Here is a 72,089-nt window from a genome sequence, read left to right as displayed (position 1 = left end):
GTTGTGAGATTAGACTGGATGTAATTTTGAAGTTTATGGTTGTCAGATTTGACTGGGTGTGGTATTGAAGTTTGTGGGGTGTGAGATTGGACTGGGTGTGATATTGAAGTTTATGGGGAGAGAGATTAGACTGGGTGTGATACTGAATCTAGTGGGCGTGAGATTAGATTGGGAGTGGATATTGAATTTTTTGGCTGTGAGATTAGACTGGGCGTGATATCGACGTTTATGGTGTGTGAGATTCGACTGGGTGTGAAATTGAATTTTATGGGTGTGAGATTAGATTGTATGCGATATTGAATTTCATGGGTGTGAGATGAGATTGGGTGTGATATTAATGTTTATGGGGTGTGACATTTGACTGGGTGTGAAATTGAATTTTATGGGGTGTGAGGTAAGACTGGGTGTGATATTGAAGTTTGTAGGTTCTGAGATTAGACTGGGTGTGATGTTGACGTTTATGTGGTGTGAGATTAGACTGGGTGTGAATTGACCTTTATGGGGTGTGAGATTAGACTGGTTGCGATATTGACGTTTATGGGTAGTGAGATTAGACTGGGTCTGATGTACAGGTTTAGGGGTGTGATATTGATGTTTATGGGTGTGAGATTCGACTGGGTGTGTTATTGAAGTTTATGGGGCGTGAGATTAGATTGGGAGTGATATTGAAATTTAGGGGTGTGAGACAAGACTGAGTGTGATATTGAAAATTATGGGGTGTGAGATTAGACTGGGTGTGATATTGAAGTTTATTGGGTGTGAGATTATACTTGTTGTGATATTTAAGTTTATGGGGTGTGAGATTAGATAGGGTGTGATATTGAAGTTAATGGGTGTGAAGTTAGACTGGCTGTGATATTGAAGTTTGTGGGCTAAGAGATGAGACTGGGTCGGATATTGAATTTTATGGGGTGTGAGATTAGACTGTGTGTGATACTGAAGTTTAGGAATGTGAGATTAAACTGGGTGTGATATTGAAGTTTATGAGGTGTGAGATTATACTGGGTGTGATAGTGATGTTTATGGGATGAGAGATTAGACTGGGTGTGATAGTGATGTTTATGGGTTGTGAGAGTCGACTGGGTGTGATATTAACGTTTATGGGATGTGAGATTAGACAGGGCGTGATACTGAAGATTATGGTGTCTGAGATTAGGCTGGGTGGGATATTGAAGTTTATGGGCTATGTGATTAGACTGGGTGTGATATTGACTTTTATGGGTGTGAGATTGGACTGGGTGTGTTATTGAAGTTTCGGGCAGTGAGATTAGACTGGATGTGACATTGAGGTTTATGGGGTGTGAGATTAGACTGGGAGTGATATTGAAGTTTTTGGGGTGTGAGGTTAGACTGGGTGCGATATTGACTTTTATGTGTGTGAGTTTAGACTGGGTGCGATATTGATGTTTTGTGGGGTGTGAGATTAGACAGGGTGTGATATTGAAGTTTTTGGGGTGTGAGATTAGACTGGGTGCGATATTGACTTTTATGTGTGTGAGTTTAGACTGGGTGCGATATTGATGTTTTGTGGGGTGTGAGATTAGACTGGGTGTGATATTGAAGTTTATGGGGTGTGAGTTCAGACTGGGTGTGATATTGACGTTTACGGGATGTGAGATTAGACTGGCTGTGATCCTGAAGTTTATGGGGTGTGATATTAGACTGGTTGTGATACTGACGTTAATGGGATGTGAGATTTGATTGGGTGTGATACTGATGTTTATGGGGTGTGAGATTAGACTGGGCGTCATATTGACGTTTACCACGTGTGAGATTAGACTGGGTGTGATGCTGAAGTTCATGGGTGTGAGATTAGACTGGGTGTGATACTGAAGATTTTGGGGAGGGAGGTTAGACTGAGTGTGATACTGAAGTTTATGGGGTGTGTGATTGTGCTGGGTGTGATATTGAAGTTTATGGGTTGTGAGATTAGACTGGGTGTGATCGTGATGTTTATGGGGTGTGAGATTAGACTGGCTGCGATTTTGATGTTTATGGGTTGTGAGAGTAGACTGGGTGTGATATTAACGTTTATGAGGTGTGAGATTAGACAGGGTGTGATACTGAAGTTTATGGTGTCTGAGATTAGGCTTGGTGGGATATTGAAGTTTGTGTGTTGTGAGATTGGACTGTGTGTGATATTGAGGTTTATGGGGAGCGTGATTAGACTGGGTGTGATATTGAATTTTATGAGGTGTGAGATTAGACTGTGTGTGATATTGAGGTTTATGGGGAGCGTGATTAGACTGGGTGTGATATTGAATTTTATGAGGTGTGAGATTAGACTGTGTGTGATATTGAGGTTTATGGGGAGCGTGATTAGACTGGGTGTGATATTGAATTTTATGGGTGTGAGATTAGACTGGGTGTGATATTGAGGTTTATGGGGAGCGTGATTAGACTGGGTGTGATATTGAATTTTATGGGTGTGAGATTAGACTGGGTGCGATATTGAAGTTTATGGGGTGTGAGATTAGACTGGGTGTACTATTGGAGTTTATGGGGTGTGCGATGAGACTGGGTGTGATATTGACATTTATGGGTTGTGAGATTAGACTGGGTGTGATATTGAAGTTTATGGATGTGAGATTAGACAGGGTGTGATGTAGACGTTTATGGGGTGTGAGAATAGACTGGGGGTGATATTTATGTTTGTGGGTTGTGAGATTAGACTGGATGTAATTTTGAAGTTTATGGGTGTCAGATTAGACTGGCTGTGGTATTGAAGTTTGTGGGGTGTTAGATTAGACTGGGTGTGATATTGAAGTTTATGGGGAGAGAGATTAGACTGGGTGTGATATTGAATCTAGTGGGTGTGAGATTAGACTGGGTGTGATATTGAATCTAGTGGGTGTGAGATTAGATTGGGTGTGATATTGAAGTTTATGCAGTGTGAGATTAGATTGGGAGTGATATTGAATTTTTTGGCTGTGAGATTAGATTGGGTGTGATATAGAAGTTTATGGATGTGAGATTAGATTGGGTGTGATATCGAAGTTTATAGGGAGCGAGGTTAGACTGGGTGTGATATTGAATTTTATGGGTGTGAGATTAGACTGGGTGTGATATTGAATTTTATGGGGTTTGAGATTAGACTGGGTGTGATATTGAATTTTATGGGTGTGAGATTAGACTGGGTGTGATATTGAATTTTATGGGGTTTGAGATTAGACTGGGTGTGATATTGAAGTTTATGGGCGTGAGATTAGACTGGGTGTTATATTGACGTTTATGGGGTGTGAGATTGGACAGTGTGTGATATTGAATTTTATGGATGTGAGATTAGACTCGGTGTGATATAGAAGTTTACGGGATGTGAGATTAGATTGGGTGTGATATTGAAGATTATGGGGTGTGAGATTAGACAGGGTGTGATATTGAAGTTTATGGATGTGAGATTAGACAGGGTGTGATGTAGACGTTTATGGGGTGTGAGAATAGACTGGGGGTGATATTTATGTTTGTGGGTTGTGAGATTAGACTGGATGTAATTTTGAAGTTTATGGGGTGTCAGATTTGACTGGGTGTGGTATTGAAGTTTGTGGGGTGTTAGATTAGACTGGGTGTGATATTGAAGTTTATGGGGAGAGAGATTAGACTGGGTGTGATATTGAATCTAGTGGGTGTGAGATTAGATTGGGTGTGATATTGAAGTTTATGCAGTGTGAGATTAGATTGGGAGTGATATTGAATTTTTTGGCTGTGAGATTAGATTGGGTGTTATATAGAAGTTTATAGGGTGTGAGGTTCGACTGTGTGTGATATTGAAGTTTATGGGGTGTGAGATTAGACTGGGTGTAATATTGAAGTTAATGGGGAGTCCGATTGGACTGGTTGTGAAATTGAATTTTATGGGTGTGAGATTAGACTGGGTGTGATATTGAAGATTATGGGGTGTGAGATTAGACAGGGTGTGATATTGAAGTTTATGGATGTGAGATTAGACAGGGTGTGATGTAGACGTTTATGGGGTGTGAGAATAGACTGGGGGTGATATTTATGTTTGTGGGTTGTGAGATTAGACTGGATGTAATTTTGAAGTTTATGGTTGTCAGATTTGACTGGGTGTGGTATTGAAGTTTGTGGGGTGTGAGATTGGACTGGGTGTGATATTGAAGTTTATGGGGAGAGAGATTAGACTGGGTGTGATACTGAATCTAGTGGGCGTGAGATTAGATTGGGAGTGGATATTGAATTTTTTGGCTGTGAGATTAGACTGGGCGTGATATCGACGTTTATGGTGTGTGAGATTCGACTGGGTGTGAAATTGAATTTTATGGGTGTGAGATTAGATTGTATGCGATATTGAATTTCATGGGTGTGAGATGAGATTGGGTGTGATATTAATGTTTATGGGGTGTGACATTTGACTGGGTGTGAAATTGAATTTTATGGGGTGTGAGGTAAGACTGGGTGTGATATTGAAGTTTGTAGGTTCTGAGATTAGACTGGGTGTGATGTTGACGTTTATGTGGTGTGAGATTAGACTGGGTGTGAATTGACCTTTATGGGGTGTGAGATTAGACTGGTTGCGATATTGACGTTTATGGGTAGTGAGATTAGACTGGGTCTGATGTACAGGTTTAGGGGTGTGATATTGATGTTTATGGGTGTGAGATTCGACTGGGTGTGTTATTGAAGTTTATGGGGCGTGAGATTAGATTGGGAGTGATATTGAAATTTAGGGGTGTGAGACAAGACTGAGTGTGATATTGAAAATTATGGGGTGTGAGATTAGACTGGGTGTGATATTGAAGTTTATTGGGTGTGAGATTATACTTGTTGTGATATTTAAGTTTATGGGGTGTGAGATTAGATAGGGTGTGATATTGAAGTTAATGGGTGTGAAGTTAGACTGGCTGTGATATTGAAGTTTGTGGGCTAAGAGATGAGACTGGGTCGGATATTGAATTTTATGGGGTGTGAGATTAGACTGTGTGTGATACTGAAGTTTAGGAATGTGAGATTAAACTGGGTGTGATATTGAAGTTTATGAGGTGTGAGATTATACTGGGTGTGATAGTGATGTTTATGGGATGAGAGATTAGACTGGGTGTGATAGTGATGTTTATGGGTTGTGAGAGTCGACTGGGTGTGATATTAACGTTTATGGGATGTGAGATTAGACAGGGCGTGATACTGAAGATTATGGTGTCTGAGATTAGGCTGGGTGGGATATTGAAGTTTATGGGCTATGTGATTAGACTGGGTGTGATATTGACTTTTATGGGTGTGAGATTGGACTGGGTGTGTTATTGAAGTTTCGGGCAGTGAGATTAGACTGGATGTGACATTGAGGTTTATGGGGTGTGAGATTAGACTGGGAGTGATATTGAAGTTTTTGGGGTGTGAGGTTAGACTGGGTGCGATATTGACTTTTATGTGTGTGAGTTTAGACTGGGTGCGATATTGATGTTTTGTGGGGTGTGAGATTAGACAGGGTGTGATATTGAAGTTTTTGGGGTGTGAGATTAGACTGGGTGCGATATTGACTTTTATGTGTGTGAGTTTAGACTGGGTGCGATATTGATGTTTTGTGGGGTGTGAGATTAGACTGGGTGTGATATTGAAGTTTATGGGGTGTGAGTTCAGACTGGGTGTGATATTGACGTTTACGGGATGTGAGATTAGACTGGCTGTGATCCTGAAGTTTATGGGGTGTGATATTAGACTGGTTGTGATACTGACGTTAATGGGATGTGAGATTTGATTGGGTGTGATACTGATGTTTATGGGGTGTGAGATTAGACTGGGCGTCATATTGACGTTTACCACGTGTGAGATTAGACTGGGTGTGATGCTGAAGTTCATGGGTGTGAGATTAGACTGGGTGTGATACTGAAGATTTTGGGGAGGGAGGTTAGACTGAGTGTGATACTGAAGTTTATGGGGTGTGTGATTGTGCTGGGTGTGATATTGAAGTTTATGGGTTGTGAGATTAGACTGGGTGTGATCGTGATGTTTATGGGGTGTGAGATTAGACTGGCTGCGATTTTGATGTTTATGGGTTGTGAGAGTAGACTGGGTGTGATATTAACGTTTATGAGGTGTGAGATTAGACAGGGTGTGATACTGAAGTTTATGGTGTCTGAGATTAGGCTTGGTGGGATATTGAAGTTTGTGTGTTGTGAGATTGGACTGTGTGTGATATTGAGGTTTATGGGGAGCGTGATTAGACTGGGTGTGATATTGAATTTTATGAGGTGTGAGATTAGACTGTGTGTGATATTGAGGTTTATGGGGAGCGTGATTAGACTGGGTGTGATATTGAATTTTATGAGGTGTGAGATTAGACTGTGTGTGATATTGAGGTTTATGGGGAGCGTGATTAGACTGGGTGTGATATTGAATTTTATGGGTGTGAGATTAGACTGGGTGTGATATTGAGGTTTATGGGGAGCGTGATTAGACTGGGTGTGATATTGAATTTTATGGGTGTGAGATTAGACTGGGTGCGATATTGAAGTTTATGGGGTGTGAGATTAGACTGGGTGTACTATTGGAGTTTATGGGGTGTGCGATGAGACTGGGTGTGATATTGACATTTATGGGTTGTGAGATTAGACTGGGTGTGATATTGAAGTTTATGGGGTGTGAGATTAGACTGGTTGTGATACTGACGTTTATGGGGTGTGAGATTAGACTGGGTGTGATACTGAAGTTAATGTGTGTGAGATTAGGCTGGGTGTGATATTGAAGTTTATGGGGTGTGAGTTTAGACTGGGTTTGATATTGACTTTTATGGGGTGTGAGAGTTAACTGGGTGTGATAACGACGTTTATGGGAATGGTGCATCTGTGATAGAAGCAGACGGTTTGCTTTATAAATAACTTGCTACACTTTCAGTCTGAGTGTCCCCTGACACCATAACAGTACTGCTGGCTCGGCAAGGCACATTCCGTACACAAAGTGATATCTTTGTTTCCTTGTTCTCAACCTCCTGCTTTATTTTTATTTTCCCACATGTTTGTTCTTCATTCTCCTTTCTGAAGTCTCTCGCACCCGGCTGAGTGGTCCATCTCGGGAGGAAAAATGTTTGAAAATTCTGCTCTGGAAGTGGGCTCCAGGAGCTTCCTCTGGGCAGCACTGGGTGTTATTCTCTCTTATCCTCTCAGTTCTGTGTGGGAGTGTAGTTTGATCCCTGGGTTAGGGGGAGTTTAAATCAGCCAGTGTTCCTGCTCCTGATCACTGTTCACTGATTACTGGGTTTGTTTTGGGCCTCCTTATCTCGAGAGACAATGGATACGCGCCTGGAGGTGGTCAGTGGTTTGTGAAGCAGTGCCTGGAGTAGCTATAAAGGCCAATTCTAGAGTGACAGGCTCTTCCACAGCTGCTGCAGAGAAATTTGTTTGTCGGGGCTGTTGCACAGTTGGCTCTCCCCTTGCACCTCTGTCTTTTTTCCTGCCAACTACTAAGTCTCTTCAACTCGCCACATTTTAGTCCTGTCTTTATGGCTGCCCGCCAGCTCTGGCGAACGCTGGCAACTGACTCCCACGACTTGTGATCAATGTCACAGGATTTCATGTTGCGTTTGCAGACGTCTGTATAGCAGAGTCATGGACGGTCAGTGGGTCTGATACCAGTGGCGAGCTCGCTGTACAATGTGTCTTTGGGGATCCTGCCATCTTTCATGCGGCTCACATGGCCAAGCCGTCTCAAGCGCTGCTGACTCAGTAGTGTGTACAAGCTGGGGATGTTGGCCACTTCGAGGACTTCTGTGTTGGAGATACGGTCCTGCCACCTGATGCCAAGTATTCTCCGGAGGCAGCGAAGATGGAATGAATTGAGACGTCGCTCTTGGCTGGCATACATTGTCCAGGCCTCGCTGCCATAGAGCAAGGTACTGAGGACACAGGCCTGGTACACTCGGACTTTTGTGTTCCGTGTCAGTGCACTATTTTCCCACACTCTCTTGGCCAGTCTGGACATAGCAGTGGAAGCCTTACCCATGCACTTGTTGATTTCTGCATCTAGAGAGACAGGTTACTGGTGATAGTTGAGCCTCGGTAGGTGAACTCTTGAACCACTTCCAGAGCGTGGTCGCCAATATTGATGGATGGAGCATTTCTGACGTCCTGCCCCATGATGTTCGTTTTCTTGAGGCTGATGGTTAGGCCAAATTCATTGCAGGCAGCCGCAAACCTGTCGATGAGACTCTGCAGGCACTCTTCAGTGTGAGATGTTAAAGCAGCATCGTCAGCAAAGAGGAGTTCCCTGATGAGGACTTTCCGTACTTTGGACTTCGCTCTTAGACGGGCAAGGTTGAACAACCTGCCCCTGATCTTGTGTGGAGGAAAATTCCTTCTTCAGAGGACTTGAATGCATGTGAAAGCAGCAGGGAGAAGAAAATCCCAAAAAGTGTGGGTGCGAGAACACAGCCCTGTTTCACACCACTCAGGATAGGAAAGGGCTCTGATGAGGAGCCACCATGTTGACTTGTGCCTTTCATATTGTCATGGAATGAGGTGATGATACTTAGTAGCTTTGGTGGGCAGAGAGGTTAAATTAGCCAGGGTTCCTGCTCAAGTCTCTTTCACATGTGATCTCTTACATCATCATGGTAGGAGGTATTTCTACACTTTCTCAACATTACTTTCTCAACAAACCCTTTCAGACGCTTCTACTGCATTGACCAGTGACCCGAATCAGCCAGGAATCCAGCTCCTGATTCCTGCCCCAAGACCCCTGGATTAGAGAGAGGTTAAAATCAGACAGGGTTCCTGCTCCTGATCCCTGTCTAGACAATTCTTTAACTATGGGGCATCACAGCCAATGTGCGCAATATCAGAGCATATATCGTACATGAGGGTCACTGGGCAGTGTAGCATGAGGCCCTGAAAAGGTTAATGCTTGGAAAGTGTAAATAATACCTCCTACCTTGATGATGTAAGAGATCACATGTGCTAAAGACTTGAAGAGAGATGAAGCATGGCTCCCGAGGAGTCACACAGACTGGTGTGTAGCTGTACATAGTTATAATGTAATAAAGGTTAACGTTCTAAGTACTCAAGACTAAGGAATCTCTCTAAGTTAGGCTAGCTAAGCATATTAAGGTGGCAGTGTACCAACCGAACATACAACAGGCAGGACAGGGAGGTGATGCTAAAACGTTCCAAATCATTTGGTTAGATGAGTTCGCTGGATGCAATGGACCATTTGTCTGCATCAACTAATTTGCACTCCCTATCTATTGATCTCAGCTAGGGATCGAGAAGGGAAATTCAGCCAGGATTCTCACGGCAGTACCAGCTAAAACTAACTGCGGATCAGCTATCTGGCACCAAAGTCCAGCAAAGACACACAACTCTCACAGTAACCCTCACACTATCTCTCTCCTGCTCTTGTTTTCTACCCCGACACTCTAATTCCCACTCTCTCTCTCCCACCCACACTCTCTTTCTCTCCCACTCTCCCTTCCATCTGTTACTCTCCCCCACTCTGTCTCTCTCTCTCTCTCTCTCCCACTCTGTGAATCTCCGTCACTCCCCACTCCCTGGGCCAGATTTTCAAAGCCCATTGGGAGCGGAAGTAGATGTGTGCGCAATTTGAAGATCGTGTTCTCAGAAGTTGGATGCTGGTTGGGAGGGAACAACAAGGCTGTACGCCTCCAGTTAACTGCCTGTTGAGCTCATTGTGAAGCTTATTAACAGGCGTTCAGATGCAGTTTGTGATTTTCAAAGGAAGAGCATGGGAAGAACGCCATGTCTGGAACATGGCAGGGTGTAGAGGGCATGAACAATATGGAGGGCCATGAGGGCTATGGGAAGGGCTGATTGACACAATGCAAAGGTCCAAAATAAAGCTCAGCTGCTCCAAGAGTGCCACAGAGTAGCCATTGCTGGAGCTGTAAGACTTGCTTTTCACAGTGGAGGGTGGTAGGAATCTGGAGAGGGATATGATCCCGCTGGCATCACTGGGGCACTGGGATTGGCAGGGGATGGCCTGGTAAACACACAAATTCCAGCGGAGTGAGGTCATATGGGAAGAGGCTACTCTGACATTGGACAGAGCAACCAGGATGAGATTCAGCAGATGCAGCCTCCTGGACAGCAGGAGGCCAGAGGAGCACAGTGGGGGTGGGGGGAGGGGGGAGGGGGGAGGGCTGCAAGGGGAAGAAGGCACTACCCAGGACACTGGGTCCACAGGCTAAGAGTCAGTTTCCTGCAAATGATACATCACCAGTGCTGTTGGAGGCTTATAATCTCAGACATTTGCGCCCTGATCTTTGAGGCCCCATGGCAGTCCCCTACCTGCAGCTGTCAAGGTCACCATTGCCCTGAATTTCTATACAACCGGTTCGTTCCAGGGATTAGCTGAAGACCTGGGTGGAATCTCGCAGTCGGCAGCTCATAACGCCATCAGGCAGCTCATGGATGCCATATTCTGGAAGGCGGGGGACTACATCCACTTTGACACAGATGGGCCTGTGCAGGCACAGGAGGCTTTGGGTTTCTCCTCCATTACTGGATTTTCCTCAGGGTAGGTATCATTGACTGCACCCATGTGGCCATCAAGGCGCCCAGTGACTGGCCAGTGAGATCCATCAACAGGAAAGGCCACCACTCCCTCAAAGTCCAACTTGCAACCACAGCAAGAGCTTCCTCCATGTGTGCACTCACTTTCCTGGCAGCTGCCATAATGCTTCATTCTCTGATAGCCTAGGCTGCCTTGGATCTTCACTCCAACCCTCAAAGTGGGTGGATGGATCGTTGGGCACAAGGGATATCCCTTGAAGAGATGGCTACTCACCCCTCTAAAGGAGCCCTAGACAGAGGCACAGAGGTGATGCAACCAGTGCCATCTTCTCAGCAGGCCAAACATTGAGCAGGCCATCGGATTTCTGAAGATGCGATTCCGGTTCCGGTGACTGGACTAGTCAGGCAGCACCCTCCAATACACTCCTGCAAGGATTTCCGCCATTGTGGTGGTCTGCTGCACTCTCCATAACATGGTCCTCCAGAGAGGTGTGGACCTTGAGGACACTGAGGCCTCGGAAGTAAAGCCTGGCTACCTGACCCGACCCCGACTAGACCCGACTACATATGTCAGCTTCGGGTTGGGTTGGGTCAAAATTCTGAGTCCAGCATTCGGGCTCGGGTCGGCCGAACACTGTTTCCGGGAAGTCACGGGATCTGGCTTATCCATGATTCCCCACAACTCCAGCTGCAGGAAACAGATGAAGAAGATTCATGTCGGGTCGGGCATGAAAAGAAATTAAAGGGTTCGGGCTCGGGTTGGCTGTGGTCAGGTCAGGCCCGGGTCCTGTTTTACTTTTATATCCATGCCAGGCTTTACTTGGAATTCAGCTCGTTGGGGGAGGAGTAGGAGGTGAGAGGGGAGGAGGAAGAGGAGGTGGAGGGAGATGATGCTGAATAGAGAGGTGTCCCTTCTGCATGACAAGGTGGCCTCCTCCTGCCATCCTCCAGGAACAGGACCTCTCTCCTCCACTCACAGTCTCTGTCTCCCTCCCACTCTCTGTCTCCCACCCACATTTTGCCATTTCCGGCAAGTCCTGCTGCCGGGACTGAAAGCAGGAAGCAACCCCACGTTGGTGGGAAGTGGGACCTGGTACGGCATATTGCCGGCGCCGGCCAGTTAACATGCTGCCACTGGGGCTGCTGTTCAATTAGGGATGGCGGTCTGCCCCCCCCCCAGAGCTGCCAGCTCAATCAGAGGGCCAGCAGACTCACTGCTAGTGGTGGCCATTGCTGAGGCTGCAGCTCCAGAGAGAGGGCCCCTCAATGGCAGGGCGCCCTTGAAGAGTGTTCAGGTAGGTTGGCTGAAGCCAGGCCTCTGCGATCGGGAGGGGGGTGAACATGCATTGCCTGTGGGGGGAGCTCCTCTGTGGGTCATGGAGTACCCATTAAGGAGGCCCCCCACCCCACCCCCCAACCCCGCTGCCCTGGAGCCCTCTGGGAGGCTGTCAGGTTTCACTGGGCAATCTCTCCATGCGGTGGCGGTCTGTTTCAACCTGGGCAAAAATGCCCGCCGAGGAGGGAAATGCCTCTTAATTGGCCACCTGGTTGGTGTCCGAGCCAGCAACTTTCCCGCCGCTGGTACTATGCCATGACAGCGAGAAGGGGTCTGCCTCCCCTCCCAACACCTTCCCCTGCCATCCTCCCAGCCAGTACTAATGTCCGGGAAAATTCCCGCCACAGTCTCCCACTCTGTCATTTCCGTGGAATTAGCTTTCCCCTGTTTTATCCTATGCTGTCTTTCTACACTTGTGGTTTATCTTGAAGTAATATTTTGGACTGTCCTTACCTGCACTGGTATAAAGATCCCCTCCCAGCCACATCTTAAGTGAATACTTTTTGGAAATCAGGAGTCAAATTTTACCCTACTTGCCTTTCAAAACTCAGAGACTGTTCCCTAAACACATGCCCAAGACTGTTTAACCATACAGGTGAACCTACTTGGCGAGGAAAACTGCTCATCAGGGAGCTGGTGATGGGCTCTGTCACTTTGTGACAACCTTCACTACAAGGACAGCACTGGCAGTGACAATTAGGGTCTCCGCAGACCTCAGCCTCTTTATCAAGGATCATCAGCAATGTCAGCCTACCTGCATTGATTCATCAACCAGGGTTCTCAGGTCTCATTTCACAGGGAAAATACTTACTTTCATCACTTTACCCCTGGAAAGGCAGCAGTAGATTGAGAGAGGTCTGTGATCATTCCACATTATTGATGGCCATCAATGGGACCCTCTGCTCAATCCTATGATATTAATAAATTATATTAATAAATCCAGTAACACAGGATTTTACAGGCTATTTGATAGACGATGGCTTCCAGATGAAAGAAAGACTTGCATTTATGTAGCACCTTTCATGACCATTGGGCGTCCCAAGTAGCTTTATAACCAATGAAGTAGTTTTTGAAGTGTAGTCACTTTTGTAACATAGGACAAGACATCAGTGTCTTAGACAAAGTTTCACATGAGCCTCCACCCACCCATCTTTAATCATTTCTACTTAATAGTGCACTAACCCAACCAGCACTGGTAACAGCACTTTGATCTATTAATACCTTGGGGAACAAAGACAAGAAAACACTCGACACAACTTTCAAATAAAGTGCAGCCAAACTTTAGGGAGATTTTGTGCTCCCAGTGCACACCAGAAAGGCCGATGAGGATATTGTGCAATCTTCCCAGTAAGATCACAGGTGGACACAATTTCTCAATAGCCAGAGTGCCAAAGTGAAGAATCTCTCCTTGAATTCCCTTGTGATTAGTTTGTGTGTCTCCCAGTGTTTTCCCTTGGTGATACTGGGAGTTTTGCATGCTCTCGCGATGCCAATATCATCACCCTCTATAAAAACAAAGGTGACGGCGGTGACTGCAACAACTACCGTGGAATCTCCCTGCTCAGCATAGTGGGGAAAGTTTTTGCTCGAGTCGCTCTAAACAGGCTCCAGAAGCTGGCCGAGCGCATCTACCCTGAGGCACAGTGTGGCTTTCGTGCAGAGAGATCGACCGTCGACATGCTGTTCTCCCTTCGTCAGATACAGGAGAAATGTCGCGAACAACAGATGCCCCTCTACATTGCTTTCATTGATCTCACCAAAGCCTTTGACCTCGTCAGCAGACGTGGTCTCTTCAGACTACTAGAAAAGATTGGCCGTCCACGTCTCCGCTTTAAAGACGTCTGCAAACGTGACATGAAGTCCTGTGACATTGATCACAAGTCGTGGGAGTCAGTTGCCAGCGTTCGCCAGAGCTGGCGGGCAGGCATAAAGGCGGGGCTAAAGTGTGGCGAGTCGAAGAGACTTAGCAGTTGGCAGGAAAAAAGACAGAGGCGCAAGGGAAGAGCCAACTGTGCAACAGCCCCGACAAACAAATTTTTCTGCAGCACCTGTGGAAGAGCCTGTCACTCTAGAATTGGCCTTTATAGCCACTCCAGGCGCTGCTCCACACACCACTGACCACCTCCAGGCGCTTACCCATTGTCTCTCGAGATAAGGAGACCGAAGAAGAACATTATAACCCTGTACTCCATCTGTTGTAACTGTTATCTTTGGCTCTGCTCTCCCACTGATCTGTGATAGTGTTGCTGAGGAGGCACTCAGCAAAAAGGACATGGTTGAAATAGGTATGACCGTAATTTCTCTCATGGCGAACTCACACCCTTCCACACTTGCCCAGGGGCCAGGGCTGTGTCGGGCCCGGGGCCGGGCAGTGTCGGGGCTGAGGGCCGGGGCTGTGTCTGGCCCGAGGGCTGGGGCTGTGTCTGACCCGAGGGCTGGGGCTGTGTCTGGCCCGGGGCCTGGGTTGTGTTGGGCCCGGGGCCTTGGCTGTGTAGGCCTGGGGGCCGGGGCTGTGTGGGCCCGAGGGCCGGGGCTGTGTCTGGCCCGGGGACATGGGCTGTGTCGGGCCTAGGTGGGAACTGACTTTGGGTGCCCTCCACCTGAGTATGTTGGGCCCGGGGCTGGGGCTGTGACGGGACCAGGGGCCAGGGCTGTGTCGGGCCTAGGTGGGAACTGACTTTGGGTGCCCTCCACCTGAGTAGCGTCCAGTCAGAGGGTGGACGATAAATTTCAGCCCCTAAATCTGCACCATTGTAGTTTTCTAGTAGTGCACAGGAAAAGACACCCAAACGGCACCATTTAATGCCAAACCAGACGCAGGAGAACTGTCTCTGGCACCTGGTCATTGCTCAACAACAGAAGCACTTGGTTAAAGAGAGTCGGGTACAGCGTTTGTTTTCATTGTACATCGAAATGGGCATAGTGTGAGGAATAAGGGAGAGGGCAAATCTGCTGAGGCCCCAGGCGAGGGAAATGGGGTGAGGCCCCAGGCGAGGGGGAATGGGCTGAGGCCCCAGGCAAGGGGGAATGGGCTGAGGCCCCAGGCGAGGGGGAATGGAGTGAGGCCCCAGGAGAGGGGGAATGGGGTGAGGGCCCAGGCGAGGGGGAATGGGCTGAGGCCCCAGGCAAGGGGGAATGGGCTGAGGCCCCAGGTGAGGGGGAATGGAGTGAGGCCCCATGAGAGGGGGAATGAAGGCCCCAGGAGAGGGGGAATGGGGTGAGGCTCTAGGAGAGGGGGAATGGGGTGAGGCCCCAGGCGAGGGGGAATGGGCTGAGGCCCCAGGCTCGGGGGAATGGAGTGAGGCCCCAGGAGAGGGGGAATGGGGTGAGGCCTCAGGAGAGGGGGAATGGGGTGAGGCCCCAGGTGAGGGGGAATGGGCTGAGGCTCCAAGCGAGGGGGAATGGAGTGAGGCCCCAGGCGAGGGAGAATGGAGTGAGGCCCCAGGAGAGGGGGAATGGGGTGAGGCCTCAGGAGAGGGGGAATGGGGTGAGGCCCCAGGTGAGGGGGAATGGGCTGAGGCCCCAAGCGAGGGGGAATGGAGTGAGGCCCCAGGTGAGGGGGAATGGGGTGAGGCTCCAGGAGAGGGGGAATGGGGTGAGGCCCCAGGCGAGGGGGAATGGGCTGAGGCCCCAAGCGAGGGGGAATGGAGTGAGGCCCCAGGAGAGGGGGAATGGGGCGAGGCCTCAGGAGAGGGGGAATGGGGTGAGGCCCCAGGAGAGAGGGAATGGGGTGAGGCCCCAGGCGAGGGAGAATGGGGTGAGGCCCCAGGAGAGAGGGAATGGGGTGAGGCCCCAAGCGAGGGGGAATGGAGTGAGGCCCCAGGAGAGGGGGAATGGGGTGAGGCCTCAGGAGAGGGGGAATGGGGTGAGGCCCCAGGCGAGGGGGAATGGGCTGAGGCCCCAAGCGAGGGGGAATGGAGTGAGGCCCCAGGAGAGGGGGAATGGGGTGAGGCCTCAGGAGAGGGGGAATGGGGTGAGGCCCCAGGAGAGGGAGAATGGGGTGAGGCCCCAGGAGAGAGGGAATGGGGTGAGGCCCCAGGCGAGCAGGTTGGGGTGAGGCCGGAGACGAGTGAGAATGGAGCGAGGCCCCAGGAGAGGGGAGGCAGGTTTTTATACGGCACAGAAACAGGCCATCTAAATCATCAAAATCTATCATTGTAACCCTTTATTCCCTTCTCCCTTATACTCGCTCCTAATTCGTATGTTTGTATATGCTTATCTGCCTTCCCCTTAAATGCATTTATACTACTCAGTTCAATCACTCCCTGTGGTAGTGAGTTCTACATTCTCACCACTCTCTGGGTAAAGAGGTTTCTTCTGCATTCCCTATTGGATTTCTTGGTGACTACCTTATAGTGATGGTTTCTAGCTTTGCTCTTCCCCATAAGAGGAAACATTCTCTCTGTGTCTCCTCTATCAAAACCTTTTACAATTTTCTAACAAGTCACCCCTCAGCCTTCTTTTTTCAAGAGAAAAGAGACCAAGCCCTATTCATCCTTTCCTGATAGGTATAACTTCACATTCCTGGTATCATCCTCGTAAATCTGTTTTGCACTGCCTCTAGTGGGGGAGAAGCTCACTGATGTGAGGTCGATATCTGAAACACTGCAGAACAAAGCCAGCAGCAGCAAATGAGAGTGAAGAAGCTAAAAGATATGACAGGAATTAACACCTGAGAGGTTTTGTTCTCAGCACCAAGACAATATGCTGAGGCGGGCTTGCTGCTTTTCTCACCTCGAACACAAATGTTCTATTTAAGTGGTGCCACTGCTGCAAATCGTGCAGAGCATCTGAAACAGGATGGGTGGACCCAGAGTTGCTTTCAGATAAACTCTAGTTTCACAAGCTGACAGTTCAAACAGATACAAGGTCAATACTCAACCAACCTCCTGTTACTTTGGTGACCTGACATTACTCATGAAGTTGTTTTTGATATTGGAATAATACACCCACAAATCCAACCTCCTCTGCTATCTCACCAAACACATTCACACCAACAGTCGCAAAGTCTGAGTCTGCCCTGAGCTCGTGTTTCAGATGAGACACCAGTTCAAACACAACAGTCAATGTCCCACAGGATTGGGAGCAAGATTTCTAAGAGGGGACGCGTGCAAGCTGGGCAGCGGCAGACCAACTGACTAACTGGCCAATCACCAGGAGCAAACCAAAGGGCTGAATGGGTGAGAACATTCAGGACAGCTCACCTCTGCTGCAGTCAGACTTTCCTCACATCTCTCCTTTCTCCTCTAAAAAATGTTTGAAGAGGAATATCTGAGAATTTTCAAAGCCCTGAATTTCAACTGTGGGAATCAACGATGTGGTTGCCAAAAACAAAAGCTTAATATTCAGAAGATGGAAGCAACGACCCATCTCTCTGCAATCTACTGCTAGGATCCACACTCGGAAGTAACCCCCATAAAACATTGGTCATTTCCCAGGATTGAAGTAAATGCATTCAGTGGTGAATCAGGGACTGGGCAGATGCTGGTTATACTAGTTTACTGTGCACTTAAATGTTGCAATGAATCTTGTGAATATTTTGTGAGGAAGTACATTAGGGTAGCTTAAAAAAAACGCCAGCTCCTGTACTGTGCAAAACGGGCAATGATCCAGCAATGGGCACCTGGCCCTTTGGAACCAGTGATGTGGATCCAGCAAGTGCAGAGTTTGTTTATGGAGAGTTTGGTGCAGATTTTAGATTAAGAAAGTTTGGTGCAGAGTTTAGATTAAGAAAGTTTGGTGCAAAGTTTAGATTAAGAAAGTTTGGTGCAGAGTTTAGATTAAGAAAGTTTGGTGCAGAGTTTAGATTAAGAAAGTTTGGTGCAGAGTTTTGTTTAGGGCTTGGTCCAGTTTCTCTGTCAGCATAAATCTTTGGATCCCTGGATCACTAACTCACTGACTGACACAAGCTGCTCTCGGTCTCTCTCCATGTGACTACGTTTCCGTTGCATCTTCCGGAGCTGTGACTTTAAGGACAGATGGGTTTAGTTGCGATGTTGCAGCCGAGCCCGGATAGCGCTGCGGCTCCGGGTCCCGGTGACTGAGCCGTGGATCAGAGGACACCCACAGCCGCTGCTCCAGCCCGGAACACCAGACATGCCCGCACACTGTGAGGTCGGTAAGTGTCAGCTTTCCTGGCTGTAGCGGGACGCCACTGGGTTTCGGTAATGCTTGTAGGGATATTATTGCAGGGATCCGTGTATGTACCTTAAAGGGACAGTACAATCCTGCTAGTACCTTAAAGGGACTGCACAATTTCTGTTGGTACCTTAAAGGGACAGCACAACCTCTGCTCGTACCTTAAAGGGACTGCACAATCGCTGTTGGTACCTTAAAGGGACAGCACAACTCCTGCCAGTAAGTTAAAGGGATAGCACAACTCCTGCTAGTACCTTAAAGGGACAGCATAGCCCCGCGACTAACTCGAAGGGACAGCATGATCCATCATGCGTTTTAAATTGACATCAGGATCTCTGTATACACCTTAAAATTACTGTGTGACCTGTGCATGCCCCTTAAAATGATAATGGGATTTACATTTTTATTGTCGCTTTCACAATGTCAGGAAATCCCAGAGTGCTTCATAGCCAATGAATTGCTGTTGAAGTCCCTGAACATAGTGTTGCCTCCCAAATCCTTTCCCATGTTTCCCGAACTCTACGTTTTAATCCCTCCAATCAGGTTTACGCCCTGTCACAGAACTGAAACAGCTCTTAACAAAGTGCACTTTCCTGGTTCCACTCTTATCAATCTAATTGTAGCCAGAGAATCATTTGCAATGGCTTCTCTTCCTACTCCCACACTGTTACTTCTGGTGTTCCCCAAGGATCTATACTTACCCCCTTCCTATTTCTCATCTACATACTGCCCCTCGGCGACATCATCCAAAAGCACAGCAGAAGTTTTCTGTGCACACTGACGCGCTCAGCTCTGCCTCACCACCACTTCTCGCAACTTCTCCACTGTTGCTAAATTATCAGACTGCTTATCCGACATCCACTACTGGATGAGCAGAAATTTTTTCCAACTAAACATTAGGAAGACTGAAACCATTGTTTTCAGTCCCTGCTCCCAACCACTTTTCCTAGCTACCAACTCCATCCCTCTCCCTGGCAACAGTCTGAGATTAAGCCAGTCTGCTTGCAACCTTGGTGTCACATTTGACCCTGAGGTGAGCTTCCAACCTCATATTTGTGCCATCACTAAGACCGCCGTAACATTGTCCAACTCCGCCGCTGTCTCATCAGCTGCTGAAACCCTCATCCAAGGCTTTGTTAGCTCTATACTTGACAATTCCAATACATTCCTGGTCTGCCTCCCATATTCTACTCTCTGTAAACCTGAACTCTGATCCCCATGGTTTAACTCATACCAAGTTCCATTCACCTATCACCTCTGTGCTTGCTGACCTACATTGGCTCCCAGTCAAGCAATATCTTGATTTAAAAATTATCGTCCTTGTTTTCAGATGCCTCTTTTAGAGGCCTCGCACCCTCCCTATCTTTGTAATCTCCTCCAGACCTACAACCCTCTGAGATATTTGCTTTCCTCTAACTCGGGCCTCTTGAGCATTCCCGATTTTAATTGCTCCTCCATTGGTGGCTGCACCTTCAGTTGCCAAGGCCCCAAGCTCTGCAATTCTCTCCCTACACCTCTCCATCTCTCTACCTCACTTTCCTTTGTTAAGACACTCCTTAAAACCTATCTCTTTGATCAATCTTTTGGTCATCTGACCTAATATCTCCTTTTGTGTCTCAGGGTTATATTTTGTTTTATAATGTTCCTGTGAAGCACCTTGGGATAAATATAAGTTGTTGTTGAAGTAACTATTGTTCTGCAGGCAAATGGCTGATTAGTGCACAGCAGGATCCCACAAACAGCTGTGAGATAAGTGATTGGTTAATTAGTTTTTGGTGACATTAGATGTTGGCCAGGAAACGAGATGAACACTCCTGCCTTTCTTTGAAAACTACCCTGGGATCTTCCATGTCAACTTGGGTCCCTGGTTAATGTCCCATCCAAAAGATGGCACTGCAGCACTCCCCAAGTATGACACTGAAGGGCCACCTTAGATTATGACCTTGTCCTGGAGTGAGGTTTGATCCAACATCCTCTGATTTGGGTATGAGTGCTACCAACAGAGGCAAGCTGAAGGTCAAATGGTGCAGGGCAGTTGCCTCCTCAAGCAGGCGCCCCAATGAGCTGAATGACCCACCTCTGCAAAGAGTGTTAATTGTTCTATCAGATGGGATTGGACCTTTTGCCCAGTGTGTGGCATTGAGCAATGTGTTCAAGGATGAGGGAGATGCACACTGCTAGATTATGCAATGCATTTGAAAGACAGGAAAGGGAGAAATAGACTGCATGATCCTTTGGGATGGAAGTCTGATGGATTGAGACCAGAGACCGCGAGAAAACTTGTGAACAAGACGCTCCAATGTAGAAAGCTGCCAGAGTTTAAATTTTGTATATAGGATATCGGGATCTGACAATAACCATTCCTCCCCACTCGGATCCCAAGACCAAACAAGTCAGTCCACAGTGTAGCAACAAGACCCAGGCCTGCAACTGTTCTTTGCCTGATTTTAACTCCTGACCTTAAATGCATTGTTATGGGGTATTAATGTGTGGAGTCAGGGTGGGGCAGGGTGCCTGCAGGGGGCAAATCAGGTGGTCAGTTATCCTGGACCTCACACGCTCATCTCCCAGTGACTGGATGTATCACAACACCGACAGAGGCCGAGGTGCGCTGAGCAGTCCGATCTCTCAGAGAAGGTCCTTTTCTTGGCACTCTTTCTGGTGACATACATTCCCTATCCTGATGACGATTGAATTAAATACTCCCAAGTGATGCTCACATTACAAAACCTCAGTGTGATTGCTGTGGAATTGCACCCTATACTGGTCTCCCTCTGGTACGTTGATATTGATGTCATGATGACACACTCTTTGTGATGTGGTTGTTGTGGTACTCTAAATGTAATGGTGTGGTAAAGCTCTTCGTAACTTTGGAGCACTGATGCCCTTCAGTTCATATCTTAACAAGCAGTCAGTGATTTTGATGTAATGGTATTCTCGGTGATATTGGTGTAAAGGTCTAAGGGTGATATTGTCAGTAACACAGTCGCAGGTACTGTAGCACTTCCTCAGTACTGCCCCTCCCACAGTGCAGTACACCCTCAGTACTGCCATCTGACAGTGCAGCATTCCCTCAGTACTGCCCCTCCCACAGTGCAGTACACCCTCAGTACTGCCATCTGACAGTGCAGCGCTCCCTCAATACTGTCCCTCTGACAGTGCAGCGCTCCCTCAGTACTGACCCTCTGACAGTGCAGCGCTCCCTCAGTACTGTCCCTCTGACAGTGCAGCGCTCCCTCAGTACTGTCCCTCTGACAGTGCAGCGCTCCCTCAGTACTGTCCCTCTGACAGTGCAGCGCTCCCTCAGTACTGACTCTCTGACAGTGCAGCATTCCCTCAGTACGGCCCCTCTGACAGTGCAGCGCTCCCTCAGTACTGTCCCTCTGACAGTGCAGCGCTCCCTCAGTACTGACCCTCTGACAGTGCAGCGCTCCCTCAGTACTGACCCTCTGACAGGGCAGTGATCCCTCAGTACTGTCCCTCTGAAAGTGCACCACTCCCTCAGTACTGCCGCTCCAACACTGCAGCGCATCCTCAGTACTACCCCTCGGACAGTGCAGTGCTCCCTCAGTACTGACTCTCTGACAGTGCAGTGATCCCTCAGTACTGACTCTCTGACAGTGCAGTGATCCCTCAGTACTGACTCTTAGACAGTGCAGTGATCCCTCAGTACTGACCCTCTGACAGTGCAGTGATCCCTCAGTACTGACCCTCTGACAGTGCAGTGATCCCTCAGTACTGACCCTCTGACAGTGCAGTGATCCCTCAGTACTGACCCACTGACAGTGCAGTGATCCCTCAGTACTGACCCTCTGACAGTGCAGTGATCCCTCAGTACTGACCCTCTGACAGTGCAGTGATCCCTCAGTACTGACCCTCTGACAGTGCAGTGATCCTTCAGTACTGACCCTCCGACAGTGCAGTGATCCCTCAGTACTGACCCTCCGACAGTGCAGTGATCCCTCAGTACTGACCCTCCGCCAGTGCAGTGATCCCTCAGTACTGACCCTCTGACAGTGCAGCGATCCCTCAGTACTGACTATCTGACAGTGCAGCACTCCCTCAGTGCTGTCCCTCACATCAGTTGGGTTTGATTAGAGCAGAAGCTTGCTTGGCAGTGAGTTTTGTGATGGATTGTGTTCTAACCTCTTCTCTCTTTGTAGGTATAACTGTGAGAATGGAGCTCACAGTCCTGTCCATTTCCCTCATTCTCAGGGCACTGGTGATGCTTGATAGAGGAAGCAATGTTGAAGCCTCTTTGGTGAGATCTCTGGGGAGCTGCAGAATGGTAAGTTCTGAGGACTCAGTGGAACAGTAAGTTCCTGTTGTGGCACACCATTTCAGTTCTTTGGTACTGAGGTTTCAGCTTTGATATCTGAGGCCCGAATTTAACTTTACCTCACCCTTGCATGATGCGGGTGCTACCAGGTCGAGGGCCAAATTTACATCCAGGGTATAACTTGGAAATCTGACCTGAATGCTCCCTGTTCTTAAAGTGTGTGTTAGGTGAAAATTGGGGCTTCAGTTTCTGCTGAGTGAGTTGGGGGTATACAACGGACTTCTGCCAGGGCCCAGGGCCTGAGAGGAAAAAATGTGTGTGTGAGAGTTTCATTTGAGAACATGAATGAGCCAGCTTGTAATGCCATCCAGAGTTGAATAGCTAGTCACCATACATATCTATATCATTACAGCAGTGACTAAGTGTCCAACATTGCAACAATGACTATGCTTCAAGAGGATTTCACTGGCTGTAAAGCACTGTGAAATGTCCAGAGGCAGTGAAAGGCGCTATATAATTGCAAGACCTTTTCTTATATTAATAAACCATATCCTTCAGCACCTTCAGAAATGGCAGCAAAGAAATGTTACACTTTGCAGGGATGAGTACCTGGGAGGACTAACTCTCTCCAACCAGTTCAAACAAGAGAAGTTGACTACCACCATTTTGGGGGAGGAACAATCGGAATGAGCACCTCACTGTAGAGTTGGCTAAATGTTAAAACTATATATAAATATGTGTGTGAAAAAACCCAGTAAGAATGCAATGGACCTTTACCCAGAGAGGTGTGTTTGGAACCTGCCAGCTTCAGGGCTGGAGATGTTACATGCTCGCCATGCAGTATGCTGTTCTTGCCTTTTGATCATCTGCTCTTGCTCTTGACGACTGCTGCACTAAAACCCACAGAACATCCTGTTTTGACACACCCAACCTCCCTGCGGTTTTCATAAAAAAAAAGTTGTACTACAGATCCAGTGCTGTGAACATTCAAGTGAAGCAGCGGTCATTGTTGGAGTGTATAGCTCTCACTTGTAGGGGTGGCCTCTCCTCATTGTTTGGTCCTTGCGTATGTTTCAAAATAATCATTATGCAGCTTTAAACTGTGGCACTACTGAAAGCAATTAACATCAAGTCGAGCTTTTTGAGGGGCTAGTTATTTATTAACAGTAGTAATTTTACTGGGGTTCAGCTTTGCAAACCATCCCAATGAGTGAGCCCATTCCTCCTGTGTCCCAGAGTGTGCCTTTACTAGCCCAATATCTGGGTCAATGCAGCAGGTGCAGGATTGGACAGAGAGTTCTCATCACTATACTCCTCAGGATTGATTCCACCTCCCTGGATTGATTCCATGTCCTAGGAATGTTTCTACTTCCACAGATTGATTCCGTGTCCTACAATAAATGGTAGGATACTTAGAAGTTGAGAGGAATGGAGGGACCTTGGCGTGTATGTCCACAGATCCCTGAAGATTGCAGAATGGGTGGATGAGGTGGTTAGGAAGGCATTCAGGATACTTTCCTCTCTTAGCATGGAGGTTATGCTAGAACTGTTTAAAACTCCAGTTAGGCTGCGGCTGGAGTTCTGCGTACAGTTCTGGTCACCACATTACTAGAAGGATGTGATTGCATTATAGAGGGTAGAGAGGAGATTTACGAGAAGGCTGCCAGGAATGGAGAGTTTTAACTACAAGGAAAGATTGGATAGACCGGGGTGTTTTCTTTGGAACAGAGCAGGCTGAGGGGAGATTTAATTGAGGTGTATAAAATTGAGGCGCCTAGATAGAATGTATAGAAAGTGTATAGAATTTCCATTAGTAGAGAGGACAATAACCAGGGGGCATAGATTGAAGGTAATTGGTAGAAGGATTAGAGGAGAATATTTTCACCCAGAGGGTGATCGGGATCTGGACTCAATGACCGAAAGGGTGATAGAGGCAGAAACCCTCACTGTATTTAAAAAATAATTGGATATGGACCAAGAGCTGAAAAGTGGGATTAGGCTGGATCACTCTTTTTTGGCTGGCAAAGACATGAGGGGCCAAATACCCTCCTTCTGTGCCATAAATTTTCTATGTTTCTTTGTCCCAGAATTTATTCCACACTTCCCAGGATTGATTCCACATCCCTGGATTGAGTCTAGTTTCCGGAACTGATTCCACTTTCTAGGATTAATTTGACGACTCGGGATTGATTCTAGTTCCTGGGATTGATTCCATGTCCCAGGAGTGATTCCACAAACCTGGATTGATTTCAATTCCTGGGCTTGACTCCATTTCCAGGATTGATTCTCTGTGTATGTTAATCGAACCTGGGAGTGTAAGAGTAATCCCTCTTCTGAACTGAACTGTGCTTTCATAGGTGGGAGTAATAATAACTTTGGCCATGGTGTAAACAGGCGATATGGATTCAGCACCTGTTATACATCTCTAACCATTGTCACTTCTTTGACTCCAAAGTTAAAACGATCCCCGTGTACTTCAGTCTCTCTGAAGAAAGATCAAGAAACTGCTTGGTGAGATGAGGTTTGATACAAAGCGATAAGCTGCTTTGATTCAGAGTAAGGTGAACATACAGAACAAAAGCTATGATCTTGGGCACGTCATAGAATCATAACATGGTTGCAGCACTGAAGAAGGCCATTCGGCCCATCGTGTCCACATCAGCTCTTTGCAAGAGCAACTCACCTCATCCCACTTGCCCGTCTTTTTCCCGTAGCCTGCAATTTTTTTTTTCTCTTCAGAAAATTATCAAGTTCTCTTTTGAAGCCACGATTGAATCTGCCTCTACCACACTGTCAGGCAGTGCATTCCAGATCCTAACCACTCGCTGCATAAAAACATTTTTCCTCATGTCGCTGTTGCTTCTTTTGCCAATCGCTTTAAATCAGTGTCCTCTGATCCTGAACTTTCAGCCAATAGGAACAGTTTCTCCAGCCCGAAAAACACTTGTTCCCAACTACTCTCTGTCTCCTTTCACCAATTTTGTATCCATGCTGCTACTGTCTTGTTTTGGTAGTCCATGTACACCACATCAACCACATTACCCTCATCAACACCCTCTGCTCCCTCATCAAAAAACTCATGCAAGTTAGTTCAACATGATTTGTCCTTAACAATCATGCTGGGTTTCCTTAATTAATCCACATTTGTCCAAGTGACTATTAATTTTGTCCCAAATTATCATTTCTAAAAGCTTTCTCACTACCAAGGTTAAATGGACTAGCCTGTATTTGTGGGGTTGTCCTCACACCCTTTTTTGAACAAGAGTGTAACATTTGCAATTCTCCAGTCCTCTGGCACCACCCCTGTATCTAAGGAGGACTGGAAGATTATGGCCAGTGCCTCCATAATTTCCACCTTTACTTCCCTCAGTATCCTCGGATGCAACTCATCCAGTCCTGGTGACTTATCAACTTTAAGTACAGCCAGCATTCCTAATGCTTCCTCTTTATCAATTTTTAGCCCATCCAGTGTCTCAACTACCGCTTCTTTCACTGTGATTTGGACAACATCTTCTTCCTTGGTAAAGACAGATGCAAAGTATTCATTTAGTACCTCAGCCATGCCCCCTGCCTCCATGTGTAAATCCCTTTTTAGGTCCCGAATCAGTTCCGCACCTCCTTTTACCGTCCTTTTACTATTTATATGCCTATAGAAGGCTTTTAGATTCCCTTTTATGTTAGCTGCCAGTCTCTTCTCATACTCACTCTTTGCTTCTCTTATTTGTTTTTTCACTTCGATATGCAGACTGGTTATTGATTTTATTATCTACCTGACATCAGTCATATGCAACGTTTTTCTGCTTCTTCTTACGCTCTATCTCTTCCATCATCCAGGGAGCTTTGGATCTATTTGCCCTACCTTTCCCCATTGTGGAAATGTAACTTGACTGTACCTGAGCTATCTCCTCTTTAAAAGCAGCCCATTGTTCAGTTATAGTTTTGCCTTCCAATCTTTGATTCCAATTTACTTGGGCTAGATCTGTTCTCACTCCATTGAAGCTGGCCCTCCCCCAATTAGTTATCTTTACTCTGGATTGCACTTCTATCGCTAATCTGAACCTTATGAATTCAGTAAAGGAATGCAAAGGGATTGATTAAGAAGGGGAAAATAGAGTACGAGAGCGAGCTTGCAGAGAACATAAAAACTGACTGTAAAAGCTTCTATAGATATGTGAAGAGAAAAAGATTAGTGAAGACAAATGTGGGTCCCTTACAGTCAGAAACGGGGGAATTTATAATGGGGAACAAAGAAATGGCTGACCAACTAAATACATACTTTGGTTCCGTCTTCACAAAGGAGGACACATATTACCTCCCAGAAATGTTGGGGAACATAGGGTCTAGTGAGAAGGAGGAACTGTATGAAATCAGTATTAGTAGGGAAATGGTGTTAGGGAAATTGACGGGATTGAAGACCGATAAATCCCCAGGGCCTGATAATCTACATCCCAGAGTACTTAAGGAAGTGGCCGTAGAAATAGTAGATGCATTGCCGGTCATTTTTTCAAAATTCTATAGACTCTGGAACGGTTCCAACAGATTGGAGGATAGCTAATGTAACCCCACTATTTAAAAAAGGAGGTAGAGAGAAAACAGGGAATTATAGACCGGTTAGCCTGACATCAGTAGTGGGGAAAATGCTAGAGTCCATTATAAAATATGTGATAGCAGAGCACTTGGAAAACAATGACAGGATTGGACAAAGTCAATATGGATTTACGAAAGGGAAATCATGCTTGACAAATCTACTGGAATTTTTTGAGCAAGTAACTAGTAGAATAGATAAGGGAGAACCAGTGAATGTGATGTATTTGGACTTTCAGAAGGCTTTCGATAAGGTCCCACATAAGAGATTAGCGTGCAAACTTAAAGCACATGGGATTGGGGCTAAGGTACTGACATGGATAGAGAACTGGTTGGCAGACAGGAAACAAAGAGTAGGAATAAACGGGTCTTTTTCTGAGTGGCAGGCAGTGACTAGTGGGGTACTGCAGGGATCAGTGCTAGGACCCCAGCTATTCACAATATATATTAATGATATAAATGAGGGAATTAAATATAATATATCCAAGTTTGCAGATGACACAAAGCTGGGTGGGAGTGTGAGCTGTGAGGAGGATGCAGAGAAACTCCAATGTGATTTGGACAGGTTGAGTGAGTGGGCAAATACATGGCAGATGCAGTATAATGTGGATAAACGTGAGGTTATCCACTTTGAAGGCAAAAATATTTCGGCAGATTATTATCTGAACGACAATAGATTGGGAAAGGGGGAGGTGCAACGAGACCTAGATGTCCTTGTGCACCAGTTGCTGAAAGTAAGCATGCAGGTGCAGCAGGCAGTTAAGAAGGCAAATGGTATGTTGGCCTTCATAGCGAGAGGAGGGATGTCTTGCTGTAATCATACAAGGCCTTGGTGAGACCACACATTGAGTATTGTGTGCAGTTTTGGTCTCCTTATCTGAGGAAGGATGTTCTTGCAATGGAGGGAGTGCAGCAAAGGTTCACCAGACTGATTCCTGGGATGGCAGGACTGACGTATGAAGAGAGATTGGGTTGATTAGGCTTGTATTCGCTAGAGTTTAGAAGAATGCGAGGGGATCTCATAGAAATCTACAAAATTCTAACAGGACTGGGCAGACTAGATGCAGGAAGGATGTTCCCAATGGCGGGGGAGTCCAGGACCAGGGGTCACAATCTAAGAACAAGGGGGAAGCCATTTAGGACTGAGATGAGGAGGGATTTCTTCACTCAGTGAATGGTGAACCTGTGGAATTCTCTACCACAGAAAGCAGTTGAGGCCAAATCATTAAATATATTCAAGAAAGAGTTAGATATAGTTCTTAGGGCTAAAGGGATCAAGGGATATGGGGAGGAAGCGGGAACAGGGTACTGAGTTTGGATGATCAGCCATGATTGTATTGAATGATGGAGCAGGCTCGAAGGGCTGAATGGCCTACTCCTGCTCCTATTTTTCTATGTTTCTATGTTTATGATGCTATAGTTGTTGTCCCCTAAATGTTCCCCTACTTTCACATGACCCATCTCATTCCCCAGAACTCAATCCAGCAATGCTTCCTTCCTCATTGGAAATCAAATAGATTCTGTACTTGACCCCTCTAGGACATCCTCTCTCTCCAGCACTGTAATGTTTTATTTCATCATTACAGCGACCCCTCCTCCTTTCCTTCCTTCCTTCTCTATCTTTCCTGAACACAATGTATCCAGGCATATTCAGTATCCATTCCTGCCCTTTTTTGAGCCAGGTGTCCTGCAGCTCACCAACCTTATTTACCACACTCCAAACATTCATATACATGCAAAGTGAACCTAATTTAGACCTTTTGGAACCACTCAGCAGGTCTGGCAGCAGCTGTGGAAAGAGAAGCAGAGTTAACGTTTCGGGTCAGTGACCCTTCTTCGCTGACACGAAACGTTAACTCTGCTTCTCTTTCCACAGCTGCTGCCAGACCTGCTGAGTGGTTCCAGCATTTCTTGTTTTTATTTCAGATTTCCAGCATCTGCAGTATTTTGCTTCTAATTTCGACCTTACTGCATTCCCGCTTACTCTGATTCCACCTAATGCCTTACTATTTCCCAGTCTAGTGCTGTCTGTCTCTGCCAATTCTCTGTGCACCTCAGTTTTCCTCTCTAAGGTTACTTCCTGGTTCTCAAAACTTTGTCAAGTTAGTTCAAATCCTTCACAATAGCATTAGCAAATTGCTCCACAAGGATATTGATCCCGGCTCTGTTCAGGTGCAACCCATCTGGCCTTTACAGGTCCCATCGACCCCAGAACCGATCCCAATGTCCCAGGAATCTGAAGCCCTCCCTCCTGTGCCATCTCTCCAGCCATGTATTCATCTGCTCTCGCTTCCTATGTCTATACTCACTAGTGCATGGTACTGGGAGCAATCCGGAGATAGCTACCATGGAGGTCCTGCTTGCCAGTTTCTTTCCTAGCTCCCTAAACTCTGCCTGTCGGACCACATCCCTCTTTCCACCTATGTTGTTGGTTACAATACTAACCACAACCACTGGCTGCTCACCCCCCCCCTCAGAGTTCTCTGCAGCTGCTCAGTGCCATCCATGACCCTGGCAGGACAATTTGCCTTCATATAATAATACAAAATAAAAAATAGGCCACACTTCGCCACATCACTGAGTTGCCTTCCAATATGTTCTATAACCTGTCACCTCGTCATTTGAACTTTCACCTTGCCTTATCAAGGCTATTGACAGTAGTGTCTCCTTGTCTGAAGCCTTCCCATGACTGCCTGTGGCTGTTCCTCTATCTGTTGCTGTTCATAACCAGAAGGATCAAAGACTGTCTAATGCAAAGAGTGTGAGAAAGTTAACAAATTGTTTCTCATTTACAGTCTATGAACAGACAACATCAAAATTACCTTATTTGCATTCTGGTATTTCAGACCCCCTTTTAAAAGGTTTGCACAGCTACACTGTGTTTTAAAACACATTTAAAGAAAATTTTCCAAATCCTTTCTGTGTGGAAAATGCATCAACAGAATGTTGAAACATGACATATTTTTCTTGGCTCTGCAGCAGTGTGTGGTGGTAAGAATAACATTATGCTCGTTTAAATTCAGGAGTTTTATGCTGCTAGCCCTCCTTGAAATGTGAACAATGGTACAGGTGAAGTTGTGGTGGAATTGAGGTAGAAGATCAGGCATGATTGTACTGAATGGCACAGCAGGTGGAAGGACCAAATGGCCTAGTTTAGTTTAGAGATACAGCACTGAAACAGGCCCTTCGGCCCACCGAGTCTGTGCCGACCATCAACCACCCATTTATACTAATCCTACACTAATCCCATATTCCTACCACATCCCCACCTGTCCCTATATTTCCCTACCACTTACCTATACTAGGGGCAATTGCTAATGGCCAATTTACCTATCAACCTGCAAGTCTTTGGCATGTGGGAGGAAACCGGAGCACCCGGAGGAAACCCACGCAGACATAGGGAGAACTTGCAAACTCCACACAGGCAGTACCCAGAATTGAACCCGGGCCGCTGGAGCTGTGAGGCTGCGGTGCTAACCACTGCGCCACTGTGCCGCCTACTCCTGCTCCTATTTGTTATGTCCATCCATGACCAATCTCATTTGTCCCAAACTGCTCAGAGCAGCTTATGAAAGAAATGGTAAACACCAGCAAAGTCACACTTGTCACATGTACACAAGAAAGAGATAGTGGGGGACATTTTGAGATGGATTCGGGGAGGGGAATGACTTACTGCCCTGTTCATGCTGCAGAGAGGCCATAACTATTTTCACAATGGCTGGCCACTGGCCACTCAGAGCCCTCTCCATTTCAGGCAGTGGTGATGTGGTGGTGGTGGTGGTGGCGGGGACTTTTAATATGCTAATCAGGTTCCTGTGGCCCCCCGATTGCTACTATAGGTCAGTCTGCACAGCACAGCTCACACTCTGCACAGTGTCAGCTGGAGCTCCAGCCAAAGATGAGTCCAGAAGGTGACTTGTCATTTTATTTCTGTTGGGCCGGGAGGAGCAGCCACACAAGAACAACTTGTGTTGCTGTTGTCATGGAATCACCACCCTCCTAGGCCTACCTTCTTCTGCCCCCAGGCACCCTTCTCCGTATTGAAGCAGCCCAGAGCAGGTGGGCCCGGTTGCCTCTACAGCCCACTGGCCAAATGCTAATGAAGCCCGGCCCTCAAAACAAACTGGGGCTGCCATCAGGACTATCCCAGCTGACTGCCTGAATACCACCTGGAACGGGTGGGCCACAATCTACCCCAGAGTCTTCAGGAGACAAAGGGACAAGTAAGAGAGAATATTGGCCCCAAGAATGGCAGATTGCAAGAAGTAACCATCAAATGTTCCAAGATGACCAGAGGACTCAGAGCTAAGATAGTTGGCAAAAAAAATCCAGTGGTGAGACAAGAAATATTTTTTACACAGTGACTTGTGGTCTGGAATGCACTGCCTGAAAGGTGGAAGCTAATTCAGTAATAACTTTCAAAAGGAAATTAGATAAATACTTTAAAAGGAAAGTCTTGTTGGGTTATGGAGAGGTCGTATAATCTAAATTGTACTATTCTGAGAGAGTTGCAAAAACAGAGAGGCCTGGAGGTGCATATTCACAAATCCTTGAAGGTGGCAAGGCAAGTTGATAAGGCAATTCAGAAAGCGTATGGGGTACTTGGCTTTGCAAATAGGGAATTGAATAAAAATTAAGGAAGTCATGCTAAACCTTTACAAATCTCTGGTTAGGCCTCAGCTGGAGTATTGTGTACAATTATGGGCACCACACGTTAGGAAAGCTATCAGTGCTTAGGAGAAAATATAGAGGAGATTTACTAGGATGATACCAGGGATGAAGGACTTCAGTTATATGCAGACTGAAGAAACTGGGTTGTTCTCCTTTGAGTAGAGAAGGTTAAAGAGAGATTTAACAGTGGTGTCCAAAATTATGAGGGGTTTTGATAGAGCAAGTAGGGAGAAACTGTTTTCTCTGACAAGTGGGTCAGTAATTAATGGTCATCGGCTTAAAATGATTGGCAAAATTAACTAGAGGGGAATTGAGGAGAAACTTTTTCACACCGAAGTTTGTTATCTTCTGGAATATGCTACCTGAATGGGTGGTGGAATCAGATTACATTGGAACTTTTAAAAGGCAATTGTACATGTATTTGAAGAGAAAATAATGTGCAGGGTTATGGGGAAAAAGCTAGGGGTGGGACTAAATTGAACAGCTCTTTCAAAGAGCCAGCGCAAGCGTGACAGCTAAATGGTGTTCTTCTGTGTTGTAAGGTTCTATGATTCTATAGTGACCTTCCTCTGAGCTGTATCATTCTCTGTTTTTTGGTGGTAACCTGAGTATTGTGACTAATGTCCAATTCACCATTTGTGTTGTAGGTTGACACGGTGTCATTCTGCCAGGGAGGGAGGTTACATCATGTGCCAGTGGACCTGCCTGTTGAAACAGAGGAGCTCCTTCTTAACGGAAATGAAATTAAAACAATAAAGAACAGGTCACTTTCTACATACTGGCGTCTGCACACACTGAATCTGAGCGGGAATCAGCTTGAGCTCATTGAGTCTGGAGCCTTCAATCACAACAGGAACCTCAAAGATTTGAACCTAAAAAACAATCGGATTGATTTAAATTATCTAGAAACTCATTTGGCACTAAGGACTCTCACAGCTTTCACTAGATTGGATTTATCTGGGAATCGACTTAATGAAGTTGTGGCAAGCTACATTGTTCAAAATCTGACCACTCTGGAATATCTATCTCTGGCCAGAAATTTCATCATGAGATTGGAACCTAGCACGCTTGAGGGTCTTGTCCAGCTTCGAGAACTAAACTTGGAGAACAATTATATCTTTGAAATTGAAAGTGGGACATTTGAAGGTTTGAGAAGTCTAACCAGGCTGAACCTTGCTCATAATCACATCCCCTGCATTGTGGATTTCAGTTTATACCAAGTAAAAACATTAAACATCAGTCACAATGTCGTGGAACTGTTTTTAGCCAGAGAAAGTGAGATTGAATTTCAGCTGGAAACTCTGGACTTGACGCATAACAAACTACTGTTTTTCCCGCTCTTACCAAAACACAAGAAGCTCAAGATGCTGTTGCTGTCAGACAATGAGATGAGTTTTTACGGTGATCTGATGAATGACTCCTCTGCTGAGATTCACTTCATCCAGATTGTTGGAAATGTCACCAACATTACTTCCGTGAATCTTTGGGATGAGGTGATTTCTGTAAGTCTACCAGAGCTGCAGGTTCTGGATATGAGCCGGAATTCATTTCGATATCTTCCCCATGGATTCCTCCGAGGAATAACATCATTATCAACTCTACAACTCAACCAGAACTGTTTAAAGAACTTCTCTCTAACAGAGGAGGATCCTTTTCTCTTTCTTCAGACAATTGATCTTAGTCAAAATCAACTGTCTCATCTAAATTTCAATGTTAGCAAGCTAGAGAAGCTGAACTATTTTAATCTCAGCTTCAACAAATTTGAATCAGTGCCTTCCGATCTCTTTACTAAGATGCCTCGGCTTGTAACAATGGATCTCAGTCACAACAATGTCTCTGTTTGTGACTACCCTTTAGAAAATGAGAAAAGGACTTTAAACGCAAGTTGTGCTGCGTTGGCGCATATCAAATCTTTGAAACGACTTTATCTATCCAATTGTGCATTGGTGACACTACCAGCCAATGCTTTTGTTGGCTCACCATTAACCCATCTAGATATATCATCCAATACTGGACTCAGATTGGAGGCAAGCACATTTCAAGCTGTGGCCAAGTCATTACAATTCTTATCTCTCAAAAAAAATGGCTTAGCTTCCAACCAGTTAGATACTGGCCTACAAGTGACTTTCAGCAACCTCATGACTTTGGACTTGTCTGAAAATTCCATAACAAGTCTTCATCCTGCACTGAAAAACCTTCCCCTAAAATTGCTGGATTTACGTAAGAACCAGCTGTCCTCTCTTCAGCAGGATGTGCTGCACAGTCTTTTGCACAGTCTTCGAGTTATATTCCTGAGTGGCAATACCTTTGACTGTTGCCAGCTGAACTGGTGGACGTCCCTGATCAATACCAAGACACTGATTATTCCTGATAGATCTGAAGTCACTTGCAACACATCTTTCAAACTGGAGCACATTGATAGCATTTCCCAGTATACCAAAATTAACTGCAAAGTCGATAACACTGTTTTAAAATATTTTTTGTTGTTATTGCCAACAATTCTGTGCATTCTCACCATTTGTGTGATGGTTCTACTCTCTTTAAGTTCCAAGTTGTTGCCTAAATATGTGAAAGCTAAATGTGGATCGGGAGCTGAGTATTAGCTGGAAACCTCTCAGTCCGGACCAGCGCAAGGCACTGCATACACTGGCACATGGCGAGAAATTGCAGGTGTGCTGCTCAAGTAGGTAAATGCACCTATAGCTTCCCAAAGTGCAGTGGTGGCAAGTAGGGCAGCTGCCGTGGATTTGGCAATGTTCGCACCGCTGTTTGAAAGCTGGGTGTGAGTCGCACAAATGGAGTGATTCTCTGCGAGGCACTAATATTTGAAACGAGAGCAGGTGCTTTCTACTAACATGTTGGTCAAGCTTCCTGAGCACATCTGGCAGGAGCTGACTGAACACTGCATTCACTACTGATGGAAACTGGATGTACCTCCTGAACTTGCACAAAAACTTTGCATAATATTTATGGTGTAATTATTAAGCTCTGTATTCACATGTACAGAAGAGGTAAAAGCTCACCTATGTGGGCTGTAGGTTTAAGAATAAGTATTTTTGGAAGATAAAAACTGAACTCAAATAACCCAAGATGCATTAAACTTTGAGCAGTATCCTTGTTTTATAAGCTCTTTGTGAATTTCTTGCCTGAGAATGTGCAGTGGGTCAGTGCTGGTAAATGGAACACTTTCCCAGTTTGAACAGTGCTGTTTGCTTTTCTGATCATTGCGCTGATTCTAACCCATTCATTTGAAAGGGTTAATGCATTAACTCCGGTGTCCACATCAAGCAGACCAGCCCGACTCAGAGTATGTTTTTTTTTCTACTGCTTCGCAACAAGGAATTTGAACCCAAACCTCAGAAGAACATGACCTACTGCTCACTTGTAACTTTGCCCACACACCAGCATCCTGCCGCCCCTTTGAGTGAGATTGTGAAGCCGGCACAGCTTTTTACTGTAGGCCAACACCCTCGAGGATGGGATTCAGGCTCCCTCCCTTACATTGTATGGGACCCTTATAGCCAACAGAAAGAGGAAACTTTGCCCTGTTGATTTTGACCTGATTTTGACCTAGGTGCCATACAAGAAAGGCATGTGTTTAATTCACTGCATTACCCACATTCTCACAGGATATTTATAATTTCTAATGATGTAGATGGAGTTCTAGAAACTCATCTTATTGAAGCACTGATTGTTATAGGGTGTGTTAGAATACTGTCTTTTCACCCATGTGGGCAGGGAGTGAGGGACAAAGGCCTGTGGTTTCTAATGGGAAAGTTGGTCACTTGGTGAATTGGGTCTTTCACTTCCCAGACATAAAGTACTATCAGGTCCTGCTCTCATCTGCCAAAACTGCTCATTATTCCAGGATCATCCTGGAATGCAAAGATAACCCTGACTTCTTTCCTCTACTGAAGACTGCTTTCTTGACCCCTCTCCCCTGTCTCCTCCACTCAATCCTGTCCATTTCTTGACAGGCACGTTAGGTTACAAGTGTCAGGATTATATTTCTAATATTTTAAAACACTTCCTGCAGGGTTTTGGTAGCTACTAATAGTTGTGGATCACTCTTCACCAGTCACCTTCAAAATATATCAATAGATTGACAATTAAAAACCCCTCAAATACTGAAAAGAATTGGAGTGCATCACTGAACAAACTCAATCTTTTGCCTTCCATCAATTAAATCAACCAGTTCAGTATCCTCCAAAATGAAACGCCATATGGACAACCCAGGAATGTACAGTGAGACTGCCAAACACAGAGATCATCCAACAAGTTATAGGGACACATAGTAACCCCAGATCACACAACACATGAATATATAGCAAGATTAACTTAACTAACCCCTCCATCGCCCAGAAACCCACAAATTAAACTTGCAAAAACACCAAACACTTAGCAGTCTCATGTAATACTTCACAGAAATATTAGCAGATTCCACTGAACAAAAACATAAACTTGATTTTGACACATTCAGCAATTTAACTTATCTAAGCCCTGCCCAGAACAGTGCAAACTTAGTTTACACAACGCCCAAGTCAGAAGAAATCTGTAAACAAGATCAGTTTATGTAACCCTACCAGTTAGCAGAATTCAATTGCATGGTTCTGAGAACACGTTCTAACTGAACATACTCAAAAATGTTCACTCAGCTTAATAAATCCCAAGCATACTCAGCTGTGGCTGACTGGGTCACACTCCTACCTCTGAGGTAAATGTAAAAGATCCCATTGTACTATATCAAGGACGAGCAGGGGATTTCTCTCTGGTTTCCTGGCCAATATATCACTAAAACCAGATTATCTGGTCATTATCACATTGCTGTTTCTGGGTGCTCGATGTGCGTAATTCAACTACCACATTTCTTAAATTACAACAGTGACTACATTTCATTGGTTTAAAGTGCTGTGGGATGTCCTGAGGTTCTGAAAGACACTATATAGGTTCTAAACAAGTTTATTTATTTCTGTAATCTCATATATCGTTGCTCTCTTTCCCTCTGTAATCCTGTCCCTGTGTATCTGTTACTCTTTCCCTCTGTTACTCATCTTACCAAAGTCACAAATTACATCCTATGTGACTGTGACAAAGGCAAACTATCCCTCCTTGTCCTTATCGACCTGTCTGCAGCTTTTGACACAGTTGATCACACTATCCTCCTCCATTGCTTCTCCACTGTTGTCCAGATGGGTGGGACTGCATTCGCCTGTTTCCATTCTTATCTATCTAATCATATCCAGAGAATCGCCATCAATGGTTTCTCTTCCCATTCCTATGCAATCCCCTCTGGTGTCCCCCAAGGTTCTATTCTTGGCCCCCTCCTATTTCTCATCTACATGTTGCCCCTCGGTGACATCATCCAAAAACACAATGCCAGTTTTTGCATGTACACTGACAACACCCAGCTTTACCTCATTACCACCTTTCTCGACTCCTCCACTATCTTTAAATTATCAGTCTGCTTGTCTGACATCCAGTACTGGATGAACAGAAATTTCCTCCAATTAAATATTGGGAAGACTGAAGCCATTGTCTTCGGTCCCAGCTCCAAATTCCTTCCCTCACTGCCAACTCCATCCCTCTCCCTGGCAACTGTCTGAGGTTGAACCAGACTGTTTGCAACCTCAGTGTCATATTTGACCCAAAATGAGCATTGGACCACATATCCACACCATCACTAAGAGCGCTATCACTATTTTCACCTCTATAACATTGTCTGCTTCTGCCCCTGCCTTAGCTCTTCTGCAGCTGAAACCCTCATTCATGCCTTTGTTTGCTCCAGACTTGATCATTCCAATGCACTCCTGGCTGGCCTCCTACATTCTACCCTCCCTAAACTTGAGGGCTTCCAAAGCTCTGCTGCCCGTGTCCTAACTCACACCAAATGTCGTTCGCCCATCACCTCTGTGCTCGCTGACCTACACTGGCTCTTGCTTGAACAATGCTTCAATTTTAAAATTCTCCTCCTTGTTTTCAAATCCCTCCATGGCCTGGCCCCTCCCTATTTCTGTAATGTCCTCCATCCCTACAACCATCCTCTAATTCCAGCCTCTTGAGCATCTCTGATTTTAATTGTTCCACAATTGATGGCTGTGCCTTTGGCTATTTAAGCCCTAAGCTCTGGAATTCCCTCCCTAAACCTCTCCACCTCTCTACCATTCTTTCCTCCTTTAAGACGCTCCTTAAAACCTACCTCTTTGATCAAGCTTTTGGTCATCTGACCGAATGTCTTCTAATATGGCTTGGTGTCAGATAGCCTCCTCAATATAATTATTTATCCTCCTCTATGTTATTCGCCTCAACTATTCCTTGTGGTAGCGAATTCCATATTTTCATCACTCTCTGGGTACAGAAGCTTATCCTGAATTTCCTATTGGATTTATTGGTGACTATCTTATATTTATGGCTCATAGTTCTGGTCTCCCCAACAAGTGGGAACACCTTCTCTATGTCAACCCTATCAAACCCTTTCATAACTTCAATCTCATAATGAAGAGCTGGAACCTGTCATAGCCACTAAGCGCATTGCACTTTTGAACTACAAGAAAGCCCCCAGCGATTTAACATCCGCAGCACTTAAAGCAGCCAGAAGTACTGCACAAAGAACAGCTAGGCGTTGCGCAAACGACTACTGGCAACACCTATGCAGTCATATTCAGCTGGCCTCAGACACCGGAAACATCAGAGGAATGTATGATGGCATGAAGAGAGCTCTTGGGCCAACCATCAAGAAGATCACCCCCCTCAAATCTAAATCGGGGGACATAATCACTGACCAACGCAAACAGATGGACCGCTGGGTTGAACACTACCTAGAACTGTACTCCAGGGAGAATGCTGTCACTGAGACTGCCCTCAATGCAGCCCAGCCTCTACCAGTCATGGATGAGCTGGACATACAGCCAACCAAATCGGAACTCAGTGATGCCATTGATTCCCTAGCCAGCGGAAAAGCCCCTGGGAAGGACAGCATTACCCCTGAAATAATCAAGAGTGCCAAGCCTGCTATACTCTCAGCACTACATGAACTGCTATGCCTGTGCTGGGACGAGGGAGCAGTACCCCAGGACATGCGCGATGCCAACATCATCACCCTCTATAAAAACAAAGGTGACCGCGGTGACTGCAACAACTACCGTGGAATCTCCCTGCTCAGCATAGTGGGGAAAGTCTTTGCTCGAGTCGCTCTGAACAGGCTCCAGAAGCTGGCCGAGCGCGTCTACCCTGAGGCACAGTGTGGCTTTTGTGCAGAGAGATCGACTATTGACATGCTGTTCTCCCTTCGTCAGATACAGGAGAAATGCCGTGAACAGCAGATGCCCCTCTACATTGCTTTCATTGATCTCACCAAAGCCTTTGACCTCGTCAGCAGACGTGGTCTCTTCAGACTACTAGAAAAGATCGGATGTCCACCAAAGCTACTAAGTATCATCACCTCATTCCATGACAATATGAAAGGCACAATTCAACATGGTGGCTCCTCATCAGAGCCCTTTCCTATCCTGAGTGGTGTGAAACAGGGCTGTGTTCTCGCACCCACACTTTTTGGGATTTTCTTCTCCCTGCTGCTTTCACATGCGTTCAAATCCTCTGAAGAAGGAATTTTCCTCCACACAAGATCAGGGGGCAGGTTGTTCAACCTTGCCCGTCTAAGAGCGAAGTCCAAAGTACGGAAAGTCCTCATCAGAGAACTCCTCTTTGCTGACGATGCTGCTTTAACATCTCACACTGAAGAATGCCTGCAGAGTCTCATCGACAGGTTTGCGTCTGCCTGCAATGAATTTGGCCTAACCATCAGCCTCAAGAAAACGAACATCATGGGGCAGGATGTCAGAAATGCTCCATCCATCAATATTGGCGACCACGCTCTGGAAGTGGTTCAAGAGTTCACCTACCTAGGCTCAACTATCACCAGTAACCTGTCTCTAGATGCAGAAATCAACAAGCGCATGGGTAAGGCTTCCACTGCTATGTTCAGACTGGCCAAGAGAGTGTGGGAAAATGGCGCACTGACACGGAACACAAAAGTCCGAGTGTATCAGGCCTGTGTCCTCAGTACCTTGCTCTACGGAAGCGAGGCCTGGACAACGTATGCCAGCCAAGAGCGACGTCTCAATTCATTCCATCTTCGCTGCCTTCGGAGAATACTTGGCATCAGGTGGCAGGACTATATCTCCAACACAGAAGTCCTTGAAGCGGCCAACATCCCCAGCTTATACACACTACTGAGTCAGCGGCGCTTGAGATGGCTTGGCCATGTGAGCCGCATGGAAGATGGCAGGATCCCCAAAGACACATTGTACAGCGAGCTCGCCACTGGTATCAGACCCACCGGCCGTCCATGTCTCCGTTATAAAGACGTCTGCAAACGCGACATGAAATCGTGTGACATTGATCACAAGTCGTGGGAGTCAGTTGCCAGCATTCGCCAGAGCTGGCGGGCAGCCATAAAGACAGGGCTAAATTGTGGCGAGTCGATGAGACTTAGTAGTTGGCAGGAAAAAAGACAGAGGCGCAAGGGGAGAGCCAACTGTGCAACAGCCCCAACAAACAAATTTCTCTGCAGCACCTGTGGAAGAGCCTGTTACTCCAGAATTGGCCTTTATAGCCACTCCAGGCGCTGCTTCACAAACCACTGACCACCTCCAGGCGCGTATCCATTGTCTCTCGAGATAAGGAGGCCCAAAAGAGGGAAGATCTTATATTTATGGCTCATAGTTCTGGTCTCCCCAACAAGTGGGAACACCTTCTCTATGTCAACCCTATCAAACCCTTTCATAACTTCACAAGGCTCTATCAGGTCACCCCTCAGCCTTCGCTTTTCTAGAGAAGAGTTCCAGCTTATTCAGTCTTCCCTGATAGGTATAACCACTCAGTATCATTCTAGTAAATCCCTTTTTGCACCTTCTCCAGTGCCTCTATATCATTTTTGTATTATGGAAACCAGAACTGTGCACAGTGCTCTACTTCATTGGCTGCAATGCACTTTGGGGAGGGGTCCTGCGGTAATGAAAGGTGCTGTATAAATACAAGTTAATTCCTTTTTTGCTGCAGAGATACTGAAACACTGATGGAGGCCACGCAAACCATGTGTCGGTGTAAGTCAGGTTGGGAATTTGGTTGGATCTGCTCCTGCTCCACCATCATCACCTCGCCGGGGTTTTTTTCCAGGAGCTGCTCTGAGGCAATTCCCGGCCCGGCTTCCTCCATAAAAGGAGGAATTAAAGGAAAGAAAAGAATATTGGTCCCATTGCTGCAAACAATCTGCCCAGAATGGTCTCATCAGTGAAAGACTCAGCAGAGATTTTCAGCCTCAGTGAGCTCAATAATTTCTGGATGAAGTTCAGTCTGAAAACAGAAACGGAAGCCTTTAGTTTCCTGTTTTCACTGCACATGTGCAGCAGGTGTGACAGATACAAACAATGAAGCAACTATACAAAGAAACTTCAGTGGCAACGGTCTAATATGACCATGATGGCAAGGATCCAAATTGCGGCATTTTAACCCAGGGTGAATCGGCAGGGCCAAGAATCTGCTAGTAAAATGCCCCTAAAGCAGACAGCTTTCACAGGTTCATAAACTTTCAACTGAGCATGACTAGGCGACTCATGAACCCCGATTCTGCAACTTTAATGGCTCAATAATCGGCCTCTTTCCCCAAGCCACTGGTGCTTGTAATAGGGTCCAAGGGGCTACTTTCAGCCCTCTGACCTTGAGTCACATGTATCCCTGGGTGTCTGTGTACAAGATGTGACCCATTGATTAATAGTTGACTGTTCTTTCTGATTTTCCAGTTTGAAGAGAAGGCATCTTGAGCCAGGGTTAAATTACAAAGTCAGGTTGCATGGTCTAAACTTGTATTCCCTCAAGTATAGAAGCTTAAGGGGTGATCTAATTGAGGTAAATGTTAAAGGAACTGAAAGGGTAGATACAGAGAAACTCTTTCCTCTGGGGAAGTCCAGAACGAAGGGGCATAGCCTTAAAATTATAGCTGGGCCATTCAGGGGTGATGTCAGGAAACACTTCTTCACCCCAAAGGGTTTCATAAATCTGGAACTCTCTTCCCCAAAAAACTGTTGAGGCTGGAAGCCAGTTGAAAATTTCAAAACTGAGATTGTTAGAGTTTTGTTAGGCAGGGTTACTGAACCAAGGCGGGTAGATGGAGTTAAGATACAGATCAACCATCATCTGATTGAATGGTGAAACAGGATCGAAGGGCTGAATGGCCTCCTCCTTTTCCTAAGGTCCTAACTCATCTTCCATAAAATCTGTATGTAAGTATAATTTTTTCTCTTCCTGCATTGAGGGCCTGGCCTCCCAATTTGGAAATCAGCTGGCAAGCTGGACACCAGGAGCTCACAGTGTGGTCCCATTATTCCATGGTGCAATTCTGAGACACTCTACCGGGTAATCATTCAGATCATTTCTGGAAGCAGACTAAGATGACACAGGATTAGTGGGTGAAAGGCACAGGATTAGTGGGTGACGAGAACAGGATTAGGGGACGCAGAGGACAGGTTTGGGGCTGAAGGGCACAGGGTTAGGCATGAGGCACACAGGATCAGTGTGAAAGCCACAGGATTAGTGGGTGTAGGGGACAGGTTTGGGGGGGGGGGGGGGGGTGCGACAGGCATGGGATTAGAAGGCAAAGGGCACAGGATTAGAAGTGAAGGGCACAACTTCAGGATAGACATGAGGAGGCATTTACACAGAGGGTGATCAGCAGCTGGTTTGACTTGCTAAACAGGTTAGTTGGGACTGGGGCACAGTCAGAGGACTGGGTTGGTATGCTGAAAGGTGGAGATCAAATGGTTTGAAGTGCCTCCTTCATACGTGCCATTTTATTATCTTGAGTAAGGCTGGGGGGCTGGGGTGATGACCTTTGATGACAGGGCAGTCAGTAGCAGTTTGATTTTGCTTACTGATGAATCAGATGTAAATTACAGGCCCCAGCTCCTCCTTTGTGCAGCCCTTGAACTGAATGCAGTATTCTTATGCAGCTTTTGACATATGAACTAATTTTACTGCAATATTCTGTGCTATATATCTGATATGTAGGACTGGAAGTCCATCTCTGACCTCTGGAATGCCACCTCCAGCTCCTGTCCCATCTTCAAAAACTTACTAACGATCCTTCTCTCCAACGGTGCCTTCAAGTTCACACAAATTCTTTTTCCTCCTGTTTTCCTGGCTCAGTTCCCATGAGAGTTCATTGGCCTGAAACGGGGTGCCGGATTTTATGGCGCTGGAGGGGCTCCCAGCGCCTGGCTGAAAAGGCAGGGGAGACCCCGCCTCAGCCTTTCTGAGCCCCCCAGCGCGATCTTATGTTGTTCCGGCACTGAACTGGGCGCCGGGATCTCCATCCCTTTAAAGACAGGGATTCCGCTTCCAAGAGTTGCCGGCCAATCACAGGACCAGCAGCTCAGCAGTATCGGCAGTGCTACCGGGAGTGGTGGCCACTGTTGGTACTGCAGAGGCCTTGTACCCAGGCCCAGCAGTCGAGCACGGACCCGAGGTAGGTGAGGCGGGTGGAAGGCCCCGGTGAGGAGGCATGGGTGGGTGCGCATTAAATTTAGGGGGAGGGGAGTCCAGGGAGGTGGTGTTTTTCCCACGGGGCCCCTCTGTGGGCTACAGATTGCCCACAGAGAAGGGATTCCCCCCCAAAGCCCGCAGAGAGGATGCCTTGTTTTACTGGGCGATCTTCCCACATGGTGGAGGCCCCCACCCCCACTGCTGGATAAATCCCAGCAGCGACAGGAAGAGGCTCTTAAGCAGTCATTAATAGGCTACGTATAGGCCTCAGTTGACCTCAGGGTGGGAAGGACGTTATTGACCTATCCATCCCCAACAAAATTGCTTGGTGATTGGGAGGTGACAGGCCTTCCACCCCCTGCTTCCCATTACAATTCTATGGGTCCCCCTGCCTCCGAACCCATCTTGGGGGGCTCATAAAATCCAGCCCATTACCCTCTGTTTCTCCCTTCATAGATGCTGCCTGACCCTGGTATGGCCCTCATCTCTGCTCACTTAAGTCCAAGGTATGTAGACTAAGGCAGAAAACTGGCTTAGCCATGCACTGCCAGATCTGTCTGGACCCAATAAAGCATTATTGGGTCCTGCTTTCATCTGTGGAATCTTATCACTAGGTTCATCCTGGATTGCAAAGATAACCCCTGGCTTCTTTTCTTTATTGCAAACCGTCTTCTTAAACCCCTCTCCTCTGTTCTCTCCACCCTCACCTTCAACAATAAGTGTGAGGAGCTCATGGACTTCTTTGTCATGAAGATTGAGACTATCTAATCAGCTGCCTCTGCCATTTGCCTCCCTTCCCCGCGTCCACTCGACCAAACTTCCTCTAAGTTCACCCCTGCCCTCGCCCTGAATTTGTATCTTTCTCCAGTCTCTCTCCTATCTCCCCTCATGCTCTCTCTTGTCCATGAGACCCACCTCCAGCTCTCTTAACCCTGTTGCCACTAAACTCCTGACCACCCAATTTCCCTTCCTGGCCCCATGTTAGCTGATTTTGTTAATGGTTCTCTCCCCTTCTCCTTCAAACTGCCATCATTACTCCTGTCCTCAAAAAAATCCCTTGATCCCTCCATCCTTGCAAACTACTGCCCCATCTCCAACCTCCCACTCCTCTCCAAGGCCCTTGAATGTGTCGTCACCTCCCAAATTTGTGCCCACCTTTTCTGGAACTCCATGTTTGAATCTCTCTAGGTTTTCACGCTGTCACAGTACCGAAAAGGCTCTTATCAAAGTCACAAATGACATCCTATGTAACTGTGACAAAGATAAACTTTCCCTCCTCATCCTTCTTGACCTGTCTGCAGCCTTTGATATGGTTGACCACACCATCCTCCTCCAAAGCCTCTCCACTGTCATTCTGGGTGGGACTGCACTCGCTTGTTTCCATTCTTATCTAAACATAGCCAGAGAATCAACTGCAATGGCTTCTCACAGTTAACTCTGGTGTACCCCAGGGATCGATCCTTGGCCCCCTCCTATTTCTCATCTATGTGCTGCCCTTCAGCGACATCATCCGAAAGCTGAGTGTTAGTTTTCACATGTACACTGATGACACCCAGCTCTATCTCACCACCATTTCTCTTGACTCCTCCACTGTCTCTAAATTGTCAGACTGCTTGTCTGACATCCAGTACTGGATTAGTAGAAATTTTCTTCAATTAAATATTGGGAGGACCAAAGCTCCCTGGCCACTGCCTCCATCCATCTCCCTGGCAACTGTCTGAGCTTCCAACCACATATTAATAAGACCACCTCTGTAACATTGCTTGACTCCGCTCCTGCCTCAGATCATCTGCTACTGAAACTCTAATTCATGCCTTTATTACCTCTAGACTTTCCTCTTCAAAGTCCTTGAATGTGTTGTTACCTCCCAAATATGAGCACACCTTTCCTGATACTCCATGTTTGAATCCCTCCAGGTCTTCGCCCCTGCCACAGTACTCTTATCAAAGTCACAATGACCTCCTCTGGATTGACTATTCCAACACACTCTTGGCAGGTGTCGCACATCCTACCCTCTGTAAGCTTGTCATCCAAAACTCTGCTGCCCATGTTTTAACTCGCACCAAGTCCCGTTCACTCATCACCCCTGTGCTCGCTGACCTAATTGGCTCCTGGTCAAGCAAATCTTTGGCTTTAAAATTCTCATCCTTATTTGTAAATCTCTCCATGGCCTCACCCTTTCCTATCTCTCTAATCTCCTCCAGCCCCACAATCCTCTAAGATATCTGCACTCCTCTAATGTCAGCCTCTTGAGCATCCCTTATTTCAATCACTGCACCATTGGTGGCCATGCCTTCAGTTGCCTGGAATTTGCTCCCTACACCTCTTCTCCTCTCTACTTCTCTTTCCTCCTTAAAGATGCTCCTTAAAACCTACCTATTTGACCAAACCTTTGCTCATCTGCCCTAAAATCTCCTTATATGGCTCAGTGTTATATTTTGTTTGATAATGCCTCTGGGAAGTGCCTTGGGATGTTTTATTATGTTATAGGTGCTCTATAAGTGCAAGGTGTTAATGTTGTTGCTGCGTATCTCCAGCATTTTCTGTTTTTCTTTCTCCAAAAATTATAGACAGTGGTTGAACGACCTCAGTCACAGCCTCCCTGCTGGTAAAACACCTACCCTAGGGTGCTCTTCTTCCCACATGTCCACTGCCTGGAACTTGCCATCTACTCCTCGGCCTGCTGTACATCTAGACCAGCTCCTTCTCTTTCTCCTGTGCTGTGATGTAGACTGCAATCGCTGCTAAATTACCCTTCCCTGGCGAGATTTTAAAATCTCATTAATGCCACTAAGTCTTTGACGGGGCTTTGTCTTTTTCTTTTCATTAATTTTTGTGGATGGGCCACTCCTCCGAGCAAAGCTAAACTCGGACAAGTTGTCCGTTACTCCTTACACCTCAATTTACTCACATCTGTTTTTATGGCAGAATGATTAAATTGGGAAGAATCAGACCCATGGCTTTTTAAATAGCAAGTGTGGTTGAAGGGGGGATGGGCAGGAGTGAAGCTGTGGTTTAGCTCAGGGTTCAGTGAAGTTTAAACCTGGCTCTTTTCACACCCAGTATTACTAAGAAAGGGCACAGCAGATAGCTTAATAATTCAAATTTCTTTCTGGAAACATGGTGGCCTCTGTTAAATAATTTAAACTTTGAAATAACAACTCTGCCTGAACTGGCAATTTTTCTTCACAATCGTGGCCTTTGCTCAGAAACCTTTTTAAATCTCTTTCCTCAGAGCCAGTGTGATCATTAAAAGGCACATGATTCAAATCAAAAGAGGAAGTTACAAAACACTGACATTATCAGGAAAATGTTTGTGTCCTCCTCAAAGAGTAGTTCAACTTCCTGCTCATATCTGACAAGATGAATGTTAAGACTGACTCCAGTACCCCCACACTGCCCAGATCACAGCAGTGATGTCAATGAAAGGCTCCTGTTAATGATTGGTTGCAACTGGTGCTGTTTTGAAGCATTGTGACAGAGATAGAGGCACTTGTGGTTTCAGTGGATTGGGGACAGTGTGGGGACTTTAGCCATCTGTGAAAGTACAAACTCTAATGGGATTTACCTCAGACCCATGCATTAACCAGAATCCATTTTTGTACTCAACCCAGGAATACACAGAAGCATAATTGGCGTCTTTCTTGGGTCTGGGGTCAGGTCTGAGTCCAACTCAACCACACTTGGGGTTACTTTTAGCCTAACATGCATGACAGGAAACTGACGGAATTAGATCGACTGCCTGTTTTGCACCACCTCTCACTTGGATTTACTTTCTATTAACTTCAATGTGTTTCTTCATATAGTTCATAGTGACTTTCCTTCATGAGATTCCTTGAAAAGACTTGGGTGACACTTGGTCCATTTGGTTCCTCCCCCTGCATCCTCTCCATGTTGAATTCAAAAGACACATCACATTGTCTTCTTCTCCAAAATCATTCTTTCCTACAATGGAATACATTAGTTCCCTCAGTCTTCCTTTCCCCAAACCTGAATCTGCCCAGTCCCTACTTCTTCATTCACCTCAAGGTCTCTTCTGACCATTCAATATTGTTGGCCTACCCTTGAAGTTCCACCTACATTTTTCAGTTTAAAAAAATAATTATTTACTTTGTGCTCAAAATGAAATAGTCAGAATCACTCTGAGGTATTTAGCATTATAATTCCTGGTTGACAATGACTTTAGCTACCAATTTAAGTTCTTTTTATGCTCAAGGTGAAGGCAATACTGACAAGACTACAGTTACTGCCCATAACCATCCCCAGTTGATTCGCTGGCAGTGGGACTTAGCGTAACCGTTCCCAGAGCTCTCCCTCAATGGGGTTTTCCTCACATTATGTCTGGATCTGTTGTAGAATAATTGGTACAGATTGATTGCTATGACTAGTGAACAATTCCATTATTGGTGTATCATGTGACTATCAAGATGGTAGAAGGCGAACTAACAACTTTAGTCTTTTCGATATTCCAATATATCTATGTAACTCCACACTGTGAGACTGGAGTCACATGGCAGCCAGACCCGGTAGGGTGTGAAAGGCTCCCACCAGTGTTTCATTGACAATATGCTCATTCTTTATGGTTCCAGCCCACCGATTACCAAATTTATGGACTTCACCTTCCTAATTTGCTATTGGTGGAATTTGAACTCACAACCTTTGAATTGTTAGCCCAACAAGATAACCACAGTATTGCCCCATCTCAACTTACAAAACTAACTTAGTCACATCTGACAATAAGAAGACAGAGTAAGTGAAGGGGTAATTTTTGCAGCTAAACAGCATGAGATACATCAGGAAAGATGTAAACAGGCTGGCTGCCCACTCACTATTGCCATTTCACACTATTGCACAAAGTCAACATTTACCCCAAAAAGTGCAGAAGGAAGGCAGGATTGATGGCCAAATTCCTTCCCAGCTGGGCTCTGGAGGCTGGTAATACTGGCACGGCACACCAAAAATGAAACCTTTCCCTTGCTTAATTATTGATGCCCGTACTTCAGGGAACTACCAATGATGAGAATTAATTACTATCCTTGGCTACAGCTTTACAATGGCACCGACTAATGATCAAACATAATACCCAGAGCCATCACCGTTGGATAGCAAATGGGAGATCTTCAGTTGTGAACATGACATATGTAGCTCCATGCCAAAAAATAAATATGGTTCAAAGTGACGAGCTAGGTCTGTCAAGTGTTCTGTCGGGGACAACCAAATGGCATCTATTCAATCTTAAACTTTTCTCTTTCTCTTACTCTTTATTCTTCTGTCATTGCAGCCCAACAGCCATTAGGATTTGAGTCAAAAACAAGAAATGCTGGAATCACTCAGCAGGTCTGGCAGCATCTGTGGAAAGAGAAGCAGAGTTAACGTTTCGGGTCAGTGACCCTTCATCGGAACTGACAAATATTAGAAAAGTCACAGATTATAAACAAGTAAGGTGGGGGTTGGGCAAGAGATAACAAAGGAGAAGGTGCAGATTGGACCAGGCCACATAGCTGACCAAAAGGTCACGGAGAAAAGGCAAACAATATGTTAATGGTGTGTTGAAAGACAAAGCATTAGTACAGATTAGGTGTGAATATACTAAATATTGAACAGCAGCAAGTGCAAACCTGAAGAAAAACAACCTGAAAAAAACAGTGGGTAAGCACACTGAACAAACCAAGATGAAATGAAATAAATGCAAAAAAAATTGTAAAAAATGTAAAAAGGAATGTAAAAAAAAGGGAAGAAAAAATAACTAAAAATGAAAGTAAAATGGGGGGCTGTCCATTGAAAATGGGAGGATTTGAGTGTTGTCTCTTGGAAGGGACAGCTGGACAGCTGTGAAGGTGAGATAGTCCTGAGCAGCAGTTGGTCTTCTCCGTCAGGAACTCAGATCACATGTTGAAGTATAGGGCTTTTAGTAATGCTGTGAGTGCTGGGCAAAGCTGTTACTCTTTCTCTTGTCATCCAGAAACAGAAAAGAGTTATCATTTCCTGCTGCATATTTGAAACTGACTGAGGTGGGAGGGCAGGAGGTCAAGAGGTCATGACTCATGTGTGTTAAACCACCTGTTAAACGTGGGAAGGAGGGTAGCTGGTCAGGAGGTCCGAGTTGCACTTTGTATAGAATGTACCAGCAAGTCAAACACTCATACCACCTCAAACCTGGATTCTCAAACATACTGAAACAAATGGAGAAAGAATTGGAGACCAGGTGTTAATTTGTTACCAGCTGTGAGCTGTGTTCGCATTGGACAAGGTGTGAGTTTATTAGAATTAGACCAAGGGCTGAATTTTCCGAGTGCGCTGCAGTTTGTGGTGGCGCGCTCTAACAGCGGAGCGCATCCCGTGCGGATGTGCCGTCCCTGAGCCCCCGTGATATTACGCGAAGGGGCTCATTTAAATAGAGCGGGTGGAGCGGCCACCCCCGATGACATAAGGGGGCAGCCGCTGCGTCTCTGGCAATGGTGTCCGGCGACACCGCGCAGGTGCTGGCGCCATATTTAAAGGGCTTTAAGCCCTTCAGTAGTATTTTAAAATTTAAAGATCCTGATCTCTGGGATATAACAATAAGATGTTATTGCAAATATAAATCACTTCTCCCACCACACCCCGCCATGGGCAAAGATTATACATTAATCGCAATCATCCCCCATAGTAAGTCTCGAATAGTATATCCACCAAACTGTCCACACCAAAATGTGTTCCCTTTGACCCTGAAACCCTTCCCACCACCCCATTAGCAGTAAAGATTGTTAACCCAGCTCCTCCACCCCACCCGCCCTGAGAATTTTATTCCTCCCCCCTTCCCCACCAGATTCTCGCCTCGGATCTCTGTATGAACGGCGGCCGTAAAATTGGCGTGAGATGGCTGCCGCCTGCAAGTAAGTTCATTTACATAATAAAAGCAAAATACTGCGGATGCTGGAAATCTGAAACAAAAACAAGAAATGCTGGAATCACTCAGCAGGTCTGGCAGCATCTGTGGAAAGAGAAGCAGAGTTAACGTTTCGGGTCAGTGACCCTTCTTCAGAACTGACAAATATTAGAAAAGTCACAGATTATAAGCAAGTGAGGTGGGGGTGGGGCAAGAGATAACAAAGGAGAAGGTGCAGATTGGACCAGGCCACATAGCTGACCAAAAGGTCACGGAGCAAAGGCAAACAATATGTTAATGGTGTGTTGAAAGACAAAGCATTAGTACAGATTAGGTGTGAATACACTGAATATTGAACAGCAGCAAGTGCAAACCTGAAAAAAAACCTGAAAAAAACAGTGGGTAAGCAAACTGAACAAACTAAGATGAAATGAAATAAATGCAAAAAAAAGATTGTAAAAAATGTAAAAAAGAATGTAAAAAAAAGGAAGAAAAAAAAACTAAAATGAAAGTAAAATGGGGGGCTGTCATGCTCTGAAATTATTGAACTCAATGTTCAGTCTGGCAGGCTGTAGTGTGCCTAATCGGTAGATGAGATGCTGTTCCTCGAGCTTGCGTTGATGTTCACTGGAACACTGCAGCAATCCCAGGACAGAGATGTGAGCATGAGAGCAAGGGGGAGTGTTGAAATGGCAAGCAACCGGAAGCTCAGGGTCCTGCTTGCGGACTGAGTGGAGATGTTCCGCAAAGCGGTCACCCAGTCTGCGCTTGGTCTCCCCAATGTAGAGGAGACCACATTGTGAGCAGCAAATACAGTATACTACATTGAAAGAAGTACATGTAAATCGCTGCTTCACCTGAAAGGAGTGTTTGGGGCCTGGGATAGTGAGGAGAGAGGAGGTAAATGGGCAGGTATTACACCTCCTGCGATTGCAAGGGAAGGTGCCCTGGGACGGGGACGAGGTGGTGGGGGTAATGGAGGAGTGGACCAGGGTGTCGCGGAGGGAACGATCCCTTCGGAATGCTGACAGGGGAAGGGAGGGGAAGATGCGACTGGTAGTGGCATCATGCTGGAGGTGGCGAAAATGGCGGAGGATGATCCTTTGGATATGGAGGCTGGTGGGGTGAAAAGTGAGGACAAGGGGAACGCTGTCACGGTTCTGGGAGGGAGGGGAAGGGGTGAGGGTAGAGGTGCGGGGAATGGGCCGGACACGGTTGAGGGCCCTGTCAACCACAGTGGGGGGAAATCCTCGGTTGAGGAAAAAGGTAGACATATCAGAAGCACCATCATGGAAGGTAGCATCATCAGAGCAGATGCGTCGGAGACGGAGAAACTGGGAGAATGGAATGGAGTCCTTACAGGAGGTAGGGTGTGAAGAAGTGTAGTCGAGGTAGCTGTGGGAGTCGGTGGGCTTATAATGGATATTAGTAGACAACCTATCCCCAGAGATGGAGACAGAGAAGTCGAGGAAGGGAAGGGAAGTGTCAGAGATGGACCATGTAAAGGTGAGAGAAGGGTGGAAATTGGAAGCAAAGTTGATAAAGTTTTCCAGTTCGGGGCGGGAGCAGGAAACGGCACCGATACAGTCATCGATGTACCGGAAAAAGAGTTGGGGGAGGGGGCCTGAGTAGGACTGGAACAAAGAATGCTCGACATATCCCACAAAAAGACAGGCATAACTAGGACCCATGCGGGTACCCATAGCAACACCTTTTACTTGAAGGAAGTGCGTGGAGTTGAAGGAGAAGTTGTTCAATGTGAGAACAAGTTCAGCCAGGCGGAGGAGGGTGGTGGTGGATGGGGACTGGTTGGGCCTCTGTTCCAGGAAGAAGCGGAGAGCCCTCAAACCATCCTGGTGGGGGATGGAGGTGTAGAGCGATTGGACGTCCATAGTGAAGAGGAGGCGGTTGGGACCAGGAAACTGGAAATTGTCAAAATGACGTAGGGCGTCAGAAGAGTTTATTTATGTTGGATCAGGTGTGAGTTTATTATTGGACCAGGTGTGAGTTTATTTCGGTTGGATCAGGTTTGAGTTTGTTTATATTTGATCAGGTATGAGTTTACTATTGGACCAGGTGTGTGTTTATTAATATTGGACCAGGCTTGAGTTTATTAGTATTGGATCAGGTGTGAATTTATTAATATTGGACCAGGTGTGAGTTTATTAGTATTGGACCAGGTGTGAGTTTCTTAATATTGGACCAGGTGTGAGATTAATAGTATTGGACCTGGTGTGAGTTTATTAATATTGGCCCAGGTGTGAGTTAATTAGTATTGGACAAGGTGTGAGTTTATTGATATTGGACCAGGTGTGAGATTAATAGTATTGGACCAGGTGTGAGTTTATTAGTATTGGACCAGGTGTGAGTTTATTAGTATTGGACCAGGTGTGAGTTTATTAGTATTGGACCTGGTGTGAGTTTATTAGTATTGGACCAGGTGTGAGTTTATTAGTATTGGACCAGGTGTGAGTTTCTTAATATTGGACCAGGTGTGAGATTAATAGTATTGGACCTGGTGTGTGTTTGTTAATATTGGACCCGGTTTGAATTTATTAATTTTGAACCAGGTGTGAGTTTATTAATATTGGACCAGGTGTGAGTTTATGATTGGACCAGGTGTGAGTTTATTAATTTTGTACCTGGTGTGAGATTATTAATATTGGACCTGGTGTGAGTTTATTAGTTTTGGACCAGGTGTGAATTTATGAATGGACCTGGTGTGAGTTTATTAATATTGGAAAAGGTGTCAGTTTATTAGTATTGGACCAGGTGTGAATTTATTAATATTGGAATTGGTGTACGTTTATTAATATTGGATCTGGTGTGAGATAATTAGTATTTGACCTGGTGTGATATTTTTAATGTTGGATCTGGTGTGAGATTATTAATATTGGACCAGGTGTGAGTTTGCGATTGGAACAGGTGTGAGTTTATTAATATTGGAGCAGGTGTGAATTTATTAGTATTGGAATTGGTGTACGTTTATTAATATTGGATCAGGTGTGAGATAATTAGTATTTGACCAGGTGTGAGTTTATTAATGTTGGACCTGGGGTGAGTTTATTATTGGACCAGGTGTGAGTTTAGTCATATTGCACCAGGTGTGAGTTTATTAATTTTGTACCTGGTGTGAAATTATTAATATTGGACCAGGTGTGAGTTTATTAGTATTGGACCAGGTGTGGGTTTATGATTGGACCAGGTGTGAGTTTATTAATATTGTACCAGGTGCGAGATTATTAGTTTTGGACCTGGTGTGAGATTATTAATATTGGACCAGGTGTGAGTTTATTAGTTTTGGACCAGGTGTGAGATTATTGATATTGGACCAGGTGTGAGTTTATTAATATTGTACCAGGTGCGAGATTATTAGTATTGGACCAGGTGTGCGTTTATTAATATTGTACCAGGTACGAGATTATTAGTTTAGGACCTGGTGTGAGATTATTAATATTGGACCAGGTGTGAGTTTATTAGTTTTGGACCAGGTGTGAGATTATTGATATTGGACCAGGTGTGAGTTTATTAATATTGTACCAAGTGCGAGATTATTAGTTTTGGACCTGGTGTGAGATTATTAATATTGGACCAGGTGTGAGTTTATTAGTTTTGGACCAGGTGTGAGATTATTGATATTGGACCAGGTGTGAGTTTATTAATATTGTACCAGGTGCGAGATTATTAGTATTGGACCAGGTGTGAGATTATTAATATTGGACCAGGTGTGAGTTTATTAGTTTTGGACCAGGTGTGAGATTATTGATATTGGACCAGGTGTGAGTTTATTAGTTTTGGACCAGGTGTGAGATTATTGATATTGGACCAGGTGTGAGTTTATTAATATTGTACCAGGTACGAGATTATTAGTTTAGGACCTGGTGTGAGATTATTAATATTGGACCAGGTGTGAGTTTATTAGTTTTGGACCAGGTGTGAGATTATTGATATTGGACCAGGTGTGAGTTTATTAATATTGTACCAAGTGCGAGATTATTAGTTTTGGACCTGGTGTGAGATTATTAATATTGGACCAGGTGTGAGTTTATTAGTTTTGGACCAGGTGTGAGATTATTGATATTGGACCAGGTGTGAGTTTATTAATATTGTACCAGGTGCGAGATTATTAGTATTGGACCAGGTGTGAGATTATTAATATTGGACCAGGTGTGAGTTTATTAGTTTTGGACCAGGTGTGAGATTATTGATATTGGACCAGGTGTGAGTTTATTAGTTTTGGACCAGGTGTGAGATTATTGATATTGGACCAGGTGTGAGTTTATTAATATTGTACCAGGTGCGAGATTATTAGTTTTGGACCAGGTGTGAGATTATTGATATTGGACCAGGTGTGAGTTTATTAATATTGTACCAGGTGTGAGTTTATTAGTATAGGACCTGGTGTGAGATTATTGATATTGGACCAGGTGTGAGTTTATTAATATTGTACCAGGTGCGAGATTATTAGTATTGGACCTGGTGTGAGATTATTAGTTTTGGACCAGGTGTGAGATTATTGATATTGGACCAGGTGTGAGTTTATTAGTTTTGGACCAGGTGTGAGATTATTGATATTGGACCAGGTGTGAGTTTATTAATATTGTACCAGGTGCGAGATTATTAGTATTGGACCTGGTGTGAGATTATTGATATTGGACCAGGTGTGAGTTTATTAGTTTTGGACCAGGTGTGAGATTATTGATATTGGACCAGGTGTGAGTTTATTAATATTGTACCAGGTGTGAGTTTATTAGTATTGGACCTGGTGTGAGATTATTGATATTGGACCAGGTGTGAGTTTATTAATATTGTACCAGGTGCGAGATTATTATTATTGGACCTGGTGTGAGATTATTAATATTGGACCAGGTGTGAGTTTATTAGTTTTGGACCAGGTGTGAGATTATTGATATTGGACCAGGTGTGAGTTTATTAGTTTTGGACCAGGTGTGAGATTATTGATATTGGACCAGGTGTGAGATTATTAATATTGGACCAGGTGTGAGTTTATTAGTTTTGGACCAGGTGTGAGATTATTGATATTGGACCAGGTGTGAGTTTATTAATATTGTACCAGGTGCGAGATTATTAGTATTGGACCTGGTGTGAGATTATTAATATTGGACCAGGTGTGAGTATATTAGTTTTGGACCAGGTGTGAGATTATTGATATTGGACCAGGTGTGAGTTTATTAGTTTTGGACCAGGTGTGAGATTATCGATATTGGACCAGGTGTGAGATTATTAATATTGGACCAGGTGTGAGATTATTAATATTGGACCAGGTGTGAGTTTATTAGTTTTGGACCAGGTGTGAGATTATCGATATTGGACCAGGTGTGAGATTATTAATATTGGACCAGGTGTGAGTTTATTAGTTTTGGACCAGGTGTGAGATTATCGATATTGGAGCAGGTGTGAGATTATTAATAATGGACCTGGATTGAGTTTATTAGTTTCGGACCAGGTGTGAGATTATTGATATTGGACCAGGTGTGAGTTTATTAGTTTTGGACCAGGTGTGAGATTATCGATATTGGACCAGGTGTGAGTTTATTCGTTTCGGACCAGGTGTGAGATTATTAATATTGGACCAGGTGTGAGTTTATTAATATTGTACCAGGTGCGAGATTATTAGTATTGGACCTGGTGTGAGATTATTAATATTGGACCAGGTGTGAGTTTATTAGTTTTGGACCAGGTGTGAGATTATTAATATTGGACCATGTGTGAGTTTATTAGTTTTGGACCAGGTGTGAGATTATTGATATTGGACCAGGTGTGAGTTTATTCGTTTCGGACCAGGTGTGAGATTATTAATATTGGACCAGGTGTGAGTTTATTAATATTGTACCAGGTGCGAGATTATTAGTATTGGACCTGGTGTGAGATTATTAATATTGGACCAGGTGTGAGTTTATTAGTTTTGGACCAGGTGTGAGATTATTGATATTGGACCAGGTGTGAGTTTATTCGTTTCGGACCAGGTGTGAGATTATTAATATTGGACCAGGTGTGAGTTTATTAATATTGTACCAGGTGCGAGATTATTAGTATTGGACCTGGTGTGAGATTATTAATATTGGACCAGGTGTGAGTTTATTAGTTTTGGACCAGGTGTGAGATTATTGATATTGGACCAGGTGTGAGTTTATTCGTTTCGGACCAGGTGTGAGATTATTGATATTGGACCAGGTGTGAGTTTATTAATATTGTACCAGGTGCGAGATTCTTAGTATTGGACCTGGTGTGAGATTATTAATATTGGACCAGGTGTGAGTTTATTAGTTTTGGACCAGGTGTGAGATTACTGATATTGGACCAGGTGTGAATTTATTAATATTGTACCAGGTGCGAGATTATTAGTATTGGACCTGGTGTGAGATTATTAATATTGGACCAGGTGTGAGTTTATTAGTTTTGGACCAGGTGTGAGATTATTGATATTGGACCAGGTGTGAGATTATTAATATTGGACCTGGTGTGAGATTATTGATATTGGACCAGGTGTGAGATTATTAATATTGGACCAGGTGTGAGTTTACTAGTTTTGGACCAGGTGTGAGATTATTGATATTGGACCAGGTGTGAATTTATTAATATTGTACCAGGTGCGAGATTATTAGTATTGGACCTGGTGTGAGATTATTAATATTGGACCAGGTGTGAGTTTATTAGTTTTGGACCAGGTGTGAGATTATTGATATTGGACCAGGTGTGCATTTATTAATATTGTACCAGGTGCGAGATTATTAGTATTGGACCTGGTGTGAGATTATTAATATTGGACCAGGTGTGAGTTTATTAGTTTTGGACCAGGTGTGAGATTATTGATATTGGACCAGGTGTGAGATTATTAATATTGGACCTGGTGTGAGATTATTAATATTGTACCAGGTGTGAGATTATTGATATTGGACCTGGAGTGAGATTATTAATATTGGATCAGGTGTGAGTTTATTAGTTTTGGGCCAGGTGTGAGATTATTGTTATTGGACCTGGTGTGAGATTATTAATATTGGACCTGGTGTGAGTTTATTAGTTTTGGACCAGGTGTGAGATTATTGATATTGGACCTGGTGTGAGATTATTAATATTGGACCTGGTGTGAGTTTATTAGTTTTGGACCAGGTGTGAGATTATTGATATTGGACCAGGTGTGAGATTATTAATATTGGACCAGGTGTGAGTTTATTAGTTTTGGACCAGGTGTGAGATTATTGATATTGGACCAGGTGTGAGATTATTAATATTGGACCTGGTGTGAGATTATTAATATTGTACCAGGTGTGAGATTATTAATATTGGACCTGGTGTGAGATTATTAATATTGGACCAGGTGTGCGTTTATTAGTTTTGGACCAGGTGTGAGATTATTGATATTGGACCTGGTGTGAGTTTATTAGTATTGGACCAGGTGTGGCTTTATGATGGGACCAGGTGCGAGATTATTAGTATTGGACCAGATGTGAGATTATTAATATTGGACCAGGTGTGAGTTTATTAGTTTTGGACCAGGTGTGAGATTATTGATATTGGACCAGGTGTGAGTTTATTAGTTTTGGACCAGGTGTGAGATTATTGATATTGGACCAGGTGTGAGTTTATTAATATTGTACCAGGTGCGAGATTATTAGTATTGGACCTGGTGTGAGATTATTGATATTGGACCAGGTGTGAGTTTATTAGTTTTGGATCAGGTGTGAGATTATTGATATTGGACCAGGTGTGAGATTATTAATATTGGACCTGGTGTGAGTTTATTAGTTTTGGACCAGGTGTGAGATTATTGATATTGGACCAGGTGTGAGATTATTAATATTGGACCTGGTGTGAGTTTATTAGTTTTGGACCAAATGTGAGATTATTAATATTGGACCTGGTGTGAGTTTATTAGTTTTGGACCAGCTGTGAGATTATTGATATTGGACCAGGTGTGAGATTATTAATATTGGACCAGGTGCGAGATTATTAGTATTGGACCTGGTGTGAGATTATTAATATTGGACCAGGTGTGAGTTTATTAGTTTTGGACCAGGTGTGAGATTATTGATATTGGACCAGGTGTGAAATTATTAATATTGGACTTGGTGTGAGTTTATTAGTTTTGGACCAGGTGTGAGATTATTGATATTGGACCAGGTGTGAGATTATTAATATTGGACCTGGTGTGAGTTTATTAGTTTTGGACCAGGTGTGAGATTATTAATATTGGACCTGGTGTGAGTTTATTAGTTTTGGACCAGGTGTGAGATTATTAGTATTGGACCTGGTGTGAGATTATTAATATTGGACCAGGTGTGAGTTTATTAGTTTTGGACCAGGTGCGAGATTATTGGTATTGGACCTGGTGTGAGATTATTAATATTGGACGAGGTGTGAGTTTATTAGTTTTGGACCAGGTGTGAGATTATTGATATTGGACCAGGTGTGAGATTATTAATATTGGACCTGGTGTGAGTTTATTAGTTTTGGACCAAATGTGAGATTATTAATATTGGACCTGGTGTGAGTTTATTAGTTTTGGACCAGGTGTGAGATTATTAGTTTTGGACCAGGTGTGAGATTATTGATATTGGACCAGGTGTGAGATTATTAATATTGGACCTGGTGTGAGTTTATTAGTTTTGGACCAGGTGTGAAATTATTGATACAAAAACAAGAAATGCTGGATTCACTCAGCAGGTCTGGCAGCATCTGTGGAAAGAGAAGCAGAGTTAACGTTTCGGGTCAGTGACCCTTCTTCGGTGTGAAATTATTAATTTTGAACCAGGTGTGAGTTTATTAATATTGGACCAGGTGTGAGTTTATGATTGGACCAGGTGTGAGTTTATTAATTTTGTACCTGGTGTGAGATTATTAATATTGGACCTGGTGTGAGTTTATTAGTTTTGGACCAGGTGTGAATTTATGAATGGACCTGGTGTGAGTTTATTAATATTGGAAAAGGTGTCAGTTTATTAGTATTGGACCAGGTGTGAATTTATTAATATTGGAATTGGTGTACGTTTATTAATATTGGATCTGGTGTGAGATTATTAATATTGGACCAGGTGTGAGTTTGCGATTAGAACAGCTGTGAGTTTATTAATATTGGACCAGGTGTGAATTTATTAGTATTGGAATTGGTGTACGTTTATTAATATTGGATCAGGTGTGAGATAATTAGTCTTTGACCTGGTGTGAGTTTATTAATGTTGGACCTGGGGTGAGTTTATTATTGGATCAGTTGTGAGTTTATGTATATTGGACCGGATGTGAGTTTGTCATTGGACCAGGTGTGAGTTTAGTCATATTGCACCAGGTGTGAGTTTATTAATTTTGGACCTGGTGTGAGTTAATTAATATTGGACCAGGTGTGAGTTGATGATTGGAACAGGTGTGAGTTTATTAATTTTGTACCTGGTGTGAAATTATTAATACTGGACCAGCTGCGGCTTTATTAATATTGGACCAGGTGTGAGTTTATTCGTATTGGACCTGGTGTGAGATTATTAATATTGGACCAGGTGTGAGTTTATTAGTTTTGGACCAGGTGTGAGATTATTGATATTGGACCAGGTGTGAGTTTATTAGTTTTGGACCAGGTGTGAGATTATTAATATTGGACCAGGTGTGAGTTTATTAATATTGTACCAGGTGCGAGATTATTAGTATTGGACCTGGTGTGAGATTATTAATATTGGACCAGGTGTGAGTTTATTAGTTTTGGACCAGGTGTGAGATTATTGATATTGGACCAGGTGTGAGTTTATTAGTTTTGGACCAGGTGTGAGATTATTAATATTGGACCAGGTGTGAGTTTATTAATATTGTACCAGGTGCGAGATTATTAGTATTGGACCTGGTGTGAGATTATTAATATTGGACCAGGTGTGAGTTTATTAGTTTTGGACCAGGTGTGAGATTATTGATATTGGACCAGGTGTGAGTTTATTAGTTTTGGACCAGGTGTGAGATTATTAATATTGGACCAGGTGTGAGTTTATTAATATTGTACCAGGTGCGAGATTATTAGTATTGGACCTGGTGTGAGATTATTAATATTGGACCAGGTGTGAGTTTATTAGTTTTGGACCAGGTGTGAGATTATTGATATTGGACCAGGTGTGCGTTTATTAATATTGTACCAGCTACGAGATTATTAGTATTGGACCTGGTGTGAGATTATTAATATTGTACCAGGTGCGAGATTATTAGTATTGGACCTGGTGTGAGATTATTAATATTGGACCAGGTGTGAGTTTATTAGTTTTGGACCAGGTGTGAGATTATTAATATTGGACCAGGTGTGAGTTTATTAATATTGTACCAGGTGCGAGATTATTAGTATTGGACCTGGTGTGAGATTATTAATATTGGACCAGGTGTGAGTTTATTAGTTTTGGACCAGGTGTGAGATTATTGATATTGGACCAGGTGTGCGTTTATTAATATTGTACCAGGTACGAGATTCTTAGTATTGGACCTGGTGTGAGATTATTAACATTGGACCAGGTGTGAGTTTATTAGTTTTGGACCAGGTGTGAGATTATTGATATTGGACCAGGTGTGAGATTATTAATATTAGACCTGGTGTGAGTTTATTAATTTTGGACCAGGTGTGAGATTATTGATATTGGACCAGGTGTGAGATTATTAATATTGGACCAGGTGTGGGTTTATGATGGGACCAGGTGTGAGTTTATTAATATTGTACCAGGTGCGAGATTATTAGTATTGGACCTGGTGTGAGATTATTGATATTGGACCAGGTGTGAGATTATTAATATTGGACCAGGTGTGAGTTTATTAGTTTTGGACCAGGTGTGAGATTATTGATATTGGACCAGGTGTGAGATTATTAATATTGGACCTGGTGTGAGATTATTAATATTGTACCAGGTGTGAGATTATTGATATTGGACCTGGTGTGAGATTATTAATATTGGATCAGGTGTGAGTTTATTAGTTTTGCACCAGGTGTGAGATTATTGTTATTGGACCAGGTGTGAGATTATTAATATTGGACCAGGTGTGAGATTATTAATATTGTACCAGGTGTGAGATTATTGATATTGGACCAGGTGTGAATTTATTAATATTGTACCAGGTGCGAGATTATTAGTATTGGACCTGGTGTGAGATTATTAATATTGGACCAGGTGTGAGTTTATTAGTTTTGGACCAGGTGTGAGATTATTGATATTGGACCAGGTGTGAGATTATTAATATTGGACCTGGTGTGAGATTATTAATATTGTACCAGGTGTGACATTATTGATATTGGACCTGGTGTGAGATTATTAATATTGGATCAGGTGTGAGTTTATTAGTTTTGGACCAGGTGTGAGATTATTGTTATTGGACCAGGTGTGAGATTATTAATATTGGACCAGGTGTGAGTTTATTAGTTTTGGACCTGGTGTGAGATTATTGATATTGGACCAGGTGTGAGATTATTAATATTGTACCAGGTGTGAGTTTATTAGTTTTGGACCTGGTGTGAGATTATTGATATTGTACCAGGTGTGAGATTATTAATATTGGACCAGGTGTGAGTTTATTAGTTTTGGACCAGGTGTGAGATTATTGATATTGGACCAGGTGTGAATTTATTAATATTGTACCAGGTGCGAGATTATTAGTATTGGACCTGGTGTGAGATTATTAATATTGGACCAGGTGTGAGTGTATTAGTTTTGGACCAGGTGTGAGATTATTGATATTGGACCAGGTGTGAGATTATTACTATTGGACCTGGTGTGAGATTATTAATATTGTACCAGGTGTGAGATTATTGATATTGGACCTGGTGTGAGATTATTAATATTGGATCAGGTGTGAGTTTATTAGTTTTGGACCAGGTGTGAGATTATTGTTATTGGACCAGGTGTGAGATTATTAATATTGGACCTGGTGTGAGATTATTAATATTGTACCAGGTGTGAGATTATTGATATTGGACCTGGTGTGAGATTATTAATATTGGACCTGGTGTGAGTTTATTAGTTTTGGACCAGGTGTGAGATTATTGATATTGGACCAGGTGTGAGTTTATTAATATTGTACCAGGTGCGAGATTATTAGTATTGGACCTGGTGTGAGATTATTAATATTGGACCAGGTGTGAGTTTATTAGTTTTGGACCAGGTGTGAGATTATTGATATTGGACCAGGTGTGCGTTTATTAATATTGTACCAGTTACGAGATTATTAGTATTGGACCTGGTGTGAGATTATTAATATTGGACCAGGTGTGAGTTTATTAGTTTTGGACCAGGTGTGAGATTATTGATATTGGACCAGGTGTGAGATTATTAATATTAGACCTGGTGTGAGTTTATTAATTTTGGACCAGGTGTGAGATTATTGATATTGGACCAGGTGTGAGATTATTAATATTGGACCAGGTGTGGGTTTATGATGGGACCAGGTGTGAGTTTATTAATATTGTACCAGGTGCGAGATTATTAGTATTGGACCTGGTGTGAGATTATTGATATTGGACCAGGTGTGAGATTATTAATATTGGACCAGGTGTGAGTTTATTAGTTTTGGACCAGGTGTGAGATTATTGATATTGGACCAGGTGTGAGATTATTAATATTGGACCTGGTGTGAGATTATTAATATTGTACCAGGTGTGAGATTATTGATATTGGACCTGGTGTGAGATTATTAATATTGGATCAGGTGTGAGTTTATTAGTTTTGGACCAGGTGTGAGATTATTGTTATTGGACCAGGTGTGAGATTATTAATATTGGACCTGGTGTGAGATTATTAATATTGTACCAGGTGTGAGATTATTGATATTGGGCCAGGTGTGAATTTATTAATATTGTACCAGGTGCGAGATTATTAGTATTGGACCTGGTGTGAGATTATTAATATTGGACCAGGTGTGAGTTTATTAGTTTTGGACCAGGTGTGAGATTATTGATATTGGACCAGGTGTGAGATTATTAATATTGGACCTGGTGTGAGATTATTAATATTGTACCAGGTGTGATATTATTGATATTGGACCTGGTGTGAGATTATTAATATTGGATCAGGTGTGAGTTTATTAGTTTTGGACCAGGTGTGAGATTATTGTTATTGGACCAGGTGTGAGATTATTAATATTGGACCAGGTGTGAGTTTATTAGTTTTGGACCTGGTGTGAGATTATTGATATTGTACCAGGTGTGAGATTATTAATATTGGACCAGGTGTGAGTTTATTAGTTTTGGACCAGGTGTGAGATTATTGATATTGGACCAGGTGTGAATTTATTAATATTGTACCAGGTGCGAGAATATTAGTATTGGACCTGGTGTGAGATTATTAATATTGGACCAGGTGTGAGTTTATTAGTTTTGGACCAGGTGTGAGATTATTGATATTGGACCAGGTGTGAGATTATTAATATTGGACCTGGTGTGAGATTATTAATATTGTACCAGGTGTGAGGTTATTGATATTGGACCTGGTGTGAGATTATTAATATTGGATCAGGTGTGAGTTTATTAGTTTTGGACCAGGTGTGAGATTATTGTTATTGGACCAGGTGTGAGATTATTAATATTGGACCTGGTGTGAGATTATTAATATTGTACCAGGTGTGAGATTATTGATATTGGACCTGGTGTGAGATTATTAATATTGGACCTGGTGTGAGTTTATTAGTTTTGGACCAGGTGTGAGATTATTGATATTGGACCAGGTGTGAGATTATTAATATTGGACCAGGTGTGAGTTTATTAGTTTTGGACCAGGTGTGAGATTATTGATATTGGACCAGGTGTGAGATTATTAATATTGGACCTGGTGTGAGATTATTAATATTGTACCAGGTGTGAGATTATTGATAGTGGACCTGGTGTGAGATTATTAATATTGTACCTGGTGTGAGATTATTGATATTGGTCCTGGTGTGAGATTATTAATATTGGACCTGGTGTGAGTTTATTAGTTTTGGACCAGGTGTGAGATTATTGATATTGGACCAGGTGTGAGATTATTAATATTGGACCAGGTGTGAGTTTATTAGTTTTGGACCAGGTGTGAGATTATTGATATTGGACCAGGTGTGAGATTATTAATATTGGACCTGGTGTGAGTTTATTAGTATTGGACCAGGTGTGGGTTTATGATGGGACCAGGTGCGAGATTATTAGTATTGGACCAGATGTGAGATTATTAATATTGGACCAGGTGTGAGTTTATTAGTTTTGGACCAGGTGTGAGATTATTGATATTGGACCAGGTGTGAGTTTATTAATATTGTACCAAGTGCGAGATTATTAGTTTTGGACCAGGTGTGAGATTATTGATATTGGACCAGGTGTGAGTTTATTAATATTGTACCAGGTGCGAGATTATTAGTTTTGGACCTGGTGTGAGATTATTAATATTGTACCAGGTGAGAGATTATTAGTTTTGGACCAGGTGTGAGATTATTGATATTGGACCAGGTGTGAGTTTATTAATATTGTACCAAGTGCGAGATTATTAGTTTTGGACCTGGTGTGAGATTATTAATATTGGACCAGGTGTGAGTTTATTAGTTTTGGACCAGGTGTGAGATTATTGATATTGGACCAGGTGTGAGTTTATTAATATTGTACCAGGTGCGAGATTATTAGTATTGGACCAGGTGTGAGATTATTAATATTGGACCAGGTGTGAGTTTATTAGTTTTGGACCAGGTGTGAGATTATTGATATTGGACCAGGTGTGAGTTTATTAGTTTTGGACCAGGTGTGAGATTATTGATATTGGACCAGGTGTGAGATTATTAATATTGGACCTGGTGTGAGTTTATTAGTATTGGACCAGGTGTGGGTTTATGATGGGACCAGGTGCGAGATTATTAGTATTGGACCAGATGTGAGATTATTAATATTGGACCAGGTGTGAGTTTATTAGTTTTGGACCAGGTGTGAGATTATTGATATTGGACCAGGTGTGAGTTTATTAATATTGTACCAAGTGCGAGATTATTAGTTTTGGACCAGGTGTGAGATTATTGATATTGGACCAGGTGTGAGTTTATTAATATTGTACCAGGTGCGAGATTATTAGTTTTGGACCTGGTGTGAGATTATTAATATTGTACCAGGTGCGAGATTATTAGTTTTGGACCAGGTGTGAGATTATTGATATTGGACCAGGTGTGAGTTTATTAATATTGTACCAAGTGCGAGATTATTAGTTTTGGACCTGGTGTGAGATTATTAATATTGGACCAGGTGTGAGTTTATTAGCTTTGGACCAGGTGTGAGATTATTGATATTGGACCAGGTGTGAGTTTATTAATATTGTACCAGGTGCGAGATTATTAGTATTGGACCAGGTGTGAGATTATTAATATTGGACCAGGTGTGAGTTTATTAGTTTTGGACCAGGTGTGAGATTATTGATATTGGACCAGGTGTGAGTTTATTAGTTTTGGACCAGGTGTGAGATTATTGATATTGGACCAGGTGTGAGTTTATTAATATTGTACCAGGTGCGAGATTATTAGTTTTGGACCAGGTGTGAGATTATTGATATTGGACCAGGTGTGAGTTTATTAATATTGTACCAGGTGTGAGTTTATTAGTATTGGACCTGGTGTGAGATTATTGATATTGGACCAGGTGTGTGTTTATTAATATTGTACCAGGTGCGAGATTATTAGTATTGGACCTGGTGTGAGATTATTAGTTTTGGACCAGGTGTGAGATTATTGATATTGGACCAGGTGTGAGTTTATTAGTTTTGGACCAGGTGTGAGATTATTGATATTGGACCAGGTGTGAGTTTATTAATATTGTACCAGGTGCGAGATTATTAGTATTGGACCAGGTGTGAGATTATTGATATTGGACCAGGTGTGAGTTTATTAGTTTTGGACCAGGTGTGAGATTATCGATATTGGACCAGGTGTGAGATTATTAATATTGGACCAGGTGTGAGTTTATTAATATTGTACCAGGTGCGAGATTATTAGTATTGGACCTGGTGTGAGATTATTAATATTGGACCAGGTGTGAGTTTATTAGTTTTGGACCAGGTGTGAGATTATTGATATTGGACCAGGTGTGAGTTTATTAGTTTTGGACCAGGTGTGAGATTATCGATATTGGACCAGGTGTGAGATTATTAATATTGGACCAGGTGTGAGATTATTAATATTGGACCAGGTGTGAGTTTATTAGTTTTGGACCAGGTGTGAGATTATCGATATTGGACCAGGTGTGAGATTATTAATATTGGACCAGGTGTGAGTTTATTAGTTTTGGACCAGGTGTGAGATTATCGATATTGGACCAGGTGTGAGATTATTAATAATGGACCTGGATTGAGTTTATTAGTTTCGGACCAGGTGTGAGATTATTGATATTGGACCAGGTGTGAGTTTATTAGTTTTGGACCAGGTGTGAGATTATTGATATTGGACCAGGTGTGAGTTTATTAATATTGTACCAGGTGCGAGATTATTAGTATTGGACCTGGTGTGAGATTATTAATATTGGACCTGGTGTGAGATTATTAATATTGGACCAGGTGTGAGTTTATTAGTTTTGGACCAGGTGTGAGATTATTGATATTGGACCAGGTGTGAGTTTATTAGTTTTGGACCAGGTGTGAGATTATCGATATTGGACCAGGTGTGAGATTATTAATATTGGACCAGGTGTGAGATTATTAATATTGGACCAGGTGTGAGTTTATTAGTTTTGGACCAGGTGTGAGATTATCGATATTGGACCAGGTGTGAGATTATTAATATTGGACCAGGTGTGAGTTTATTAGTTTTGGACCAGGTGTGAGATTATCGATATTGGACCAGGTGTGAGATTATTAATAATGGACCTGGATTGTGTTTATTAGTTTCGGACCAGGGGTGAGATTATTGATATTGGACCTGGTGTGACATTATTAATATTGGACCAGGTGTGAGTTTATTAGTTTTGGACCAGGTGTGAGATTATTGATATTGGACCAGGTGTGAGTTTATTCATTTCGGACCAGGTGTGAGATTATTAATATTGGACCAGGTGTGAGTTTATTAATATTGTACCAGGTGCGAGATTATTAGTATTGGACCTGGTGTGAGATTATTAATATTGGACCATGTGTGAGTTTATTAGTTTTGGACCAGGTGTGAGATTATTGATATTGGACCAGGTGTGAGTTTATTCATTTCGGACCAGGTGTGAGATTATTAATATTGGACCAGGTGTGAGTTTATTAATATTGTACCAGGTGCGAGATTATTAGTATTGGACCTGGTGTGAGATTATTAATATTGGACCAGGTGTGAGTTTATTAGTTTTGGACCAGGTGTGAGATTATTGATATTGGACCAGGTGTGAGTTTATTCGTTTCGGACCAGGTGTGAGATTATTGATATTGGACCTGGTGTGAGTTTATTCGTTTCGGACCAGGTGTGAGATTATTGATATTGGACCAGGTGTGAGTTTATTAATATTGTACCAGGTGCGAGATTATTAGTATTGGACCTGGTGTGAGATTATTAATATTGGACCAGGTGTGAGTTTATTAGTTTTGGACCAGGTGTGAGATTATTGATATTGGACCTGGTGTGCATTTATTAATATTGTACCAGGTGCGAGATTATTAGTATTGGACCTGGTGTGAGATTATTAATATTGGACCAGGTGTGAGTTTATTAGTTTTGGACCAGGTGTGAGATTATTGATATTGGACCAGGTGTGAGATTATTAATATTGGACCTGGTGTGAGATTATTGATATTGGACCAGGTGTGAGTTTATTAATATTGTACCAGGTGCGAGATTATTAGTATTGGACCAGGTGTGAGATTATTAATATTGGACCAGGTGTGAGTTTATTAGTTTTGGACCAGGTGTGAGATTATTGATATTGGACCAGGTGTGAGTTTATTAGTTTTGGACCAGGTGTGAGATTATTGATATTGGACCAGGTGTGAGATTATTAATATTGGACCTGGTGTGAGTTTATTAGTATTGGACCAGGTGTGGGTTTATGATGGGACCAGGTGCGAGATTATTAGTATTGGACCAGATGTGAGATTATTAATATTGGACCAGGTGTGAGTTTATTAGTTTTGGACCAGGTGTGAGATTATTGATATTGGACCAGGTGTGAGTTTATTAATATTGTACCAAGTGCGAGATTATTAGTTTTGGACCAGGTGTGAGATTATTGATATTGGACCAGGTGTGAGTTTATTAATATTGTACCAGGTGCGAGATTATTAGTTTTGGACCTGGTGTGAGATTATTAATATTGTACCAGGTGCGAGATTATTAGTTTTGGACCAGGTGTGAGATTATTGATATTGGACCAGGTGTGAGTTTATTAATATTGTACCAAGTGCGAGATTATTAGTTTTGGACCTGGTGTGAGATTATTAATATTGGACCAGGTGTGAGTTTATTAGCTTTGGACCAGGTGTGAGATTATTGATATTGGACCAGGTGTGAGTTTATTAATATTGTACCAGGTGCGAGATTATTAGTATTGGACCAGGTGTGAGATTATTAATATTGGACCAGGTGTGAGTTTATTAGTTTTGGACCAGGTGTGAGATTATTGATATTGGACCAGGTGTGAGTTTATTAGTTTTGGACCAGGTGTGAGATTATTGATATTGGACCAGGTGTGAGTTTATTAATATTGTACCAGGTGCGAGATTATTAGTTTTGGACCAGGTGTGAGATTATTGATATTGGACCAGGTGTGAGTTTATTAATATTGTACCAGGTGTGAGTTTATTAGTATTGGACCTGGTGTGAGATTATTGATATTGGACCAGGTGTGTGTTTATTAATATTGTACCAGGTGCGAGATTATTAGTATTGGACCTGGTGTGAGATTATTAGTTTTGGACCAGGTGTGAGATTATTGATATTGGACCAGGTGTGAGTTTATTAGTTTTGGACCAGGTGTGAGATTATTGATATTGGACCAGGTGTGAGTTTACTAGTTTTGGACCAGGTGTGAGATTATTGATATTGGACCAGGTGTGAGTTTATTAATATTGTACCAGGTGCGAGATTATTAGTATTGGACCTGGTGTGAGATTATTGATATTGGACCAGGTGTGAGTTTATTAGTTTTGGACCAGGTGTGAGATTATTGATATTGGACCAGGTGTGAGTTTATTAATATTGTACCAGGTGTGAGTTTATTAGTATTGGACCTGGTGTGAGATTATTGATATTGGACCAGGTGTGAGTTTATTAATATTGTACCAGGTGCGAGATTATTAGTATTGGACCTGGTGTGAGATTATTAATATTGGACCAGGTGTGAGTTTATTAGTTTTGGACCAGGTGTGAGATTATTGATATTGGACCAGGTGTGAGTTTATTAGTTTTGGACCAGGTGTGAGATTATCGATATTGGACCAGGTGTGAGATTATTAATATTGGACCAGGTGTGAGTTTATTAATATTGTACCAGGTGCGAGATTATTAGTATTGGACCTGGTGTGAGATTATTAATATTGGACCAGGTGTGAGTTTATTAGTTTTGGACCAGGTGTGAGATTATTGATATTGGACCAGGTGTGAGTTTATTAGTTTTGGACCAGGTGTGAGATTATCGATATTGGACCAGGTGTGAGATTATTAATATTGGACCAGGTGTGAGATTATTAATATTGGACCAGGTGTGAGTTTATTAGTTTTGGACCAGGTGTGAGATTATCGATATTGGACCAGGTGTGAGATTATTAATATTGGACCAGGTGTGAGTTTATTAGTTTTGGACCAGGTGTGAGATTATCGATATTGGACCAGGTGTGAGATTATTAATAATGGACCTGGATTGAGTTTATTAGTTTCGGACCAGGTGTGAGATTATTGATATTGGACCAGGTGTGAGTTTATTAGTTTTGGACCAGGTGTGAGATTATTGATATTGGACCAGGTGTGAGTTTATTAATATTGTACCAGGTGCGAGATTATTAGTATTGGACCTGGTGTGAGATTATTAATATTGGACCAGGTGTGAGTTTATTAGTTTTGGACCAGGTGTGAGATTATTGATATTGGACCAGGTGTGAGTTTATTAGTTTTGGACCAGGTGTGAGATTATCGATATTGGACCAGGTGTGAGATTATTAATATTGGACCAGGTGTGAGATTATTAATATTGGACCAGGTGTGAGTTTATTAGTTTTGGACCAGGTGTGAGATTATCGATATTGGACCAGGTGTGAGATTATTAATATTGGACCAGGTGTGAGTTTATTAGTTTTGGACCAGGTGTGAGATTATCGATATTGGACCAGGTGTGAGATTATTAATAATGGACCTGGATTGTGTTTATTAGTTTCGGACCAGGGGTGAGATTATTGATATTGGACCTGGTGTGACATTATTAATATTGGACCAGGTGTGAGTTTATTAGTTTTGGACCAGGTGTGAGATTATTGATATTGGACCAGGTGTGAGTTTATTCATTTCGGACCAGGTGTGAGATTATTAATATTGGACCAGGTGTGAGTTTATTAATATTGTACCAGGTGCGAGATTATTAGTATTGGACCTGGTGTGAGATTATTAATATTGGACCATGTGTGAGTTTATTAGTTTTGGACCAGGTGTGAGATTATTGATATTGGACCAGGTGTGAGTTTATTCATTTCGGACCAGGTGTGAGATTATTAATATTGGACCAGGTGTGAGTTTATTAATATTGTACCAGGTGCGAGATTATTAGTATTGGACCTGGTGTGAGATTATTAATATTGGACCAGGTGTGAGTTTATTAGTTTTGGACCAGGTGTGAGATTATTGATATTGGACCAGGTGTGAGTTTATTCGTTTCGGACCAGGTGTGAGATTATTGATATTGGACCTGGTGTGAGTTTATTCGTTTCGGACCAGGTGTGAGATTATTGATATTGGACCAGGTGTGAGTTTATTAATATTGTACCAGGTGCGAGATTATTAGTATTGGACCTGGTGTGAGATTATTAATATTGGACCAGGTGTGAGTTTATTAGTTTTGGACCAGGTGTGAGATTATTGATATTGGACCTGGTGTGAATTTATTAATATTGTACCAGGTGCGAGATTATTAGTATTGGACCTGGTGTGAGATTATTAATATTGGACCAGGTGTGAGTTTATTAGTTTTGGACCAGGTGTGAGATTATTGATATTGGACCAGGTGTGAGATTATTAATATTGGACCTGGTGTGAGATTATTGATATTGGACCAGGTGTGAGTTTATTAATATTGTACCAGGTGCGAGATTATTAGTATTGGACCTGGTGTGAGATTATTAATATTGGACCAGGTGTGAGTTTATTCGTTTCGGACCAGGTGTGAGATTATTGATATTGGACCAGGTGTGAGTTTATTAATATTGTACCAGGTGCGAGATTATTAGTATTGGACCTGGTGTGAGATTATTAATATTGGACCAGGTGTGAGTTTATTAGTTTTGGACCAGGTGTGAGATTATTGATATTGGACCTGGTGTGCATTTATTAATATTGTACCAGGTGCGAGATTATTAGTATTGGACCTGGTGTGAGATTATTAATATTGGACCAGGTGTGAGTTTATTAGTTTTGGACCAGGTGTGAGATTATTGATATTGGACCAGGTGTGAGATTATTAATATTGGACCTGGTGTGAGATTATTGATATTGGACCAGGTGTGAGTTTATTAATATTGTACCAGGTGCGAGATTATTAGTATTGGACCAGGTGTGAGATTATTAATATTGGACCAGGTGTGAGTTTATTAGTTTTGGACCAGGTGTGAGATTATTGATATTGGACCAGGTGTGAGTTTATTAGTTTTGGACCAGGTGTGAGATTATTGATATTGGACCAGGTGTGAGATTATTAATATTGGACCTGGTGTGAGTTTATTAGTATTGGACCAGGTGTGGGTTTATGATGGGACCAGGTGCGAGATTATTAGTATTGGACCAGATGTGAGATTATTAATATTGGACCAGGTGTGAGTTTATTAGTTTTGGACCAGGTGTGAGATTATTGATATTGGACCAGGTGTGAGTTTATTAATATTGTACCAAGTGCGAGATTATTAGTTTTGGACCAGGTGTGAGATTATTGATATTGGACCAGGTGTGAGTTTATTAATATTGTACCAGGTGCGAGATTATTAGTTTTGGACCTGGTGTGAGATTATTAATATTGTACCAGGTGCGAGATTATTAGTTTTGGACCAGGTGTGAGATTATTGATATTGGACG

General features: G+C 43.6%; 1 protein-coding gene across 2 annotated transcripts; it reads left to right on the top strand.

Annotated features, from left to right (window-relative positions):
- The first annotated feature begins 16,823 nt into the window (after nucleotides 1-16,823).
- Nucleotides 16,824-34,609, top strand: LOC137375113 (transforming growth factor beta activator LRRC33-like). 2 transcript variants are annotated; one of them, XM_068041757.1, is made up of 3 exons: nucleotides 16,824-17,929; nucleotides 22,113-22,237; nucleotides 32,131-34,609. In XM_068041757.1, exons 1-3 carry the CDS (start codon nucleotides 17,908-17,910, stop codon nucleotides 34,084-34,086), a joined length of 2,103 nt encoding a protein of 700 aa, XP_067897858.1. In that variant the 5' UTR covers nucleotides 16,824-17,907; the 3' UTR covers nucleotides 34,087-34,609. The 2 variants fall into 2 exon arrangements, with proteins under 2 accessions (XP_067897858.1, XP_067897859.1); XM_068041758.1 differs by having other exon boundaries at nucleotides 16,825-17,925.
- Nucleotides 34,610-72,089: the final 37,480 nt, after the last annotated feature.

The sequence above is a fragment of the Heterodontus francisci genome, chromosome 11 (genome assembly GCF_036365525.1).
Source record: "Heterodontus francisci isolate sHetFra1 chromosome 11, sHetFra1.hap1, whole genome shotgun sequence".
NCBI lineage: Eukaryota > Metazoa > Chordata > Chondrichthyes > Heterodontiformes > Heterodontidae > Heterodontus > Heterodontus francisci.
The sequence above is the reverse complement of the archived record's forward strand: the minus strand, read 5'-3'. Positions and strand labels throughout refer to the sequence as shown.

Excerpts from the sequence above, each read along its gene's own strand:
- LOC137375113 (XM_068041757.1), top strand. The coding sequence starts at position 17,908 with ATGCCCGCACACTGTGAGGTCG. Across the intron at positions 17,930-22,112 it reads GCCCGCACACTGTGAGGTCG|GTATAACTGTGAGAATGGAG; the intron begins GTAAGTGTCAGC and ends CTCTCTTTGTAG. Across the intron at positions 22,238-32,130 it reads CTCTGGGGAGCTGCAGAATG|GTTGACACGGTGTCATTCTG; the intron begins GTAAGTTCTGAG and ends TTTGTGTTGTAG.